Raw genomic sequence first — 71,123 nt, forward strand, 5'->3', positions numbered from 1 at the left:
AGCTTCAACAAGACAAGCAGAAAAAGCAACATAATAACACTAGAACTTATTAGTACTATTGCACAGTGTGGCTGCCACGTGTCAACAGGCTGTGGAACTGTTACTAATAAAAGATCAGCAGCAGAACCACAGGCTCTCTACCTGTGCAGATATATAATGAGCTTTGCCTTTCTTTAAAAAAAAAAGTCTTGTATGACTGGTTTGTAACTGTGTCATTCAGGTAATCAAGGGAGCAACTGGTTTTAATTTTCTCTCCCTGTTGCAACGCTTTACAGCAGACTATCGCCATGGAAACCAGAAAACCTGTGGAGGGCTTTGTATAATTTCTCAGTATTAAAAAAAAATATATATAATCTCCTCTAATCCTGGACCAATTAGTTTCAGACCAGGACAGAAAAGAGGGACCTTCTCTCTCTCTTCTTCCCTTGATGATTTTCTTTGTTGTCTTCCCTCGTCTCTACAAATATCTCTCCCTCTTTCCCTTTCTGCGACCGTCTAAATCCGTCTTCATTTCTTACTCCACTTGTTTTTCTTCCAGACACATGGACACGCACACAGGAACATTCATACCCCACCCAGATCATCCCAAATGAATATGCTTCCTATTAATCAAATTAGCTCTAGAAAAGCTCTTGTTGATTTCATTTCATCTGTTGTGTCCTCTTCTTGGTCCTTACTTGGTTTTTCACTGCAAATCATTCCTCTTTTCCTACTTCTTCTTCTACGACTCCTACATAATCTCGTATACTAACAAAACCTGCAGGAATTAAACTGTGTGCATGGTTTCCCCCAACACCCACACACCAAGTTGCATGTACCTTTGAAAACAATTTCTTTCTTTCTTTCCTTTCATTCATTCGTCTCTCGCCCTTTACGCTCTCTTGGGGGCCTTCAGGCATGTGTGTGTGGCAGAGGTCTCATGGGGTGTGTGTCTCCTGGGTACCCACGGCATACACACACTTGGGAGGACACACAACACACCAACACACACACACACACACACACACACACACACACACACACACACACACACACACACACACACACACACACACACACACACACACACACACACACACACACACACACACACACACACACACACACACACACACACTCATTGTCCCAGTTGGGGGTACAGGCTCTGATCTGAGGGGGAGAGAAGCACAGCGGGAGCAAGGGGAGACGATTATACCTCCGGGGCTGACACACACACACACACACACACACACACACACACACACACACACACACACACACACACACACACACACACACACACACACACACACACACACACACACACACACACACGAACACTTGCCAACAGAAGGGGACACACAAATACTGAACTCATAATACACACAAACGCACATGAACACAACAAACTCTCAACTTTGAACAGTGTGATGAGATTCTTCACTCTACAATCAACTGCAAAGTTTCAAACAAAGCATTTAAATTGAGATGAAACTCACTTATTGCAATTGGTTGCATAGTTATAGTTGGACCAATGTCAACTCTTGGATTGGACAAGAAACAAAAATAAGTGATGGCGACATGCCCTTCACTGTGTACATGCCTTTATCCACAGCTAATAGCATGTGGTCGTCGCTTTCATAATCTCTAATTTTCTTGTTTCTCTTGAATAAGCCATGGTAGCTAAGTTAAACAGCTGATTGGCGGAGGGATACTTTGCACTGCACCGGAGCGAGTTGGCGTAGTAATAAAATGGCCAAACTACGCTTGAAATAAAGTGCAAAACTCTCTCAAAAGATAGGCTACATATCTTGTTTGTGTGTTGATGGAAACAGAGCAAAGTGTAACACATGCCTCTACAGCAGGGGAAACACTTGGATGAATCAGTGGCTCAGCCCACATGCCTCCTCTATTAGCCTCACACTGAGTGATACTTTTTAATAACTGCATGACACATTGTGGGCCTCCTATACATATACATCTGCAGGCAGTTTAAATCATTCACCACCAGTTTCTTGATGGAATAACTGAACCTCTACCTCTACAATCATCATGTAATTTTTATTTAATTTGAATTGTTATGGGTAATAGTATGGTCCATCAACCTCACACAACTTACCAACGTTTAAATGTCACATAGTTTATTCTGTTCTTATCTTTCTCTCATGCACACAGACAAGATAGATTTCCTCTTTGTGTTGGTGATATGCAATGACCACTCAAGCATGTAGTGCAAAAAGAGCAGAGGTCAAGGGTGAAAAGGGGGCTGAGGCATGCGTGTGTGTGTGTGTGTGTGTGTGTGTGTGTGTGTGTGTGTGTGTGTGTGTGTGTGTGTGTGTGTGTGTGGGTGTGTGTGTGTGCGTGCAAGTCAACTCCACAGAGTGCACAAAACACATTATACTGTAGAGCTACAGAGGACATCAGCGTGCTTGCTGACATATCTGACATCAGCATTGAAGTCAGATCAGCTCTCATATTTGAATCGATACAGAAGTCGTAACAACTGAACTGTAAGACAACGCATCACGTTTGTTCACCGACAAACAGTGACATGTTTTCTCGCAGTTCAAACTGCATCCATTCCAGATGCTGTCAGCACGTGATCACACTCGCTGTCGCTAAATTCAGGAAATTAGAGACTCGTGGGATGAGGTAAGCTCTATGGTGTCTGGATATTAGGGTATATACATATTACTGTAACATTCACATGTTGCCTCAGTAACGATAATTATTTCCTTTTCACAATGAAGGGAGAAACAGTTGATCTTGATCTTGTTTTCGTTTAAGTTTTTACCACAACAAATGAACAAACATTGTATCATTCATTTAATGACTTCAATGAGGAAATCTTGGAAGGAAAAAAATAATTGAGTTTAGAGACAGAGCTAAGCGTATTTGCTCCATGTTGTCACAGTTTACACAAACACTGTATTTAACCCTTTGCTTTACTGGGTTTGTTTCTATATTCTTTAAAAATGTTGATTCAACAATAAAAGAAGGCAGCTGTGAGATAAGGTATCCAAAGACATACAAGAGGTGTAAGAGTTAAATATAATAGTTTTTCAATTGTGAATGACAACAAAGGAAAAGACGGAGAGGTGACGTCCTGGACACTTGCACACCCACACTCCCACCCAACTCTAGTCCCCATATGGACCCTCTCCTGAGAGAGAAAAAGCTATCAGGGAGGCGTGTATGTGTGTTTTTTATGACGCAAATGTGTGTGTGTGTGTGTGTGTGTGTGTGTGTGTGTGTGTGTGTGTGTGTGTGTGTGTGTGTGTGAGCAGAAGAGAGGCCAGAGCACCAGTCTGGAAATAGGGGACACATTAATCTTATTTGTCATAACCTGTCCCTTGAGACACTGGGACCCCCTCTTGTCCCTGTACCCACCCACCCACACAAACACACTCACACACACACACACACACACACACACACACACACACACACACACACACACACACACACACACACACACACACACACACACACACACTGACCCCCTCCTGTGTGCTATCGGTATCTGCGACGGACAGAGAGTGTGAGGCTAATTACATGTGAGAGTTAAGACGGTGGAAACAAGACAAAGACCGTGCTGCTGCTGCTCTATGTGTGTGCCTGCGTGTATGTGTGCGCGTGTGTGTGTGTGTGTCTGTGTGTGTGTGTGTGTGTGTGTGTGTGTGTGTGTGTGTGTGTGTGTGTGTGTGTGTGTGTGTGTGTGTGTGTGTGTGTGTGTGCATGTCCTTTGTTTAGGTTGGAATATAATTCACTTCACGTCCTTTGTTGTTACTATATCTCAGTAGCACAAATTACTCTTACCTCTCATTAGTCCATAAAAGTGTCCAAACTTTGTGTGTCCACCTCATTATATATGTGTGTGTGTGTGTGTGTGTGTGTGTGTGTGTGCACGCGTGCTTGCATGTGTGTGTGTGTGTGTGTTGCCAGGACAAAGGGACATTATGCATTATTTCTCCCCGTTTTGTCATGGTGCTATTGGCTAAAAGACTGCGGAGTTCCCTCTGACACCAACAGCTTCAGAAAAAAAGAAAATAATTCTGATGCACTGGAAAAAAGCATTTCATTTTTTGTTTTCAAACATAATTTAATCTCTATGAGATAAAAAGGTTTTATTAAAGGCCAACAGACCCAAAATCCCAAATGTAAATGTATTTATAATGCTTTTAATATTATTTAAATAATAAAAATCTTCTAAAAAAAAATCTTGTTAACCTGTAAAAGTTAACAAGAAAAAGTCAATACTTTCACTTGTTCATACATCTATATTCTGTTACCGGGATCTCTACTTTTAAGAACCCTTTTAAATTTAAGCTGATGACTTTAATTGTCAAATAGTAGAAGTAGAAGTAGGACATTTAATAACCAAGATGGTTCATCTATATATCAACACAACAGGACACGTTTGTTGCAGGCAAGAGGCTGCACACCTAAAGCTTTTCTTACTAACTCTACTGTTCTCTACTGTCGTGGCATTGAAAGGACAGTTATTGACCGACTTCATCTCTTATTAAGGTTGTCTTGTATTGTAAACAGATGCACCAGTTGTTCTGACAAAGCAGCTGCTCAAGCAGTTTTGTGTGTTTCCTCCATCAAGAGCGTAACAGCCTTATTCTACAATGATCTTTGTGGATCCAAAAATTGTTCTTAGAGCACGACATTGTTCCATTCGCAACTTTATTATGTGTGTGTGTGAAAGATCAACCCAGTGATTAACCGTATACAGGCTGTCAGTCACAACTAAAACAAAATGATTACACGCCACATCAGCAAGACATGAAAGTAGTCAATAATAATATGAAACAAATGTGCAAGGCCAGAGGAAAGACAGACTGCTGAGGAAACAGTGACAGCTCTGACCGAGTCAGCACTGAACAAACACGTTGACGATCGACCGTGCCAACCAAACATTTTACACACGGTTCTTAACTAGCAGAAGGATGTAGTTTCAAAGAGCTGCAGTTATGAAGTTGTTCCAAGAGAAGACCCTTTGTTGTTTACATTCATATATACTATCAACCTCCAGTACAAGATCACCTGTAACCTACCTTTACCATTCATCCAATGTCCTCCCTAACGCATCCCAACTTCCACTCATCCCTTCTCATTCAAGCCTCATTCATTCATACCTCTCCCACTGTCCGTATACTGTCTCAATACACACACACCACACACCACACACCACACACACACACACACGCACGCACGCACGCACACACACACACACACACACGCACGCACGCACACACACACACACACACACACACACACACACACACACCACACACACACACACACACGCACACACACACACACACACACACACACACACACACACACACACACACACACACACACACACACATACACACACACACACACACACACACACACACACCGAGTCCCTGCCACCCTAAAAGGTGACATCACTCTTCCCCCGTCACTACTCTCATCTGAATCCATCTGTTCTCAACATACAATATATTCTGGATTTCATTAATTCCTTCATGGCTGATGTTTATGGCCCGATCCTTGCTTATGAACCCACAGAACAAGCTGTGAACATTTTTTATCGGGACGAATTTGTAAGTATAAATTGGCCATTTTTTTCCGGTATAAAATTCCATTTACCTTCATTGTATTTCGGTGGTGCATCAAAAAGCTGATCCCATTTCTGTGAACCAAGTTTTTAAACACAGCTGCTGGAGATGGATCATAACAGCAGGAGGCCACCAAAATTTCGCTGATAAAAGTCTAAATAGTGTCTAAAAGTCTAGCCATCACCTCATGACATCTCTCTTTATCCCGTTCTGTTATCTATCTTTTAATTTGTGTTTCTTCTCTCTCTCTCTCTTCGCCTCTTTGTCCCTCTCCATCTCCTCGTCTCATCCCAGTCCCTCTCCCTCTCTCTCCATCTACCTACCCCCTTAGGCCAAACTGCAGCTATCAGATTTCTCTCTGCTTGGTTCTTTTCAATTAGACTTGCTCAGTTCCCTCAGCCTTCTGTGTGTGTGTGTGTGTTTCGGTGTGTACACCAAATCTGCGTGTGTTTTCCCGTGTTCAGTGTGTGTGCATCTGTGCATGACACCTTAGGAAAAGACACCGTGGTGAATTCTATTAAGAAGCTGCTCATTTTTGCAACACTCAAAACGCAGCAAGTGTCCTCCCACTCCTCTTGCCTTTTCCCTCTCTGACTCACTCTATTAGAGCAGATGAGAGCATTAGTGGTGACAGCTGATTGCATTATAGGTGATATCATCGCATGTGCGCATACAGGGACACAAACCCCCCGCCCCCCTTTTAAAAGCTTGTGGTTATAGGAATGATTTTGAATAAAAGGAACTCATTCACGTGTTTTTCAAACAATTTTAGGTCTGTTTTTTGATAAAGTAAAGAGCTAATGAACAGAGTTTGACATAGAAGATATACAGTAAGTGTGAGTTGGAAAACAATTGAAGTGTGTTTGCTTATTTTACCAAATGTCAAAGAAAACATTGCAACACACAAGCAAAGGGCATTAAGGAACGATACTGCCAACCAATGTGACTGGATTTTCAAAGTATTTCAAAAGTGCACTTTTCACTTTCTTTATGAGGAAGATAATGCATTGTTTGTTGGACCTCAAGATTTTCACAATGGGTTCTGGTGAACTATAATGTTGCTGTTGTCAAAAGAAGAAAAACTGCCAAGGAGAATGGTTGGAAAAAACTAACATTTGGCCATAAACTAAGTATTAAACTCTTACATCAGGCAAACTGGCAGCTTTGGCATAGACGTCCCATTGACCTCTTTACCAAAAAAACTTCCCCTTGGTTACCTTTGGACTGCTACAACTCATGCATGCCCTCAAACATGAACACAAAAAAAGCCTATGTAATTACAGTAGTTATCTTCCAGCCTGGCACCCCTGCTGCCCAGCAATAATCTTTCTTTTGGACGTTCGAAATGGTGCAGGTGCAGAAACCTCATACATCTCCAGTCTGTGTGTCCTGGTGAGCCATCCATCATCTCAACGAGTAAGATGGCTGCCCCCTGTGCTCCACGGGACAGGGAAGGAGTCAAACTTGGAGGTCGGCGTCACCACACACTTACACACTTTATGTGTAGTTAACAGGCGGTATTGTGTGTGTTTTTATAACTACTTTACACACACATAAAACAATTTTTTTTTTGTGTCTTCACTTGCATCGTTTTAAATGTCTTGAGCAACACAATATCACTGTTGATGATGTTCAGACTGTATGACACCATAGCCAATGTATTGTGTGTGTGTGTGTGTGTGTGTGTGTGTGTGTGTCTGTGTGTGTGTGTGTGTCTGTGTGTGTGTGTGTGCAGTCTACAAGACAGCCTGGGGGTTAATTAGGGAATAGTAAACAGAACACATGTGGCAGCTTAATATCCCCTCTGCCTTACAGCTTATTTCACACCCCACCCGCTCTGTTGCTCTCTCCCTGTTTTGTGTGTGTGTGTGTGTGTGTGTGTGTGTGTGTTCGTCTGCTTTGTCGGGGTCATGGGTATTCCCCCCTGCCACCTATCCCAGAGGCTCTACCCCCCACCCCCCCACACACACACACCCACCCACCCATCCACACACAGCCGGGCTGGTGCTGGGGCAGGTGTGTGTGTGGTTTGGAGGTAATTTAAACCAGATGAGAGGGTGTCTCTCAGCCTGTGGCCCCCGTCACTTTGTCAATATCCAAGAGACGGAGGGACGGAGGAATGAGGAGATGGATGGGTGGGTGGAGGAAGAGAAGGGGGGTGGGCATTGTCTCACAGAAAAAGGGCAAAGGCAAAGGAAAGAAGACAAAGGGTTGGGGAATCTGTGTCTGTCTATCTATATCTATCTATCTATCTATCTATCTATCTATCTATCTATCTATCTATCTATCTATCTATCTATCTATCTATCTATCTATCTATCTATCTATCTATCTATCTATCTATCTATCTATCTATCTATCTATCTATCTATCTATCTATCTATCTATCTATCTATCTATCTATCTATCTATCTATCCATCTATCTATCTATCTATCTATCTATCTATCTATCTATCTATCTATCTATCTATCTATCTATCTATCTATCTATCTATCTATCTATCTATCTATCTATCTATCTATCTATCTATCTATCTATCTATGTTATTTCATCAGGGTGTTACATTTAATGTATTTGCCTATTCATCTATTGATCTAGTGATAGAAAAGATTGTGTCTTTATTTCAAGGCAACAACAGATTGTTACAATTGAAAAATGACCAAGAGAACTCATATCAAACTTATATCAGCCTTGTGCATCCATCCAACCATTGTTGGTGGTTTGTTGCTGCTTTTACTGAACGAATGAGAGTCGAAAGTCCTTCATACTTTTCCGTTCATTATTACAGTAATGAAAGCTTTTTCATGGGGGAAAGAAAACTGCTGCAGCAGCCGTGAGCAAACATATGAGAGACGAATCAAATATGTACATATGGATCATATCCCCAACTATCCTGCAGTGAAATGCTTTGAAAGGCTTGAAGGCTAAAACTGTTTAGTATATGTTTTTACTGTCAATATCATGAAAAGATTACCCTGTAGGCCTAATCCAACCCTCGTAGAAATGTCAGTGGTTTTTTATTGTAAATAACTCACTGCTAAAATCAGATCATCCGGGTTGTTAGCGTCATGATAAATTCTCTCTTAGTCATATGAAACAAGTCGCAATTTTAATGTTAATTGTGGATCTTGAACACTACAACTAAAATAGATTAAACTATTTGACCGTTGACACATGTCATTTGCCCCCCTTCCATGCTAAATCTTTTAAAATTGTTCGAATGATGATTGCATTTTTGATTTTACCAGCCTTGACATTTAACAGCTAAACATAGTTTAAAAAGTTTGTTCCTGGTTAAGATAAATTGTTGTTGTATTGCACTTAAGGTGATCACATCCACCCATTCATCACACACTTACTCTCCCTGCGTCTGCTCATTGCCAAACTACTATCTGTTTATGATGCCTCTTTTTTTTCCAATTATAAACACAAATTTATAGGAGGTCTGGTTGCAGCATTTAGGGCATTTACGCTTGACGATAGGGTGCCTTTCCCCCCTCAGGGCGACATAGTCTGAATTTTAGCGGTTCTTCCAGCGTGAACCAGTGACCAAGCAACAAAAGCCCAATCTGTTAGACCAATAAATGAGCAGTCAGGTGTGTGTGTGTGTGTGTGTCAGAGCAGTAAATGAACACTCTCTCTATCTCTCATCTATCAAAAAGCTTGACACCAGGAGCAGCTGTGAGAGCACGCCACACCTACACACACACACACACACACACACACACACACACACACACACACACACACACACACACACACACACACACACACACACACACACACACACTCTACTACTTTAGCAATTTGGGATAATTAGCCTACTATACAATGTCCGCCTGTGGTCCCCAGGGGTCCTGTGGGCTGAGTGTGTGTGTGTGTGTGTGTGTGTGTGTGTGTGTGTGTGTTTGTGTGTGTGTGTGTGTGTGTGTGTGTGTGTGTGTGTTTGTGTGTGTGTGTGTGTGTGTGTGTGTGTGTGTGATCCTGTGTGTGTGTGTGATCCTGTGTGTGTCTGGTAAGGATCAGCTGTGTTAAGCGTCCCGTGACATCTAAACTACTAATTCATTGCTACATTAACGGCATTGATTAACATACGGCTATAGACACACACACACACACACACACACACACACACACACACACACACACACACACACACACACACACACACACACACACACACACACACACACACACACACACACACACACACACACACAACACACACACACACACACACACACACACACACACACACACACACACACACATCTGGGAAACCCCTTGTGCTGCCTTTAGCTGTTTCACTGACAGCCTCCAACCGGGTGTTGCGAGTCAGCCTGTTAAAACACACAAAGAACACAAACTGCACATAAACAAACAGATGTTAAGAGACGTTTTTCATCAGGTTTTAGTCCAAAATAACTGAGGATCATATACAATTGACATTGTTCGGAGCCATACTTCCAACAGTGTTTGCATATTATTACATAGAGCTGGGATGCACTGTTGCAATACATGTAAAAGAGGCCAAGTGACACCTCCGTTATCGAGTCTGTTTGTATTCAAGTTGTTGAGCTGGAGATGTGAAGTGAAGTTGAAATGCACTCCTGAAAACTGAAGAATCCCTTTTGTTTGTGTGTGATTGTGTAGTTGTTGTGGCTGCAGACAATCAGCCAATCGAGAAAAGAACAGCAAGGAAAAGAGCGAAAAACATCTGTGTGAGTTTCGTCATGGAGCCATTGGCCAGGGAACAGATACATAAGGATTGCGTGTGTGTGTGTGTGTGTGTGTGTGTGTGTGTGTGTGTGTGTGTGTGTGTAAGACAGAAAGATAATGATGTATAACTGTCCGTCTTGCTGCTGCTATTGAGCCTCAGTGTCCTACTGTGACAAGAGCCAGGTGCTGGTGGGGGAGAGAGACAGAGAGAGAACGAGAGAGAACGAGAGAGAACGAGAGAACGAGAGAGCGAGAGAGAGAGAGAGAGAGAAATCAAGCAGCAAATCAATAACATCTTGATTGGAGATGATTACAGTCCTCCTCATTCCCTCTCTTCCTGTGTATACGTCCAAGTGTGTGCATGGTATTTTTTGTCATCATGATCTCCTCTTGTCTGCTACTCGACTCACAATCTCTCCAATCATACACACACACACACGCACGCACACACGCACGCACGCACGCACGCACGCACGCACGCACGCACGCACGCACGCACACACACACACACACACACACACACACACACACACACACATTTTTAAGTGTATGGCATCTTTGCCAGGTTGAGTCAACAGCCTTTTTTTAAATCTGAAAAAGCAGGAAAATGCTGCTGCGTGTTGGACAAGTGTATTGATCAGGGTGTGATATTTCTCTCCTCTGCTCTCTGACCTCATTGCTTTGTCCGCAGCCTATTGAGAGAAAGAGATAAATCCAGTGAGAGAACCATTGATACTGTCATCACCCAGGCCATAAATACACAACTATTTGCATTTCCATCTCGTCCTTCTTTCTCTTCTTCTTTTCATCCTCTAACTGCCATTTATTTTTTTATTTTTTTACTGCAGCCTCCTTTCTCTGTCTGCTTATCTTTAATCTCTCTCTTTGACTCGGCCGTCTCTCTCTCTCTCTAAGAGACAAGCTTAGACAGGTAGATGCAGAGAGAAAGAAAAAAAGAGAGACAGTGATGGAGGTAGAGATGGAGCGAGGGAGGTAAACAGACAGCGCTGCAAGTCTGTGATCTCTGTGTGAAGCTGATCCCTGCTTGGCCCAATTTTTTGTACCTTCCTCTGTCTCCACCACACCTCTCCATCCCTGTCTCACACATCGTTGTTTATTTCTTTCTTCTGTCAAACATCCTGCTTGAGGGCTGATACACTGCTGAACTGCTAATTGCAACTTAAAGACTTTAGATTTATCCTTAAATTTAGGTCATGACACCGATTTTTTGCAGGTTTTTTCTCCTCCTCTATCCCCTCTTCTGTGTAATCTTTTTCATCCTCTCCACAGGTAGTGATCTCTCTGACGATGTGTGCCTCTGTAGTAGCCCACAATTACTGTCACGTTTGGCTAAGATTAAAGAGAGACGTGTAAAATGATAAGCAACGAGGGATTTGTTGACTTCCAGCGGTCTTGATACAAAAAAATATCAACCTGTGTTTTCAGCCCCAGTTTAACCTGCTGCAAAACTTTTGGCTGCTGTGCGGCTCACCTTAATGCCAATTTTTTGCAGTTTTGCAAACAAGCAAACTGGGAGCACAAACACATAAACAACAAACCGGTGGCCTCAATTTCTATACCCGAATCCAGCAGTTTGTGCAAGTGAGGCCAACAGAGATGTCCTGAGTTTAGAAATTGGCTATTTGCCCCTATTTCAGTGACATTGTGGAGGTGAACTATGCCTCTAATGTGGTGCCACTGGCTGGAAGCTACATTGGAACCTTTATCATGCACAGTTCTTTTGCACATTGCATAATCCAATGTATCATAGATATGACAGCATCTATAGCTTAGTTTGTAGTCTGCAGTCATCGGTTAAATATTTACAGAGGAAAACAAAACCTTGGTCACTGAACACCTCAGGAGACGCATTTGCGAATAAGTGTGATATTAGCATTTTTAAACCGGCAATAACCGATTGGTTTTGGTCTCAACCAACTCCCGAGGGAAATATGTGTCCCTCTTGCTGCTAAGTGCTCCACTGTGTTGGCCAGCTATAATCTCTAACTGTCTGTCTGCTGTTTGGTGTTGAGTAGGGTATGGTGTACCATGGAACGGTAAACAGCTTCCTGCCCCAACCGAAAACAATGCTATGAGGACGATCTAGACAGTAAAGGCTGGAGACCTTGGCTATGAGCCATAAATCCAAAAAAAGCTGAAGATTCAGGTGATACTTCTCTGTAGGTTCCTCACTTCGAGCGACATTGTCCTTTGACGATTTTGCTATCATGAGAAATAGATTAGTTAGACTAAAGTGTACAAAAGCAAACATTTATTTTCTTGAAAACGTGGCGTTTATGAGATCTTACTGTTTCAATTCTACCATTATTGTGCGATTAAACTTAGAATGTGATACTTATGACATTATTTTTAATTTTTTTATTTAGGGGAGAACGGGGTAAGTAGGCACACTTTTTTACTTTACTGAGAATTGCTCATCACCTAAACATCTTTCGATAGTCATTCCTACATTACATTGAAGCTTAAAGTGTTGGCTTGAAATGTGTACCCCTCACTTTTTCTATCTTATTGTAATAAAGAAGAAATTAATCATCAAAGATTGTGTAACACATTGTGACAATCAACCCCATCAAGGGGTCGGTTGTCATACACTATGGGGTTGTTTGTCACAATGTTATCTTAATGGGAATAATCTTGAAAAGAAGGAAAGAAAGTAGAACTAAATTTGAAAATGCAATTGCATTGTCAAGTTGACAAATAGGCCTATATAACTTACTGTAGCCTTGGCAGCTTGTCTAGTTTGGGATGCACTGGTTTGTTTTGATTTTGTTGCCCTTTTTTCCTTTGCATGCTAGCCGCCTTTTCCTGCTCTATTCTTTCCTTCTCTTTGGTGTCAGTGAGGATACAGCTTGACAATTTATTTCGTTATTGGGTTCCTTTTCTGGCTGTAGCCTTTGGATAACTTGTGACAACCAACCCCCCCAAAAATGTAACGACCAACCCCAACTTGAATTTTTTGCTAGCATCAATGCCAACAACCATCTGACAACTAATTAGCGTGCTAACCACAATCTAAACCAGGGGTCCCCAAACTTTTTTCACTGAGGGCCACATACAGAAAAATCTACGAAGGGCCGGGCCACTTTGCTAAAATAACACATTTATCAGGACATGTAGCTGCTCTGATGTTTAGTTTCATAGTGTCTTCGTAAATTGTAATCCTTCTTCACGGCAACACTTTCCTTGCACATTAAACAGACACATTCCCCCTCTTGTTTATATGCCAATGATACACCCAGTGTTTTCTGCCTTTGCGTCCAATGTCCAGCAGGGTGAAAATAGTATCCAGCCGAGGTCCCGACCCTCCCAGGAGGGTCCGGGGGTATGCCCCCCCGGGAGATTTTTGTGTGATTTTTTAAAGTTTTTAAAGCGAAATGCATGAATTTGGTGCACTTTGAGAGGGAAATTAAGAGGCTAAATCTGAAGAATTTTGTATGAAAAAAAAAATGGAGACACTGTGTCAGATGAATTAGAAGCTATTGGAGAAGGACACATAGATTTTCCATAATAATATTAATTTAAAATAAAATATTATGCAGGGTCCTCTGGGATGGGCTTGTTGCTCATTTTCTTTTATGGGACATATTTGTCTGTAATATAATGAGTGCATTTAAATTATTTAAAAGCGCCATATTACATTATATTTTTAAAATGTGCCACGGGCCAATCAATCAGTGTTTGACACCCCTGCACTAGTGGGTTAACTAAGAAATGCAAAAACATTTTATTTTTTTTAAATTAAATAAAAAAAAAAAAAAATATTACATTATCTTTTTAAAATCGGCCGCGGGCCAATAAAAAGCGGGCCGCGGGCCGCATTTGGCCCGCGGGCCGTAGTTTGGGGACCCCTGATCTAAACTATAGTTTACCCTTCACACTTTTTATGGGTAACAAGTGTTTTGTTATAAACCCATTCTGTAAAAGCCTAGAAGAAAAATACTGAGGAGCTAAATATTTTCAATTTGACATGAAAAACACAAACAGTCCTCTCACCTCAAATTCAGCAGTCTAACTCCAAGGAAGACTATGTAGATGACCTCTTATCCCAATTCTGGATATTTACATACCAAAATTTCACAGACAGCGCCTTCTGGTTCCGAGATATAACAATTGTGACAACCAACCCGTGTGACAAATTACCCCGTTCTCCCCTATTCATTTTTTGGAGATAGTTTCTTTCTGCTTCTTCTCAGTTTCCTTATGTTTGTTGGGGAGTACCTCACAATACAGGGCTTCATAAACTGAGATAAAAAAATAAGAGACACTGGCGCGATCTTCAAATCCGCCAATTTGTTTTTGTATTTGGATCAAACTTCCCACTTGTTGGAGACAGACTTTTCATCCACTGCTTTGTGAGACTTGCGCATGTGTATGTGTGTCTGTGTGTGTGTGTGCGGTTAAATGAAATATCAGCACAAGCACCTTCCTGGCCCCGTATCACGCCTCCCTCCTGCACCTCTGTGTTTGACCTTGTTGCTGCAGAGCCTGAGGGCGTAGGGGGAGAGGAAGAGAGTGATTGGGGTTGGCGGTCAAATCTCCCCCCTGTTAACGAGCTGTCATCTGCACATTGGTGTTCCCACACATTCAAACAAAGTCCAGTTGATGGGCTGCTGACCTGCTATTCACGCTGACCCATTATCACATGTTTATTCATACATATAATTACTGAACTCTTATCAAGGTTTCAGCATTGAAGTTCTCCATCAACATATTCAGGATAGCTTTTGCTTTGGACTTCTTCTTGTCAGTTCACTGTATCATGCATAAGTGCAAGCACGCACGCACGCACGCACGCACGCACGCACGCACGCACGCACGCACGCACACACACACACACACACACACACACACACACACACACACACACACACACACACACACACACACACACACACACACACACACAGCTGTCCTCAGGGTCACAATTTTGACCTTTTGACCCTCATGGTCAGAGGTCTCGGCCAATCAAGAGTCTAAATGTGAACAGAAGGGCCAATGGACTCCCTCGACTGTTCATTACAGCTTCCTCTCTCTTTATGTGTGTGTTCCAATGTGTGTGTGTGTGTGTGTGTGTGTGTGTGTGTGTGTGTGTGTGCGTGCGTGCGTGCGTGCGTGCGTGTGTCAGCAGGTTAAGAGCCTTTCCATTGGCACCATTGAGACAGAGTGAATAGAGTCTAATGACTGATTTTATCCTTTCACCCCCCCCTCTCTGTGTGTCTTTCTCTCAACGTCAAAGCTGCAATCGGAGACACAGTCAGGACACGATTCAAACGCACACAGTCGACTCAATTTGACCTCTAATGCCTCAGGTTGCAAAATAGATAACATCCAGAGAATGCCTTTTGAGGAGATTCTTTTTTTTGTTAATATTGCCTTATAACAATTGAATATAAATATATTTTATACGATAAAAAAAAGGTAATTTCTGAGGTAGCCTTCTATATATTAAAAGAAAGCTTCAAATGTATGCAAAATACAGTGTGGGGTCGATTAAAAAAGCTGATCTTCCGCTTAATGAAGCATGTTTTTCATTAGATTGTACAGTTGATCGGTGTCAATTGTGGTCACCATTTGGTTGAAGGACGTTTTTACAGTGGCGTGTTTCCCAGCTCTTTCTTCACTCACTGCGTGTACATTAAGAGGCCAATGTATCATCAGCTGTTAGGGACTCTAGCTACTGTTATACCAAGTTGTCGTTCTTGCCTGGTTATGATCTTGGGCTTTTATTTTCCAAGCCGAGGTCTATTAGTTCTCTATTTAAAAACCCCAATGGGGGAGGAGACCTCTGTGTGTGTGCAGCTATCAGCAGGGAGCACATCGGAGACTCTGCAGGTCTGACGGTCGCTGATAAGAGCTGCATGATTAACACGGAGACAGAGGCACACACACGCACACACACACACACACACACACACACACACACACACACACACACACACACACACACACACACACACACACACACACACACACACTAGCAGAGAGAGGCTGGTGGTGGTAGTCTATTGTTGGGGGAACAACAGACGTCTGGGCGAACGCAGATAATCAACCATCAAACCAGATTTTACAAAGCGCTTCGAGAAAAGCGTGACAACAGGGAAAAAAGTGTTCACATGCTCTACTTCTGCTTGACACAACTAACAGCAGAGTGAAAACATCAAATCACACAGCAGTTACATCACAGTAAAAACAGCTCAGACTAGAAATAATTTTAACTAATGAAAGTCAATCACTGTTAATGCCAGTGTTTCTCAGGTATACAAATCTTACTTCTCATGAATCCTTTTCTCTCTGGTGTTACTCTACATGTGACTGTTTTTTCTTTCTTACATAGCTTCATTGGAAATTAGTTGTTATATTTTAATTTTTTTACTTTTTCCTGCACATTTGCCACTTTTGCTTTGCTTTCAAGGACACAGTGACTTCTTTCTGTAAAACGATCCTGCGGATTTAACACAAAACAGAATAGAAAATTAACTGAAATAAGACTTTCACTTGTGTTAGCAATGACCTTGGTTTGTACAGCTATGATGTAGCCTGACTTGCCATTTTATCCAGCCATGCCTTTTAAAAATTAACTAATTTGTCGAACTCGACTCGACAAATACGTTTCTGAAGAGCCTTTCCTAATTTTTTTTGTTTAAAAGCAAAACGGCATTTGCTTTTTCAAATGTGTAATTAATAACCAGAATGATAGGAGACATGGTTGTTTTGTTTAAATGTATTATTCTATAGCTGTTATAATTTTTTAGTTTTTGAATCGCTTAAAGAAACTATAGATTAGAATATCTGGCTAGTATTTATGCTAATGTCTTCAAAATTAATGGAGCCAATGTTTACTGATTTTTGAAATGTATTATATTTTGTATTAAAGGCTTTTTGAGGGAAAGAGGGATTACACCCGGGCAAGGTCAGAATGACTTTGGTTGGTTAAAGTTGATTTTTGAAGCTCAAAGGTTCAGTTAAATGAATTCCTTTTCTTCCAACACAGCTTCCCCCATTAACCGAGCAGACCTGAGCAGACTTAACCAGACTTTCACTGAGCCTTGTGTGACAAAGTTGGAAAACCATGGGCTCAAAAACCACAATGAGAAAAAGACCCTCAAAAGTGCTTAAGCCTAAAACCATTAAAGCATGTCTTGCTGAAACTTGCCTGTCATTTATTCCCTAACTGTATGCTCTGATCCCCTCTCTTCTGTTGTCTCCACTCCTCCAGAAACTGTCCACGGCTCTGCTGGGCAACGTTATCCTAATTTATCCTCCTCTCCCCCTCCCTCCAACCCCCTCCCTCCCTCCATCCCTTCATCCATTCAGTCCTGTCCTGGGCCCCTTGTGTCATGGAAATCCTTTGTTCCCCCTGTGTCCTGAAACACATGCACATGAACACAGATGGAGTGAGTCTATTTCAGAAGCATCCTCAACATGTATCTAACAATGATAGTCTTTTGTGGGAGAGTTGTCTGACAAACAGGAACCCAGCAGGGAAATATTTGAGATATATATTACTAGACTCATTATGGGTAATAAAAAGGTCAGAAAAATATTAGTCAGATATTTTTTATTTTCTTTGGAAAGTGTAGATGTGATTCTTTGAATAGGCAAATACATTAAATGTAACACCCTGATGAAATAAGATAGATAGATAGATAGATAGATAGATAGATAGATAGATAGATAGATAGATAGATAGATAGATAGATAGATCCCTCATAGCTAAAATACTTAAAAAAAGATAAAAAACAATAAATACAATAATAAATACAAAGTGCAAAGTAATTTTTTGTGCATTATAAAACTGTATGGCAGCTGGTAAACAGGACTTCCTGTACCGCTCCGTTTTGCACATTGGTGCAATTAGTCTGTGACTGAAGGTGCTGTTAATGCTTTAATGATAAAGAACAAAGATAAAACAATACATTTTTAAAATAATGATATCAAAGCCTTCCATCCCTTATCATTAATTAGGGGCTTTGAAAACAACCTTGGATGTGGTCTTTGTGGTTTCTGGTGATTACATGCATAACTTCTGCCTTTTTATCTTTTATTAGGATGAAATATACGATCATGCTCTCCTTCCACTTGGGTAGACGTAGCGTAACTCAATGGAATAACTGCCTGGCTCTGCAACTCTGTGACACTTGAATCAGCAGTATCACAGAGAGTCAGGAAGGGGGGTTCGCTTGGAAATGTGGAAAAAAGTGTTGGAGAAAGATCGGCCGATGCATGTGTGTAAGTGTATTTGTGCCAAAACTTTCTATATGATTTTCTCCCCTGATCCGTTTACCGTCTTAGCTGACCAAGAAATTTCTGTGCAATAACCCGGGCCAACGTAGAGCCCTATAAGATTTGAATTAGATATACTGTAGATAAATTGACATTGACAACGACAGAATATATATGTGTGAATAAGTCGATTTTCAAGCACTGTGCAGGACCTAAACTGATTTGGTGGTCTTCTGTGAAAACTGCCGGACTTTAATTTGGTCCAACAAATCTTGATATTTCTGCTGCTAATGGTAACTGCTGACCATATTAATTTGTCAGTGAATGGTAGATAGATGACAGAGAATTCATAGTTAATATTTCATGCTTTACATTAGCAAGATACCAACTTCAAGAAGCTCCAATTTAGGATTGACAAAAGAGGAAAAAATGCCAACGATCATTGCCTTGTTTTGACGACAAATTAGCTGTGGCTGTCAGCGCTAACTGTTTTGTTTCCTTTGCAGTCCTGCAACAGCGTCACAATAAAAGCTAACCCAAGTTTTAGCAGTTAATGTGAAGCAGGAGCTTGAAATAATTGGTTCTCACTATAGCAGTAACTTTATACGGCTCTGATACAGTTGTAAGAGATTGAACAGTAAACTGTGTGGCAATTAGATTAAATTACATAGAGTACGCTGTGACACGCATATTTGTGAAACCTTTGTGCGTTGGTCGACCATTTGATCTTAGGACTGGCCACTGGACTATACCACTTACAAGGAAAACTACCATATAAAGAGATAATTGTTGAATGTACTACTGCAAAATAGGTTTTTGGTAGATTTGTTATTTAGATCACTATGTGTTCACATGTGAGCAGAAAATGTCAGAATCTCCTGTAAGCTGTCAGTCTGCTGCTTTTAAATCATCAGGTGCAGGACTTAGATCTGATATTTTGTTGACAGGGCTTTGTGCTGAGAAAGGGGAGATGTGCTGAATTAGCATGCGAGGAGGAGGTATGTGAGCTGCTGATATGAACTGACCTGATTTGAGCATTTTGTCTGTGATCACAGAGCTCCCCAGAGGGATCAGGAAGACATATATTTTTCTTTGTAAAATAGGTGGTATTTGTGTTAACTCTGTAACGGAGTATTGTTCTTTGTGCTCTACGGTTTTTCCACTTTGCTTGAATTGAAATGCCCTCTATTGTATCCATACAAACGATGTAAAACGGATGATAATACAAGAATGATTCACATATATGAGATCATTGTATGAGTTTATAGTGTTGCTGTCAGGTGAAACCAATTTTGCAGAGTTTTATGTTTTCAGATAAGTTCTGTATAAAACATACATGCTGCTTTGTGAAATAAGGCGATTCTCCAAACCTAAGTTGGGTTATAACAACCTTTCAACCTTTTAAAAATCCACAGTTATGAAGCATAGCGCGCAAGGCTCAAGACCCTCATTTTTAATGAGAACTCCTCTAATTCCCTGTGGCCTTTGCACAAATATACAGATTGTGTTAAAAAAAAATTACCGACACTATACACATATACAACAAAAAAACTCACACATTAATTTGAGAGCGGAAACAAGTAATTAATCCAAAAAATCGAGGGAGAATAAAAATGATGAAAAAACACAACAAAGCAAGACCCATGGCGTTTCATTAGGGGAATGCCATGACTGCAAACATACTGTTGCTCGCACCAGACACAACAACAGCTTAACAAGAAAGCACAGGGGGTTTAACAAGCAGGTTACTTCCCTCAACCTCCCGGGCTGATAAAAATGTTTGTTTCCATGGCGACGATGCATTGTTATTTTGCAATCCTCTCTTAACTGTCACCCCCCCTCAACTTTTTTCTGTCTCCCATTTCTCTGTTCCTTCCATCGTCTCCTCCTTATTTTTTATATCCCTCAGTGTTTATCCTTTTATCTTGACCTGCATCTCCGGCTCCTTCGTTTATTTATTTCCCTCATCTCTCCATCCTCGCCTTCTCTCATCATATTCCTCTCTGTCTGCCTCTCTTCCCCCTGCTCATCTCTACTTCCTTCATTATAAAGCTAAGAGGATTTGGTGGTGGTGATGGTGTGTGTGTGTGTGTGTGTGTATGTGTGTGTGTGTGTGTGTGTGTGTGTGTGTGTGTGTGTGTGTGTGTGTGTGTGAGTGAGTGAGTGTACTGTGTCCCTAGACCCAATTAACCCCCTGAATCTCTTCTCTCTGCTGAGTTGTTGCACGGAGTGAGAGACAATTTAAATAACTGGCTTTAGGTGTGACGTTTTCTTGCTGTTTGCAAACGGAGGCTTAATTGTCCGAGATCACAGGAGGAGCATCATGCCGACTGACTTTCCCTTCACACACACATCAACACGTCGACACGGCTGAGAGACCTGAGCTTTTCAAAGAATCTGCACTCGGCTTCGAATTAGAGCTGGATTGGTCTTAACAAATATTACAGTTTGATACCTTTTCATCAGAAGAGCATCGCTGCCAATCTAAGCTGGCTTTGCTTTGCTTGCGGCCTCTCTAATTTGAGATGATTTCCAGTTACTCGTCTGATTCCCCTTTGAATTTTTAGGGAGGTGACATCGAGTGTACACTTTGGTAACTTTGTGAGGAGCAGCCATTTGAAGATGTCTTATTTTACACTACAGTATGGAGGGTGAATGCATCACTGGTGGTCCTGCTGGTTGCAATCATTCCTGGTAGAAAGTACACAAAAACAACATTAAAAAGGAAGGCTAAATAATATTAAAAGTAATATTTAAGTGCATGACTTCAAGCAAAAGTTGTACACGATGAAAGGAAATATGAATTGAGAGAAAGGTATTTTGGTGTAATAGGAAATTATATCTGTTGTGAAACATGTACTGTATATCTTGTGATGACTGAGTCTGAATGCAACCACTTTGCCTCAAAGTCCCAGCCAGAAACACCCAGTGTTTGTGTTTACGCTCTGTATAGTCACTTTTCACGACATCTTTTCAGAGACTAAATTCATCGATTGCAGTTGAGCATGAAAGAAAACACTGACTGCTTCTTCGGGGAGAAAGAAAAACTATCACTTGTAGGCTGCACAAAGCTTAAAAAAGGTATAGGTGAAAACTTAAAAATTGTCAGGTGGTCTGAGCTGACTCCATATGGCAATTGAATCCATCCGATTGCCCTACAAGACCAGCATGTGCTCCTTGATGTGACTACAGACAAACACTGAGAATGTTAAAGGGGTTTATAACAAAGAATTACAGTCGCAAATGCATTGCAGTGTCAGATATCATGCAGTCCAGCATCACTGCACTGTAATTCAGTGCTAATAATAATAAAAAAAATATATATGTATATTTTTATATGATTAACATTTAAATTTGTATGATTGCTTTGATGCTGTCAGCTATTTTTCTAGCGGAACAAGCTCCAGCGCAGGGCACACCAGAGAGAAAACAGTAAGCATTTCTTATCATTATATAGCACCATATGACCAATGCCCCAACCAACACACACACACACACACACGCACACGCGCGCGCACACACACACACACACACACACACACACACACACACACACACACACACACACACACACACACACACACACACACACACACACACACACACACACACACACACACACACACACACACACGCACACACAAACAGTTAAAGGAGTCAAGGGGCTATTTGAGGTATCAGGTGTAAGCCAGCTGTGAACACAGTCTGGTTAATAAGCCGTCAGTTTGTGAATTAATGACTCATAAACCTGTCTATCCATCTATCTGTCATTCTGTCGGCAAACATGTGTTGCCCCAGACTTTCACAAGCAGAACATAATAATAAACACTATATGTTAAAATGATTGCAGATGATGGCCTTGTTCATAAATGTGTTCATTCTTGCAATTATATAAACTTAAATTGTCATTACCTGAACATGGCTTTTCATGATTTGAAAAAAAAAAATAAAGATGCCTGGCACTTACAGAGCTAGGAATTCATCAGTAAAGTCATAAGCTGCTCAGATTCAATTTGGGATAAAGAGATCAAATAAAACCGCACAGAGTTGAGAATCACGAAACCCAAGAAACATAGTTATTCTGGATAGTACAAAGACTGTAATCATTCAAACATGAAGAGATTGTACTAAATGAATCCCTATCGCTGTTAGAAAACTCTCATCTAATTTGCTGCTGCTCATTCTTTACTCTGAAGGAAAGCTTCACCTTTTTTTCCTACAGCAGAAGTGCTCTAACTTATTTTTTAATTGCATGGTCATATAAACACCAGTCCTCACCAGTTAGGTATTCACTGAACATGACCCGGGAATGTGTCAGCAGCAACCAATTTGATTGACTGAACAAAGTGAAATCTACTGTTGTCCATCATGTGGGCCATCACTGAAATGTTTGAGCCGGGACAAAGAGTGGAGAGTTGAAGCTCTGTCAGCTTTTAAAAGGCATCAACACTAGCTTTCTGTCTTTGTAGTGAGGACTTAAGAGCGTTCGCCAACAAGTTGGATGTATATCAAGTATTGCAAAGTTTTCAAGCAGAGTTGGGGATTTATTATGAATCTTAATCTTTTCCCAGTTTAATATCATCTCTTGCACAATCAAGGCAGCAACGCACTTCCTGGATTTTGATTGGATTGTAGTTTCATTGTCATACATAGCAAAATTGCAATTTTATTGGTTCTTTTGAAACTGCAATTTTATCGCATTTTTTTTTCTTACATTAAATTGAATGAGCTATTTCAGGATGCCTTTGAGGTGGTACCGCATATGCGTTCAGGGAATATAATGGTACTTGCTATAACTCCTGTGTTCACAATGTCAACGTGCTAAAAATAAATGTACTTCCAGTGGTTCATGTATCATTGCTTGTTCGAGGTTGTTGGGTATCAGGTCGCTCCATTTATATGAACACAACTATCTGGTTGATTTTTATAACATTTATACACGCCTTAAGAAAAGCTAAAGCTAATGTCGCCTATGACTGGACTTTAGTTTTGTGATAAGAAAAAGAAACGCACTTGTATGGCGCACTGGGTTTCAGTGATGTATCATTACTATAACCCCACATTCGCCACATGGGTATCAGCTGTCTTATATCAACCTACTATAATGACACACATGTGCCTAGTTAATATGATCTGTCCTGCTGCTCTCTATCCGCCTCTCTCCTGGTAGAATTTCTTTTGTCCACCTTAGCTGTCGGCGAAATATGAGGATAAGGTTTTGTCTCATGTGCTTATTTCCAGATAAACATGTATATGTATTTTTTTCTAGAGTACAGCCCTCAAATGTTGCCTGTGTACCATCAACTCAGGTCCAGGGTTATGGCGATGATGTGTGATGATGATTTCTGCTGGACCAAAATTCCGCTTTTGATTTCCCATGTTCACAAAAAGGTCAGAGGTTAGGATCACCTTCAGGAGCAGCGCCCCACCCACCCCCCCCCCCCCCAATCGATTAGTAGAGACTTGAAAATCTTGCCCTAGGACACTGTCCTTCACGTTTGAACTTCACTCTACCTCGTCATTCCCTGCTTGCCTGTCAATTTAGCGAGTTAGCAAATCCCCCCCGTCAAACGTTTTCAGACCCTAATGCAGAAGGTTTGTCTCTCATCTCTTTGGCCTCTTTGCCTCGTCTAATAAAACAGAAATGACATGAAACATTTCTTTGGGAGCAATAGTCATCTTGAGGGTATCAGGTGCTCCGCGTGGCCCTGTCCTAATGAGCCACATGTGACCAGTTAAAAAGGACCCATCTGATCTGCCCATTCGCCTCATTACCACCCAATACATATTAATGTCCAGGGTCACATCTTATACATACAACATACATATTCATAGCACACATGCCGAGTCATATATGTTCCTTAATGGACATGATGGCTTCACTGGTGTTCCGTGTGTTCTTTTCTTCTTTGTTTTGTATTTTTATGGCCAATTGTGTGCAGCTTGCTTCTATTATATTGTATTTTGTTTCGTCATGATTTTACAGTGGACATGAGATATCCCTTGCCACTGTTATACTGAGTTGCCTTGTATCGCATGGGGCTAAACTGCATTACTTGGAATAAAGGCTGTTATTCTTAACCTTAATCTTTGGCTTGTGAGCTTTACAACAAAGCCGGGTCGACTTGTGTTGACATTAGTTCTGAGCAATTCAACCACTACGACACACATTCTGTTGAATTTTGAGGATATTTAGAGGCCTGAAGTTATAAGTGAAACACCTTGGGGGATTCTCTGAAGATACCAGTAAACACCTCTGCGGGTGAATGTAGAGAAGGGTGTTATGGGTAACCGAATCCCAACAAGGTGTTGTACAGACCTGAAGGTCAGGCAAGATTATAGGTTGAAGAGGCTCCCTTTGAGGTTGGTTTTGAAGTGGGAAATAAAAAGAATGAAAATATTACACTTACAGTGTCTAATAATAAAATAAATAGCTACACAAACATCTCAGAACAACTTTATGTGCCTTACCTGCAGCCCAAAGCATGTTCCATTGCTCACAACCGCCATCATCAAAGGCAAAACAATGAGGGAATATCTTTTGTGAATATGGCATCCACCCCTCGAGTAGACTTCCAGCAACTTGGAAGTCTCGTCAATCTTGTCAATCTATGACGACGAGCATTGAGAGACTGTCGACAGCGTCTGTTTCAACTCAAATACCTGATAACAATGTTTTTTTTATACATTTCCATCTCGCTATCAGCCATGTGAATCAGAACTTTTGCTTGTCAGGAACAAAGGCAAAATATGCTTTAGATCTTGAAAATGCTGTAGGAAGAAGGTCTGGGTTTATGGCTCAACACGACTGATATGAAAGAGCTTTGTTGCCCGTTTCCTCACAAAAGTCAGTGTAGTTTTCTTTTAACCATGATTTTATTTAATCCTGTCACAAGCAGCTTTTGTGCTTGAACCCCAGTGGTCGAGGAAAAAACAGCAAGCAGAAGGACATAATGCATTTATGGTAAAACATTTCCTAAACCCTGATTTAATTGTTTTTTTAATGTGACTCGAATGTAGTATATGTAAGTATAACAACTGCACCGCTGTGATAAAAACACACACATATTAACTGTTCAACACTGCATCACATTCCACACTCAGTTCAGAAGTCATATAATTATTTTGGTCACATCATGACTATTAGAAAAAAATAATACACATTTTAGAGTTGTTGTTTTTTCAACTGAATTTGTCACCCTGTTACATTTTCACCATCATCATAAACATCATATCAACATTAACTGCGTCACTGGGTATTGTGTGTACAAGACAAGCAGATGCATAATTAGAATTAATGTTTTTTTTAAATCCCCAATTGTCTCATTCACAGACTTGAGGGTATTTCTATCTATCTATCTATCTATCTATCTATCTATCTATCTATCTATCTATCTATCTATCTATCTACCTTGACAGTTATGTTGCTGTTTGCTGCTTTTCTCTCGCTGTCTTTACATTCAAAAACCTGTTTGACCTTCTATTTGTCCTCTGTAAGTGGTTCGTCCATTTATTTTTCTCAGTTTCACTCCCTCTCTTTGTTTTTCTGTCTGTCTTTCCCCCCTCCTTGTGTTTTGTCTCTCCTCCCTCCTGCTCTGTATCTCTTTCTGTCAGTTTTTGTTTACAAACCCTTTCATCTGGATATTGCTTTATATGTAAAACCCTACTATTTGAATGCCGTTTTTATTTAAAACCCTATCATTTAGATAGCTTTTTAAAAGACAGACAAATGAAAAGTCAACAACGACCCTTCAATTTTGTTTCCTGAGAGGACTCACGTACATACACACAAATGCTCGCACACCGCCTGCCTGTCTACATGCATCCCAGGTCTATTATTATGCTAATGGATCTCCAGTCTCCACATGTCCCCACAGCCTCTGAACACACACACACACACGCACACACACACGCACGTACGCAGGCAGGCAGGCAGGCAGGCAGGCAGGCAGATATATTTTGCTGAGCTCAGCAGTGTAGCTGCGCTCGCAGGCTAGCAAGAAAAATAACGAGGAGTGGACAATGTCACCATCATAGAAATCGACCACGTAGAATTGGTATTTCCTGGTGTGTCATTGATCGGCAGAGAAAGACAATCTGAGAGGAGAATTACTCTCAACCCCCTCCGACAGATACCTTTGTATAGAAACAATACATTATACAAAATGAGATGAAAAGGCTTTGGTCAAAATCTAATCTTTTAGCTCATCAAGTATTCAGTTAACACCATAGTCTTGGTCAAAAATAAATCCCAGCACCGACAGTTAATGTGTAAAAAATAATATATTTCTCACAATATCATTTTTCTTTTATAAAAGCACAACACAGTGTATTTTATGGGTCAACCGCCTAATCTTGGATACATTTACATTGAAACCTGTGGGGGGGTTGGGGAGGGGGGCACAGCCCCATGTGTGTTTTAAGACAGAGAACTTCAGTTGGCTCCAAAGTGAAAAGTTTCATATTGTTGCTTTAAAGCCCGATGGTTACTGTAATTTACTGACTTCCTCCCTTCGTCACCTGACTTCCTTGTTAGCTGTCGTCATAATTGCCATGGCTGCTTAAGCGTTTTGTATCTCAAACTTAAACACAAGTCATTTCAGAGCACTTTATGAGAACAGTTTTGCCTTTCTTGTGCACGTAGCGCACAATAGGCTTGTCTGAGCGTATTTGCTGGAAATGGCTACCAACTGCTTCATATACAAACTGATGAAAGCAGCAAGAGTGCATGGCCCTGAAAACAATGAACTAAAAAACAGCTAAAAGGGAGGGAAGGAATGCAGAGTTGGATGTTGATTCTCAGTGTGTTCGGTGCTACAAACACTTTCTTTAACCACACAGGGGGATTGCTCCAATAGAAATGTTATGTAGTGATTCCCTTTAAGAAACTACATTCACTTTTGCAGCCCTATTAGAACATAAAGCAGCAATGGTAAGTGCTGACCAAAGAGATAGACAGACTGAAAAGAAAAGCAATGCTCTGCAATGCACTTAACTACACACAAATGCTTGTGCACACGCACACACACACACACACGCACGCACACACACACACACACTCACACACACACACACACACACACGCACGCACGCACGCACACACACACACACACACACACACACACACACACACACACACACACACACACACACACACACACACACACACACACACCAGTTAAAAAGGACACTCACTCGCTCTCAGATAGACTCTCTGTTTCTCTCTCAAACATTTATCAATGAACTTTAAAAATAGGATAACTCCAAGGACCTCACTGAAAAGAACTTACATAAACGCATACGTCACTGAACTACATCACACCCACCATCATCCAGCCTGCCTGTATTCATATGAATGGGGGTAGGACGTATGTGTGTCTGGAGGGAGAAGACTGTTTGTCTGAGTGTTTAAACACCAAAACAGTGCATCATCACTCTGCGCCATGTCACTTTCTTTCCGACACAGCGGCGTTACACAAATTAACATTATGCAACTGCAGAGTCCTGTGAAGCTCTGATATTCTCTGTCTCTCTCTCTTTCTCTTTCTCTATCTCTCTCTCTCTCACTCTGTAAATGAAAACCATTCAGTAAAAACACCTTCACCTTCACTTACATTTACTAAACTCATTGGTTAATGCCAAGCCGGATTTTCGCTAAGAAGATCTGATTGGCCCAGAAGCAGTGCTGATTTGCATAAAGGAAATGCAATTGGTCGACTGCAGTGTAAAAGCATTGACCTGTGTTCAGTGCCACAAGAAGTTGGTTTTCAGCGGTTGATTTGATGGTTCTCAGTCCCCGAGAAGGGCTGGAACTATAAGGCAGGGGGGTGATGTTGTCTGTAAACCAACAGTTTGGAGTGAAAGCTACCTTTTCATTCACAGAAATACTTTTGGTATTAGCAGATTTTTCTGTAATTTTCCACTTATTGAAATTGTCATGTGAACGTTGGACAATTAACATAAATTGCTCCTGAATAAATACAAATACCATTGTTTTTGCTTATGGTTTTGTTTACTGTTCCAGGTCATTTATGATCATCAGAGGAAAATGAGATTGTTTAATTAACACTTAAAAGTTCCCTGTAGGATGTTTGACTAATTTATTTGAATATAATAATAATAATAATAATAATAATAATAATAATAATAATAATAATAATAATAATAATAATAATAATAATAATAATAATAATAATAATAATAATAAGCCACTCGCATCATTCAGGGATCAGTTTGGGGAAAAAAGTCTGCTTTTTAATTTCATTGACATTAAGCGTGAGCGTGCACTCAAAACTACCTCATTAAATTCCTGCCCTGCCATCACCGTGCGCCGCTGCTGGTCCCACAAGACAAGATGCTCTTTTTTTCTTCTGATGAATACAATTAAGCACTGTCAACTCTCTCTCTCTCTCTCTCTCTCTCTCTCTCTCTCTCTCTCTCTCTTGTAGCCTATAAAACCGCAACAGCTGATCTCGTGCATCAGAACGAGCATCAGCTCCGCACGCGCCGAGCATTCAGTGAGTGGAGGAGAAGAAGAGAGTGAGCGCGAGAGAGTTAACAACGGAGATATGGTCTGGTCTTCCAACGGCTGCTTTTCTAAAACGTTTTTATTTATTTTTTGAGCAACATTTTAAGGAACTTTGACGAAATTGTGGCTCAGTCTGTTTCCTGGGAAGCTCAAGTGTTGCTCTTGAGACGTTTTCAGGACTCAACTGTTGTCATTTTGAACCCCTTTAACCTTCACTTCTCTCCGACCGTTAGTCAACTCTCCTTCCTTTCCGATTAACGGTTTGTTTCGGACACATCCAGTTTGAGGTGTGACCCACCTGCATGAGTATTTCCACCGGAGTGTTTCACTCTTTTTTAAAACCGAAGGAAACTTCTTCTCTGGTGCTGAGCAGACACTGGCGGCTGTGGCACGCGGAGCTGTCCGGTGCTGAAACCACGAGACGGAACGGCGGAACGCGAAGAAGTGTTGTTGGAGCTGTCCGCCAGCTGAAGACCAACGCTTTGGAACGATAATAATACAATCCTCTTTTTTTTCTTTTTGCAGCAACGGAATTGCAGCAAGGAGACATTTCACAGCGTTTACTTCCTTCCATGTCATCGGGGCAATAACACATACAGGAATTGATTAATTTTTTTTTTTTTTTTTTTTTTTTTGACCTTTCAGAGCTCCACAGGTCTTCCAGTGGCGAGTTGTAAAAGAAAAACGGACAATTGTTCCCTAAGACCAAGCCAATCCCAGTCTGTTTTATACGAACGTGAGCAAAAATAAATATTATAGGCATGCTAAGAAGAGCCAAGAGAGGAGAGCGTGGTTTGTTTGATCTTTAAAAGCCATGCCTTCTCTGCACTTTAGAGGCTGTTTAATTGGAGGGGGTAAACGCACCTTTAGAAGCTGAAACTAGGGAGTTGCATTATAGATACATACAGGCGATTTCACCTATTGGTCTTGATTAAGTTTGAAGTGGCTCGGAAGACAAGAGGGAGCGTGTGTGTTTATTGTTCAAGTGTAGGAGCAACTACTGTCCCATCATGCCTCGGTCTTTCTTAGTGAAGAAAGTGAAACTGGACGATTTTTCTGCTGCGAACTTGGAAAGCTATGGCCACAGAAGAGAACAACTCAGCCTGCGATTCCATCATCATGACAAAGGTTAGTCATCCTCCCACACACACACACGCACGCGCGCACACACACGCACGCACGCACACACGCACGCACACACACACACACACACACACACACACACACACACACACACACACACACACACACACACACACACACACACACACACACACACACAAAAACACACAGCAGGCTCCATCGAGGGTATTTCTTTATCCGCAGATTAGTCATGACTGTTTCAAAAGAAAGTGAAAAAAGGAATTACAGGGTCAAACGGCGGCCACAACCCAAAAATATACCTATCATAGGCATTGGAATTCTAGTCATTGAAATGCAGAGATTATTTCCATGAAATGTGGAGAAACAGATCAAAGGCAGTGCAGAAAGTGAGGAAATCTTCGGTTTTGTCAACCAACCCCAAATGCTTACAACACTCTTTCTAAAGCCAAGTCAGTGGTTAGGGCAAAGCACAGTTTTTTTTTCTTTGAAGGGTGGATTCTTGATGACTCAGTGGTCTAACCCATTCTGTGAAATGTGTCATTCCCTACTTTCCCATATAAAAACAACACATACAATCTCCTGACCAGGGGTTTGTTTCAATAGGTAAGTAATCTAGAATCATCTTCTTCTTCTTCATCATTCAACATTTGAAAACATGAACAAAAATGACTGCTATCCAAACATGAAATGTGATACATCTTTGCTTGTCAAGGATAATCACTCTTATTCAATTCCATTCAACATTGTATAAAACAGCAAATTAAACTCCAATTCAACTGTGACATTTCACATTTTGGCTTTCTCCCACTCTTATAGTCCAGTCTTATTGTTTTTAATCTGTACCGCCCATCTACATTGATATGATTACAGTGAATACATTTTAGCTTCAGCCTAGTTGAAGACATTCAAAAGAAAATACATTTTCCTTTGAAAAGATGAGGACAACTGATAAACAACAGAGGAGCCAGAGAGCTGGTATTTTTGTGGTATATTATGCTAAATATAATGATGTTGAATCGTGATGTCGTCAGCAAACATGCAGTGGGATTCTCTGTTGTTTTACTGCCCAGTGAATTATTCAAATCATGGTATTTCCAGCTGCTCTGAGTCTCTCTCCAAGATTTCAACAAAATCGCTCAGCTACTTTGATACTAAATGGTTCCCACACACTGTATAATCCTTGATACACAGGCAAAATACAATACAGAGTCAGTGAGAATGGACATTATTGGATCAAACATTCAATGGAAATGTTGAAGTATTGATGAATACTTGCCTTGCATTTTTGAGCAGAGGCTGAAAGTCTTTAGCTTATTCAATTAAGGATATTCTTGTGGGATCTTTCTAAAAATCACAGCCAAATGTTGATTTAAGTATCTGCCTTTGTTTATGTATAAGATGATATACACAGGGACAGACTGCCCAAAACATTGCAGCTTTATGGGGCCTTTTGGTGCTTTTTAGCCCTTTGTTTTGGTTTTGTGGCACTTTTACTGTGATGGATCAGTCTCACCGCTCTCATTAACACTGTTTTCAGCAGCAGCAGGCAAACGTTTCTGGGCAAATTAACTGTGATAAACAGCACCAAATATCCGACCATTTATCTCTTTGTCTCTGTTTAATTTCCACTGGTTAAAACAGGGCAAAAAAACAGAGTGAATATTTCCCTTGTAATTCTATGGGATGATTATGTTGGGCCATATCACATTTATTACGCAATCATTTTCCAAAGTTGTGTGACTGTCTGCATGTTACAAACAAAAAATAGTTTCAGCATACACATGTGATGAAAGCAGCTTTTATAAAGGCAAAGGAAAACAACTGAGTCCATCAGAGCAGAGGGAGAAGTGTGTACCAGTGTTAGTGCAGCCTGGTGTGTTTCACATTGTAGCAAGGTCAAGTGTGAGATGAAGAGATCCCAGGTGTTCTGATGTCAGAACGAACAGAGCAACATGCAGCAGCAGCAGCAGCAGCAGCAGTGCGGCAAGCATGTAAAGACTGAGACTGCTATCCCTTGTTATAAATATGACAAGAGTTTGACTGAAACAACTGCAGCTTGTTGCACACAAAACACACACATGCACACACAGACACACAAACACCCACATGCACGCACGCACACACACACACACACACACACACACACACACACACACACACACACACACGCACACGCACTGCTGCGTTTCTGTCAACTCGGCACATTTCCCAGGCAGCTTGTGCACAGCTGAGTGCACTGCATCACACACACACACACACACACACACACACACACACACACACACACACACACACACACACACACACACACACACACACACACACACACACACACACACACACACACAGGGGGAAGCAGTCAGTGACCTACAAGTGTCCAAAGCAACAAACGTGTCAGTTACTGCTGGTTTCGATCAAAAATTAAATTGTAGCTTGCAGCTTTTCTCTCCCTCTTTCTTCCTCTTTCTATTCTTCACATTGCGTCTCCCCATCTTGATCTTTCCGTTTCTTATTCTCTGCTTTTCAAAGACACATAAGAGAAAGATGGCTTTGGACTGGCAGGGTATTTTAATCATTAATAAGCATTTAGAACAGCTATCAGCTCTAATGCGGCTAAAGTGCTTTGAAATAAATACAGAGTTGGCACGCACAGAGACAGACAGAGACAGTTACAAGAGACAGAGACAATACGCAGGCGTTTAGATGAACAGCAATTATATTTGTTTTTATTTTTTAAATAAGTTGATGTGGAATGGTCATGTTTAATGGCCAGGGATCGCGTAGAAGAAGCATTTTTGAGAGAATCCAGCACAGCTACACTCTGTTTATACCTTAAAATATTGCCTCCTTAAACTAGGGATGGAGATTGTGTTCACTCCTATGTTACTGCCTGTCAGTCACATTATCACAAGTCAGTCTGCTCATTAGTAAATTCACAGCAGAGTAAATAAATCCAGCTAGCACATGATACACACTACTGTATGAAATGGAAGGAAATCAAATTGGATATATATATATTTTTTTGTTACCTCACTGCACAAGACATTTTCACCTGGAGACATGTCACCTATTGGGCAGATATCAAGTAAATTAGGTACATACCTTTGAGGATGAATCCATTGTTTTTTTTATTACAATCTTTTCTTCTACTCCAGCACAGCCATCTGGTCAAAACGTCTGCTAATGCACACAAATTGGGCAATACATTACCATAATTTACAAAAAAAAACTCAAATTAAAAAAAACTTTATTTTTTTGGAAACTTGCTGAGCTTTCTCTTAGGCACAACACTCAGGCCAAATTAAAATGTTTGTTGTTTTTTGCAAGCCAGAAATTCCCTGTAGGTGCCACCACCGTACACCAAATCTTAGACGAAACCCTTTGGTTTGAAGTGGTGGTGGTGCAATGCAACAATAAATCCTAAGCACAGTGGGATGTAGTGAACTTTGCAACAGCACCAGTTAGGGAGCTCTAAATGAGTGTCAGTTCTAGGTTAGCTTTTCAAGTAAATGTAAAAAATGCTGAGGTAGTACAGCCCCATTGTCTTGTGAAAGATCTTGGAATTCGTGAGAAATTGCCAACTTCACTAACTTACTAACTTGAGGCGAGCGGTTAGAGGAGGAACTGTATACTTAAGTACTAGCCTGGTCCAACCAGACCATCGTACTTCATTTAATTTGTACAGAAGGTCTGGAATCACTCAATTGACAAACGTTCCCTTACTTGAAGACGGGTGTCTGTTGAAGTTTAAAACTATTGGATCTGCCCAGTGCCACTGTGGATCTGCCAACCAATCGCATAATGTTTGGTCGTGATGTATGTCATGCACCGGCTTCTGAGCCACTCGTTATGTTCGCTGATTAGACTGGCAGAAATCTGGCTGGATAGAACCCAGTAATATACCGCACACCCAGACTGACTACTGAATGGAAATGAAAATTGAGCGGAAGTATGTAGGCGGGCGGTGCCAGGCTACTTGAGTACTGTGCATAAGGGTTAAATATACACTATTGAAAATTGTATTTAAATTTAACATAACTTCATGTCAGAGAAAATTATTGTACTTATTGCTCCACTACAGTATATAAAGACAACTACGTACCCAGGTCCATAAAATCACTTTGCCCCCTGGGTAACGACTACACTTACCAGTTGTGCATAAAGTACCGAAATTGGCTACATATTGACATACTACATTAAGTTATACAGTAATTGTAATATTAAAAATAAATACTCTGAAAGAAGCGTTCTTATACTTTTCCTTCTTTCTGATATTACTTTTACTAAAGCGACATTTTGAATGCAGTACTCTTAGACTATGGTATTTTCTGCTTCCGCCACCACTGAATTTGTCACAGAAAAATAGAGAGATGTTTCAATAAGTAATCTGAAAGTAAGTTGCCATACGAAAAGGGACAGTAATTAAAGTAAGTCATTTCGGCTCTTCATTGTCCAACCGGTTCAAGTCTGTTGTTGTACTGGGAAGCTGCCATTTGGAGTAATTATGAAGCCCTGCAACACCTCCCAAGACTGGAACTGTTCTTAGTCGACCTAATAAAGGCTGAAAATGAACACTTGCTCATGTTTTTAAGCTTTACTCATGCTCTATAAAACATGACACACACACACACACACACACACACACACACACACACACACACACACACACAGACACATGCACGCACGCACGCACACACACACACACACACACACACACACACACACACTCACACACACACACACACACACACACACACACACACACACACACACACACACACACACACACACACACACACACACACACACACACACACACACACACACACACAGATGCAGGCACACACACTCACAATAACAGAACATTTCCAGAGTGCAATGATTGAATATTCATGATTTCTTTCCTCTTCTCCCTACCTCTTTTTGACTGCCTCTCTGTTGCTGTCTTTCTCCATTGCTCCGTCTTAATTGAATTCAAATGTTAAATCAGCACGAGAGCTGTAAACGGCATCGCCAAAACCACCTAACCGCAACCACCATCAACTTTATTTCTCTCTTTCTGTCTTCACACTCCATCTCTCATCTCCCTTTTCCCTTTCCCCTCTCCCCCGCTATCTATCCCTGTCTCTTGTTCTCATCATTTTATTGACCGGTCGTCTGAGCTTTTCTCAGAACTGCATCATGAAATCATATTACCAGCAATAGTATCTCCTCCGCTGCCTGTGTCTAAATGCTCACAGAGTGCTAATTGAAATGGAGAGTTATCGATCGCCCATAGATCCACAGGAGTCACGGCTGTGGGGTATTAGCTAGCAGTCTCTCCTCCTTGTGTCTGCTGGAGCTCAGCCTGTTGAGTGTGTAGAAGCCAATAATAGAAATAATGAAGCAGCTGACATCATAACGCTGCAACAAATAATTCATCAGATTGAGTCAGGGGCTGTGCAAAAAAAAAAAATGCAGGTCGCTCTGGAATGTTTGAATCGCAGGCAAATAACCTCGCTGTTTAGCTGAAATAGGGGAAGAATGAAAGTTCATGGCCAGTACGCAGTTGAATGCAATCTGTGTAAAGGGTGCCCTTGAGCAAAGCAGGAGACTCCAAGCTGCTGTAATAGATATGCTGTGTGTACAAAGGTTGACTTTTTGACAGCTCAGAGGTGTGACTGTGTGAAGCCGCAGACCTGTCAGCAAAGGTGCAGTTGTTGAGGACGAGACAGTGTGCTCACTGAAGCCTCCTATGAAAAATAAAGATTTTCCACCGAGGGGGAAAGTGTCTCCTCCTTGCTGGCAAAGACATAAAAGCACTTTACTGCCACTATAAATACCACAACTCTTTCCTCCTCCTTCTTCTCTGCTTTATACCACCTCCAAAAATGTCTATGCTTTGGACTTACCTCTCAGCATGTGTGGGAGTATCTTACAAATGGACTTGTGTCTCCTGTGTTTAGCTTTAGTCTCCTATGGATTGCATGTGTTGCAGTGGGAAAACAAAAGTTTATTTTAAATGAAAAACAATATCTGCAATATGTTGTTGATGTGAACCTGGGCATTCCAACTGATATTTAGAAACCAGAGAGGCCAGTCTGTAATCAGTAGTATTATAAGAAGACGAGCTATCTGAATAATGCATAAGCTTCGGTTTATTAGTTTGATTTGAGGCCGGTGTTATTACAATTATACAAAATGTGTTTTATTGTAATTTTAGCAGAATATACTTCGGAGGTCCTGAGGTTGGCAGTAACTACTGTTGTTCACTCATCAACTATGTAGCACTCTTGTAGCTTCCATTTGAAGATTTTTTTAACTAGTTTATTTTCTTGACTAACTGCAGTAGTTTGGTTAACAGAAGTTGATACTCACAAAGGAAGGAAATGATTATTTGTGTTATAGGGCATGCATTTCCCCTCTCTGGTTACTGTATCACCTTTGTGTCACTCACGTCACTTTCCTGTAAAGATTTTCGAACCGATCAGTTTCTAATTTCCAATCAATCCCCCTGTAGCTGGAAAACCATTGACCTCCCCCTCTCTCTCTCTCTCTCTCTCTCTCTCTCTCTCTCTCTTCAGGCTACATCAGTAATTATCTGAGTCCGTCTCCCTATGACGATGTGGTGGGAAGTGACTCGTCCGTCATCTCCAAAGCACCCTCCTCCCCCGACCATCCGGCCATCATCTATGGCAGCATCGACGACACCTATTCGGGTAGCCACGGTGACATCCACGGCGACTCGGACCAGCCGGACAGCCCCAGGTCCGAGGTGTCGTCTTCGGCCGAGGGCGGCTACATCAACGGGGACGCGGCCGTGAGCGAGGGCTACACCGTGGACGCCTTCTTCATCATGGACGGGCGATCGCGGAGGAAAGCAGCGGCGGCTAATGCTACACCCAGAGGAGGGAGCGCACAGAGGCACAGCTGCAGCGAGTGCGGCAAGACCTACGCCACCTCCTCCAACCTGTCGCGGCACAAGCAGACGCACCGGAGCATAGACAGCAAGAACGCCAAGAAGTGCCCCACTTGCGGTAAAGTCTATGTCTCCATGCCCGCCATGGCTATGCACCTGCTGACCCACGACCTCAAGCACAAGTGCGACGTGTGCAGCAAAGCGTTCAGCCGGCCGTGGCTGCTGCAGGGCCACATGCGCTCGCACACGGGCGAGAAGCCGTTCGGCTGCGCGCACTGCGGCAAGGCCTTCGCCGACCGCTCCAACCTGCGCGCTCACATGCAGACGCACTCAGCCTTCAAGCACTACAAGTGTAAGCGCTGCGACAAGACGTTCGCACTCAAGAGCTACCTGAACAAGCACTACGAGTCGGCTTGCTTCAAGGGGGCTTTCTCCCCCACAAGCTCACTGGGGGAATGATGGACTCGGGAAAGGGGTAGACCGAAATTTCTTTCTTTATTTAAATAAGATTTTACTGGCATCACTCCCCTACTTTCCCTGCCGTCCCCAACAAGAAGACCAGTATGTCTTAGCACAACAACCGTTTGTCTCTGCAAGGATCATGAGCCAAACAATAAAAATAGATTGAGGACATGTCCCTTTCTTTCAAGACTCTCCAATCCCTCCTCTTTTCTTACCTGGAAGTGGAGCGAAGAAGTTTTTCTATGACAGATTTAGACTGTCACCTGTTTCAATGAGATATGTCTGCATCTGAGGCTGTTTTGAGCATCTGTGAAGATAAATAAAGCACAGCACATCTAGCTCATCGTTTTTGAAGATATCTAGATCTATTTATGTCCTTATCTATCCTCGTCCCACTTTTTTTTTCAACCCACGAAACGACACTGAAGCACAATTCCTCTCCCATTTAAAGCATGAATTTCTTGCCAAGTGATTCAATTAACTTTCATAATGACTGCTATTTTTTAAAACAAGAAAAAATCTACATGTTCGTCATCTGAGGATACCGTGGTGTCCTGCTTTAGGTGAAACTGATCTTGGACTGAACTTATCTGCATCAAAGCAAAGAAAGCACACAGCGTTTGTTTTCTGCAAGTAATCATAACACTTGTTTAGTTGTTTTGCTTAACACGTGACATGCTTTGCCTGCCGTATACTGTGTCTACTACGGCTTCTGACACAGCCACACTGAACTGTGAAAGAAATATGATTTACAAACCTGCCATAACATGGTAGGAATGTACACATTTGTGGTCTTGAAATAATAGATTTTCTTTTTTTTTTAAGTGATTTTTTTGCGTTAGTGCTTTACTTGACAGTAAACAGTGGGAAGTGAGGATGAATTGGGGAGAACAAAACGACTTCCATGACTGAAACTTCCCACTGAGCCACCAGGGTATTCCTTAACAAACAGTGTTTTCCTACAACCTAAAGTTGATCTTATTTATTTTTTCAGTCAGTCGAGGATCCAGGCATTAAAAATGTTCTGATAATCCTCAGAAGGTCAAACCTTTTGTGTGTTTAGGTTTTTGTCGCCAGCGGGCCACACAGTATTCAGCTTTGAGGACTTTATTATGTGTCTTATTTATTGCCTAATTTATTTATTTATAACTTATGTTTTATTAGATGTATTGATTTTGCACTTTACTTTGTTACATTAACTTATTATATTTTGCCTTTGTTACAAATATGCCAAAGCATTTGACACTTTCTAATTACTGAATACCTTTTTACTTTTGTCTGCCACTTTAATTATACAAAATACTGCATGCAAAAAATAACAAAAGCCTAATAATGGAATCTATGCCAATTTTATGAATCTTTGGGATATTTTGCCAAACCTCTTAGATAACAGGCAAATTAAGCAAATTTCTGTCTTGGGCAATATTTCACTCATATCCGTTAGAGCAATAATGCATGATATTTTTGAAGAGACGTGAGTCATGACTCCTTGTAACATCATGATTTTTTTCAAGTACCACTATTCTATGTAGTTATGAGAAATGAAATTTCAGGGAGTTAGCGAACCAAGTTAGTGTTAAATATGGAGGGTTGGGTTAAGAGCGCTGTATTTAGAGGAATTGTGACACTGTTGGGATTCTTTGAGGCTCTCTCCAATGACTTTTATGATTGTAAAACATGTTTCAACAGCTCAAATTAGCCAGAGCAGAAGTCAGTTTCACAGGTTTACAACCTCTGCTGATTTAGTGTGTAATATCATCCAAAACAATTACCTCCTAGTTATAATTCTATATTGGCATCATTAGCTCGTTGACAATTATGTTTGCATAAGCATTAGGAGCTTGTGGGGCTTCCAGGGATTCACACAGATGGCACAACTCCTTCAGGTGGAGGGCTCAGGGGTTGGGTCGGGGACAGGTCCTTTTGTACATGGTTTATGCACTGCCTGCCTCGTATTATTATTCTAAAATATTGTAGAAAGTAGAAGGTACTACTGTAGGCCTCTGGTGCTGAAACATGGATGACAACACAAACCCAGGATAAGAACGATTGAGAGTTTCTGTTCTCTGTATGTCTTCCTGGTTTTGATTTTTGAGTAGGTGAAACACAACCTTACGACAGCTGTGATACTGAACGTAGGGCTCTTGGGGTTTTGTAAGTAATAAAGGAGACTTTTCCTCCTATGAGTTGGCCAAAATCAGTGAGCACTCTTCTTCTCAGTTTGAAGCCAATCAAAAGTTTTACTCAGTTCAACACCTTGGCTCTATGTGAGACAATAATTGATAAACCCCACATGAGGACTCAAGCTTAAATCAATTATTAAAACTTTCTGCACAGTTTCAGGTTGATTTTCTTTCCATCATCTCTGGCTGTTGTAAGTTTTTTTCGTGGCGATCCCCCAATGCAATTATAAGGATTGGGAAGAAAGAAGAGAAGACATTTGGTCAATATTTCAGCACCAGAGTGCACCGACAAACACTTAGATTCTACTATGAATAACTGTAGCCTACTATAGCCACAAGCTAGTTTACCTATTCTTATATAAAAGCACTTCGACTTACGAATTATATCTTACAACTTATTTTTGTTCAAAGATAGTAGCACAAAGAAAGAGCTTAGATTCAGGTAGACAATGCCGTGTATGTAGAGATAACAACCTCTTTCTCCTTTTTTCTACTACCACAAATCAAAGGGAAAAACAACAGCAAAACAAGAAAGATGCTGAAGTAACACAGGTGGTGTTGTCCTGAAATAACACTGGAAAATATGCTTAAAAATGACAGGTGGTTTTAAATCAACACGTTTATTACATGTGTCATTTTTTAACCATATTTGTGCAAGAGCATCTTCACCACACCTTTTTTTAAGAGCGAATGAAAACACAACTTTTTGTGCGGCAAGAGGCCTTGTAAATAAGCACTGATGTGACTTTGGATTTGAATTATTTCTACAGATCTGCATAGAGTGACAGTGATGGTGAGGATGATGATTATGATGATAATGAAGATGATGGTGAGGATTTTTTCTGGAGCTTCCTGCTTTGTTCTGAGTTCTTCCTCTGAGGTTTTTTTTTGGGACCTCCAGTGGCAGTTTGAAACAATGTAAAGCACAAAGACAACACTGGGCATTTAATTTCACTTCTTAAATAAAAACTAGTTTGAAAAATAAAAATTGTGACGTAATGTTTTGTTTTGTGCAAGTTCAACAAAGAGATGTTAGGATTATTCGTGGGATATATATGAAAACTTTGACCCATTCTTCACTCTGGATGCATAGCCAGAAGAGCAACAGTGTAATAAGGGCTTCTGAGCTACATTTTATTACAATCCATTGATCCATGGTTTTTAGACTTTTCACACACACACACACACACACACACACACACACACACACACACACACACACACACACACACACACACACACACGCGCACACACACACACACACACACACACACACACACACACACACACACATACACACACACACACACACACACACACACACACACACACACGCACGCACACACACACACACACACACACACACACACACACACAGGACCAGGACCACCAATGTCAAAGGTAAAATGTCATGGCATGTTCAGATATTTCAGCGTGATCTAAAGGGGTGGACTGACCAACCAACCAACTGCCTGACAGACCCTAGATCCTCAGAACCCATTGTAATGTCCAAGCCCAAACTGACATCCTCAGGGTTACCTTCTCACACCTGATTAAGTTCCTTGTGAGCCACAGACAACATTATGCAACCGTTTTTATAGTACTACGATTAAAGATGAGTACACTGACTTCCACGTATAATCAGAGCAGTGACCCCATGAAGAACTCACTTAAGATTATGTGTGTCAGCAGCTGTTATGCAAAAGCCATAATGTGCTTCACAATTATCTTTACGCCGTCTTTACAAGAGCCCTCCAATGCAGAATGCTCTTTAGTATTAATTAATTTAAAGCTTATCGACAAGTCACCATGTTAATGTAAATCATAATGTAGTTACAGAGGACAAAATCATTTCTATTGGCTCCTGTGATTTCATTAGGCTACTTGGTAAACGGTTAATTAGAGTTTTGTAAAACAGTCATTTAAGATGATTTGCCTCCTTTATAAAAAACTGCAACTGATTAATGTTTACAATGCTCTCACTCGCTCACGCTCTCTCTCTCTCTCTCTCTCTCTCTCTCTCTCTCTCTCTCTCTCTCTATCTCTCTATCTCTCTCTCCATCTCTCGTTTTGCCCTGTGGCGACTGCAGAGGTCAAAATCTCCAGGTAACTGTGTGTGTGATTTTAATTGCTTGCGTGCGGTCTCATACATGAACAGGGAAGCTGATGTCAGGGCAATGTCTTTAACCTTGATAACACTGCGACACAATTTGTGTGTATGGGCACTTGTGTCAATGTGGATTTCATGTGTTATTAAATCAATTCATTTTTGATTTGCCGTATTGTGCATTTCAATGTTTTGGCATCAAGGTTTTGAATATGGACACAAAAGCCTTTTTGGATACAATATTAACGTTAAACTTATTCAACTTAATGTAATAAAGTTGTAACAGTATGCTATTTTAACGTTTGTAATAAATATAACGAGCCTCTTCACTCCCCTTGATGATAGTAACGGCTGCTTTTCCATTTTAATCGGCCAATAAGCCATCAACTTGGCATACAAACCTTTCAAACCATTGTGAGGCCTACATTCCCTGTGTTTTTTTGCCACGTAAGCTATTACTGCATGGTTATGAGTCACTATAAATATTTGCTTGTTCATAGGTAGGCTATATATTTCGTGTTAATTGCTGTTAATCCTTCAATTCTATCTTTTAGTCTATATTGTTGTGGTAAATACAGCCAGAGGTCTACAGTGATGCTAGCACCTTCACACTGGTGATGTGTGTTATACTCTAACAAGGTCACATTGACAATGCTACACCGGAACCTGAGCATTTAGCTGTTGTGCAGACTGTTCTTTCTTTGATCACATTGACAATTCTAACATGCTGATGTTTAACTAGCTAACTTAGTTTTTAGCATGTTAGAATGCATTAGATTCAAATGCCATGTCATCCGTCAGATTTTTAGGCTATCTCTAGATCTTGAATCCACACCACATTAACTTTAGCTATAGAATAAATTCAGCCTCATTAACCATCTCATGCGCTCTCACTGGACTATTAGAACAGTGGTCCAAAACACAGTCCCTTGGATCGCTATAGGCCACATGGTTTGAGATTGGCTACCACCTGCCAGTACTTAACCTCTAAAGACAAATTACCTTCTATTAGAAAGTGATTGATTTTTCTCTTATTTCTCCCAAAGATAGTGATTTTCTTATATTGCCTGTGGTCCACTAATGATACTAATTCTAACATTCACTGGACCTGAAAAAGGCTTCCTAGCTCTATAATAGCTACTGTCAATGGGTGTGTGTGTGTGTGTGTGTGTGTGTGTGTGTGTGTGTGTGTGTGTGTGTGTGTGTGTGTGTGTGTGTGTGTGTGTGTGTGTTTAGTACAAACATCTATAAAATCCATAGCAGCATTATTTTATTTTGTGTTATACTCTACATTACATTGCTCGTCTGAACCGGTATGGATCCACTGCAACAGATTGAGGATCGGAGTTGTGTTTAATCAACGAGGTAATCCATTTAAGGAATAAGTTAGGTGTATAGCCTACTACACTTTTAGATAGTAAAGGTGGTCGGATGGATACGTTGCAATGAGTTTGCCTTGAATATGTCTTGTGCAAATATCACTCTTCTTGGAGAAAAAATATTTGCTTGTGGCATGGCTCCAGGGCTATGCTGGTCTTTCAGTCAGCTGGTAAAACAAATGATCTAATTCCTGTCTGTCCAATTATATGTTTTAGGACCAAATATCAGCACAACTAATGACATCCCTATCATCCCTGTGATGCTGCAAATGTGAGCATTCAAACACGGTAGACATTGTAGGCTACCTGCTGTAGCATATATACACATCTGAACAACTAGCAGATGTATTCCTGTAAAATCTGGCCCTGTTAGTTATGATAGTAATAGTAATCACTTTTCCCCCGCCGCCATCTGGTGAAGTCAGTTTTACTTTGCAAAATATCACAAATACCTGCAAAATTTCATCCAACCCACGACTGCAGTATAGCCTATGTATCCAGTTTGCAGCAGTCTTTTTAACATGTTAGCAATGCATGGACCTCCCTCTATAAATTAAGGATGAATGAATGAATAAATGAATTTTATGTTATATGTTGTGTTGTGTTGGTTCATGTAAGATGTTAATCAAATTCACATCATAAATCTGCATTGTAATCTAAAATGCTCAATCAATCAACTTGATTTAATAATTTTTTAATTCTTAGACCAGAAATCCTTAAATGAACTATATTCGTATGCATGAGACAGACTGAAGAAAGACATTAACTGGGAAACGAGAATAAAATCCACGTATAGATACTATTTTATTTATTGCTCCAAAGCATTTAAATATGCTAATTCCTGTTTCCCATGATGTCTGACCTTGTAGCCTTCAGCAGGTGAAGGGCATAAATAGTTCATTCTATGTCCCTATGTAGTTTTCACCTTAAATCATTCATAAAGCAGAAAAGATGTGAGTCTGAAACATACACAATGAGCACCATTACTAATAAAACAGTCCTACATTTTGGTCCATTTCTAATCTATATATCTACAAATAATCTAAAGAAGAAAAATAGTTTAGTCTTTCTTCAGAAAATAAGATGACATATAGCTTAAGATGAGCCTGTTCAAGACAAAGCATTGCTTCAACCGGTCTGGAAAATATTCTTATATTCACTGTTATGAGTTCGTTTTTTTGTCCCAAAGCAATCTTTGATTCTTCATTGACGAAGATGTCCATTCAAACCTTTAAGATCCCCTGAGGTTGGAAGAACTGAAAGCTCGTTCTACAGTGAAATGTGTTTCAGATGCTCTCCAGCGATTTGTCTCATATTTATTTATGTCTATAACACATGCTGAAGTATATATAGCAGCGGGTCCGATCTACCCCGTGAGCCATGATCGGAGGGAACACTTTGAGAACAGTACATGGGGATACCCTGGAGTCTTCGGCTTTGGATGAAAATATATATTTTTTTTTTACCCAAATGAAGGTTTCCCAGCAGATCGTGTGGATTATATTCTGTAGCTTCCATCCAGCTCTCAATATTGCCAGACTTGCAGATGTTTGGAGAGAAATGTACATACAGAGACTGGCGTGAGTTTGGTTCCAGATACTCTGTGATTGTACAGTCAAAAAACTCGATGATGATTGTTATAGATTGGAGGACTTGCCATAACAGCATTCCAGTTCTCAGACATGTTAACTGTACATGTCTCAAAAAAAGAAAAATTTGAAAAAAAAAAAATAAATGTACCAAAATATTATGTCTGATAATATTACAGGGTGGTTTCAATAAGGCCTAAGAAGGCAAGTGACTTTCCATGTCTGTGGGTTTACATTTGTGCAAATTGATGAATATGTATATAAGCCCGGAGTGTAATATCACGGATCACCAATCTGATAGGGAACATAAAGGGGGCCTCTCACACACACACACACACACACACACACACACACACACACACACACACACACACACACACACACACACACACACACAGTATCTGCCCCTAAAGGACTATGCTACAACTGAACATCATCAAAAACCACAACCAAATCTATTTTAGTAGCCAAAATATCTCCACTGCTAAGTGAAAACTCATACAGGCTACACAATCAGAAACATCTCGGACTGCTGTTATTTATGCTGTCTTAAAAATACATATCTTTTTACACATATATATACTGTATAATTTAGCCTGAAGATCAGTGTTTTTTTTAAAGGATGTGCTTGTGTCCTTTTCCAACCAACACATTTGACTCATTACCACCAAAGCAATCAGCTTATTACTGTGACAGGTGAAAGATTGTGTTATGCAGTAGCCAAATGCATATAGAGGGAAGAGAGAACAGAGGATGAGAGGGAGGAGAGAAGATGGACAGAGAAAGGGACAGGGATAATGAGACAGACATGGAGAAAAGATGGTGGAAGCCAGAGAGGCAGTGAGGAGGAAAGAAGTGTCAGGAGACTGGGAAGAAACTCAACCTGAGCTCTAAATGGCTCCTTAACAAGAGGCTGAGACAGCAAAATGAAATTATACACTCACAGAGTCATATTCACAGACACGCACACACTAAGCTTTCCCGCTTTGCTGTTGCGTGAATAGCTTTCCCGCTTTGCTGTTGCGTGAATGTAGACAGACATGCAAATTCACTTGCTCATGATACATATTCTGTCACACAAACAAAACACACACACTCAGTCGTCCATATTGCATGTTGTACTTCCCCTCATCGCCCTCGTGCTTGAAATGAATTGCTACAAACATGTTGCATGCAAGCAGGTACATCCGTGCTTGAGTATGGCACGTGCACACACACACACACACACACACACACACACACACACACACACACACACACACACACACACACACACACACACACACACACACACACACACTTTATTGAATCTATGTTCAAGAGAGTTGATATGCATTGCACACACAGACACATGCACGTATAACCCCCCCCCCCAAACACACATTTAGCTTCACACACAGCGATAGGTCTTTTAAAGGGGTGTTTCACACCTCATCGCATTTCAATTAGTAGGTAAGTCAGACACGCACACACACACACACACACACACAGAGCTTGACAGTCTGTCCGCTGGGTGAAGAAGATTCATTTGGATTCTCATCTCCTCTCCTACCACTTCCCTTCTGTGTGTGCCCTTTCTTTTCAGTCTCCCCCTTTCTCTACTTATGTCCCCTCTGTATATTCACTTTGCACTCTCTCTCTCCCTCCCTCTGTCTTTCTCTCCATATCACTCTGAGTGACAGTGGTTTGACCTCCTGGGTTGTCAGGGGACGCTGTTGCACAGACGGCCTGAATAGAGGAGTCTTTTCCCTGGGTACAAGTCTGCTGAGGGCTGGGAGGGGAGGAGGAAATGTTGCAGCCACCTCTCCTACCACAGGCAAACAGTGTATATACAATGCTAACACCACTCTTTGAAATATCGTCTGTCTCTGTAGTTGCATCATATTTACCAATTAAATTTGGTTTGCTTCTTTTCCGATCATTTCTGTCGGCCATAATAACATTGTTCTCACCATCTCATATAAAGGCACACAGGGTAAAAATAATTAATCTTCAGGGAATTCCTCCTCCGTTACAGATGGACATGCAATAGTAGTGGTAGAAGAAAATATTAGCAGTCAGACGATCCAACATGTTGTAAACAATCCCACAGTCAAAACACTATGTTTAAAGGTAAAACAGAAAAGTTCAAAAATCAAAAATTGCAATTGTCGCTGATTTAGTAGGTTTTAGTCTGTATTATATTGAGAGAGAGAGCTGAGTACAACATGCAGCGAGTCCACATAGTTTCTATTTGGGTTTGGTTGACTTATAACAAGTCGACCAAACCCAGCAAAAAAGAAAATAAACTCACAGCATGTACTGTTTATCTGTGAGAGGACAGCTTGAATCTCAAAGATCAATAATTAAACTCTTTCTTTCAAGCATTTTTTTTAAAAACCACAAAAGGTTTTATATTTGTAAGACTTTAGGTGCAAAGTAATTTCAATGTAAAGTCAATGGGATAATTAAACACACCAGTAAAAGAGATATTGTCATTGGAATGACAGGGCAGGGTCCAGATTTCGTAATTCTTGTAAATAGTTTGGTAACCATGTTAACCGTTTGTCCTCATTTCCCCTCGAAATAAATCGGTCCCCCGATCACAGAAAATAGCCCTGTAAGCTCAATGATATCAATAATTAGGAAATGATAGTCAAAAGCACAAAAGTAAAACCATACATAATTCTGACTAAAAGGGGCATCTCTGTTCTCTGTCATGTTCATCCTTACTCTGGCGTTATAGGGGAAACCCCTCAGTAATAATCTGAGCTCAGAATCTAATACTTCACAAAGCGCTAGGGGGGATGGGGGAATCTTATCCCCCCATGTATCGGTTAGACGGTGAGCAAGACAGTAACTGCGGGCTAAAAGCAGAGCAGCTTCGTCAGTCTGATGTCCTATGACTGAGGCATAGGTAAGAGGAAACAGACAGAGGTCGCGCAGGGGTCAAGAGGGAGTGTAAGAGCTGTCTCATAGAGTGTGTGTGAGAGAAAGAGTGGGAGGCAGACCATAGATTGGGTATAAATTGAATCCTTTCCAATTGGGAAACTATTGTCTGTTCATTCCATTCTCAAGAACACACCTTCCTTGTAAACACACACACACACACACTGTGAGAGGTGAGACAGGTGTAAAGCATGATGGGAAAAATTGATTCCAACCTCTACTCACCATCACTCTCTTTCTCTCCCCTGCTATGTCCTTGCTTCCTTTTTTTTCCTAGACAACATCCCTTGCTTCATCCCTCTCTCTTTCTTCACACTTCTTTACTGACTTCCCATGATCCTTTTCATCTCTTCTGATGTGACTGACAGTGTGTGGCAGCACTCAAAGGACAGCGATTCGTACACTTGAGGATGTCATGTGTTTTTTCTTGCTGTTTGTTACAGCAAATTGAGTGTCAAATCCCTCAAAAATGTAAGATGCTGTGAATCGGTGCATTTTGCAGAATTTACAGGCAAATGCATCATCTGAAACTCTGCTCTGTTGCTTCTCACACCCACACAGATGTATTGGTTTTGTAATGTTGTTGTTATTTTTTTATTTTATATTTTTCGCGAGAGAAAAACACCATTTATGGTTGATGCATTTTTCTTCTGTAATCTCTCTCCCTCTCTAATGTGTCTTTTATTGCACCAGTACAGAACAAAGCCCTGAGGTGCTGCTCACACACATACTCCCTCTTATTACCTCACACACAGTCACACAGACACACATGTTCACACAGATACAAGTACAAGGTGCATTCTGACACATAGTCTAGTAGCTACAGTATGTTTCGGCATAACATTTACAGATCACCGCAATACGTGGGAAACATACATCTACTCACTTGCACACACATTAATATACACACATAGGCACTACACTGTTGGGGCCATGATCTAAGTGTGTCAGTGAAGCACTTATTCTGTGTCGTTTGTCACTTCGCTGACATTCGCTCACGCAGAACAATAACTGTTTGTGTGTTTTTCACTGGCCAGAAGCTGTTATCCAGCCCTCGGCTTCAGACCAAGGGGAAACAGCTGAGACAGAAAGTGGAGGAGACAGAGAACCAGACGTTTCAAATAAGGGAGAAGAAAATGGCTGTGTGTATGTGTGTGTGTGTGTGTGTGTGTGTGTGTGTGTGTGTGTGTGTACCCTGTTGCCAGTGCTATTAAAGATGTATTGCACACAGCTTTTAGAACATCGACCATCAGCCGAGCAACTTAAGCTAATAATTTTTTTAAAACCTCTGTGCTTTGTGCATGTCAAGGCTCCTCCCCAATCTGTGTGTCTATATGTGTGTGTGTGGAGTGAGTGGGCGGTGTAACAGTTGGGATTGTCGGCCTGCATTTGTATAAAGCCTTTCGTCATGTCTTCTGGGGACACACGCATGCATACACGAGCATTCTCTCAGACATGTTCTTCTGTACTATGTAAATGCTTTGCACATTTTACACGTTTGCAGCATCATTTCATGAAGAGGTTTTTATCTTATAGTTGCTCTGGTAAGCTGCCCATACTATAACTTTTCAAAAAAAATTCTGTCAATATCATCATTAATCTTTCCCAAACCTTCATCAAGTATTTTAGTCATTACCATAGTCCAGAGACACACACACAGGCCACACATCCGATCATTTACAGCAAATGGTATAACAGTTGGTTTTATCAGAAAGAGGCTGTGCTCTGCGAAGGAGGAACCACGCTGCGGAACGAATCGAGCCTCAGATAACGCCTACATTAATGCTGAAAATGGTTTGAATCAACACTATGAAAAAAGCCACGCTTTATAGAAAAAGGCGTTGGCAGGCGCACATGATCAGAGTAAAAGTGACTGCTCTGCCTCAACCAACCGCTGTGCTTCATTAAAGGCCTGCACAAGATTACAGCATTCAAATCCCCCCTCCCCCGTGTCACTAGTAATAGTGTTCTGATTTGACGATTCTGTACCTCAAGATGTATTTCGTATATGCAAACATTCAGAGACCAAGAGTTTTTTTCCCTAATCTTGATGTAACAGAAATATTAGATTTTTTTTCAAAGCTTGCTTCGAACCTACAATATCAATGCTATAATTTTGAAGTGGCATATCTGACTGTGGCAAAATGTAAAATGTACGGAAGTTGGTTTGATCCAAATTGAGAGGGCTGCCCTCCCACGGGCCAAAAAGAGACACAAACAGGACACGCAGCTCATATTGACATCCTGCGTGACTTACTCTCCCATGCCAGAAACCAAATATCAGTCAAGCAGAGAAGCATTATTACATAACATAAGCACTATTGTTTTAGTTTTTTTGATACAAATGTCTACTTGAAATTGTAGGAATATTTTGCACAATAGAGTGACAGAACTGATCACAAATGCTATACTCTTGAATACACTCAAAAACTACACTTTACAGCAGTCAATTCTAGTTTTTTGAAACAGAAATAAATGTGTGTTAAACTTTGGTTCCCTCAGAAGAAGCAAAAAAACGAATGCATAACCGAGATAAGGACTTTTCTACTTGGTCTCTTTAAACTTTAAGAAATGTTGAGGCCAAAAAGGTCCAGTCATGCTTTAAGTGGATAAAAAAAGGAATTTTAAAATTCACTCTTCCCGGATATAAAACAAAACATTTAGACCATGTCCATTATGTACATATTCATACATAGTATATTCCTAAGAGAATGTACCCAAACTCAAAGACAACTCACTGCACTCTTTGTCTCAAGGTGACTCTGAACAAAAATGAACAACCGATGCTTTGTCTGTCAGATGAAGAGGAAGACAAAAACAGAGAGTAGAGAGGAGAGGAGAGGAAGAGGGAGATTAAGAGAGAGAGAGAGAAAGAGAGAGAGAGAGAGGGGGGGGCTTCATGCGGCAAAACATAGAAGGACAGACTGAAGTCATTGAAGCTTTTCTTCCCCTTGAATAATCCCAGTTTTGTCCAAATTTAGTTGGAGGAGATTGTGGAACATCCAGTCCTTGACATCCACCAGAAAGTCATGTAAAAGCACCAGACTCATACTCTGACTGAATCTCTGTCACTTTTCTCTCCCTTCCTCTTCCTCTTCCTTTTCTTTCTCTTTACTCTCTTTTTGCCCTCCCATATTTATTTTACTCCTCCACTCCTCTGACTTTGGTCTCTCATTGTCATTCAGTTATTAAATATTGTTTAAATGACTCATACAAATTTACTAGATAACAGCCATATACCATATGAAAAACGTGTTCTACAGCATAAGACAATCTTAAAATGAGAAGCCTTCTAACACCATTCATCTTGGCCTTGGTTTTTGATCTGATCTAGGGGTGCTATAATGGTGGCAGCTGGATCAAACCCTGTGAAAAGGTAAAGAAATCTCAGGAGAAACCGCAGTTCGATGCATAAAGAAATGTATTTAATATCTTAGACTGAGTCTCCTGAGTCCACATCATCGTCAATATGTAAAAGCGGCAGGGAGTCACGAGGGATGACGTAATTGGACAGGTTGGGGATATCATACACCACACAGCAGCTCAGGGCGCTGCGGAAAATCTCCATGTCACATGCCTCCGTCCATTCATCGGTTGAGGCGTCGTAGAACTCCACGTTATAGGAGGTGGTAAAGCCGTTGAAGCCCCCGACAGCAAAGAGCTGATCCTCGATCACTTCCACGCCAAAGTTGCTGCGCGGGGTCAACATGGAGGACACCATGTGCCAGCTGTTGGTCTGGGGGTTGTAGGCCTCAGCACTACGCAGACGGGTGTTGCCATCAAAACCACCAACCTGTTGGTAAGGTAAAAGGTTGCACATTCAAATGGAGATGGAAAAAGAGGGAATCGCAAGAAAGAACACCAGCCAGCAATGGGTCCGATAGTATCTAAGTTAAAATAAAATACAACTATAATGTACTGTGTTTTATGTTTACACGTACTTACTGCAAATATTTGGTCTGCAAATGCAATGACGCCAATTCCACTGCGCCGGCTGTTCATGGGGGTGATATTGGTCCACTGGTTGGTCTCTGGGCTGTAGAATTCACATGTTTGCAGACACTCATTCCCATTGAAACCACCACAAATGTAAACCTGGAGAGAACAGGACCGTCATTGATTAATTAAAGGTGCGGTAAGCGTAATGATTCTTTTAGCTAACTTCCTGTCAGTTACTGCAGTTAGCAGTCCCCTCACTCATCCCTACGTCACCACATTAATGCACTGCAGTCTTCAAACAGTGAGTTATCTAGCACCATCTCAGATAAGTAGTTGTGATAAAACATGATAAAAACCACCAAAACAGACATTGGGAAGGATTTTTACCTTTGTGGGTGCATAAACATTCATCCATCTGTCCTCTGGCGTGCACTGACAGTGAGACCATGAGTGAGACGGGTGTCGGTTTGTAGCGTTCTCTCTTGTGATTGAATATTAATTTCGGGATCCGACAAAAAGTTTATTTGCCGATTACACTGTTCTTGGTTTCCATCTGTGATTAAGTTTTCTGTATTAACAGATTGGCATATGCCTTAAAAATCCAGTTTTTAAATTCCAAATGTTTAACATGTTGACCTTTCTACTTACATGCAACAGTATGTAATGCTGCACACAATCCTGAAAAGTTGCACAGAGAACATCAGTTCTTTGGATAGGGGTTGAGAGACCTTTAGTTTGACACTACCCTCTAGCCAATTTTCCACTTACTTAAACACTGCTGCAAAAGGTCAAATCTGTTTTGTGGATTCTTGACTTTATCTAATATTTTGGTCCTCTTTACACTAGTGGGGCTGTAGCCTCTAGGTCTCATTTCAAACAGGTAGAATATCGAATTAGCAATGTTCATTATCTGTTACTAGCACATTTCTCTCTGTACTTCCTGTTTCTCTGATTCATTCCCAGCCGGCCCTTACCCTAACCCACCTTGTTGTTGAGTGTTGTGCAGCTGGCATCGCTCCTCTGCTCGTGCATGGGTGCAATGAGACTCCACTGGTTGACCTCGGGCCTGTAGCGCTCTGCAGTGCTGAGTCGTACGTGACCGTCGTAACCTCCCATGGCGTAGATGCAGCCGTTCAGCACAGTGACGCTGACATAGCAGCGACGGCAGTACATGGGCGCTGCCTCGTGCCAAGTGTGTGTGCTCAGTTCAAACTTGCGAACGCTGTTAAAATGCTCCACCCTGTCAAAGCCACCCACACAGTAGATAAAGCCATTTAGGAAGGCGGTGCCGTGATAGGCACGGGGCCGCTCACGGAGGTTTGTCACGTTGATCCATCGGTCTGCGCGGATATCGTACGCCTCAATGCCGTTAGTCGGGTCGCCACCGCTCCAGCCCCCAATGGCAAACAGGATGGCATTAGGCAGTCGAGGGCGAGTGAGAGGGCTAGACATACCGGACACAGTGGGCTTGTTTGTGATGATGCGGCACAGGGTTTGAACTGCCTCCGTCACCATAGGCAGGCACTCGGAGTTGTTCTTCACCAGCTCATTGGACATCACATTGATCCTGATGTACTCTACACTTGTCAAGGCCAGACGGACCTACACAGGGAAAACAGGATCGTAAATCTCAATTGGCTTAAATTGACTGTAGTACTTAGTCTAGTTTTCAGACCAGAATTTCACCTTTATAAAAAAGGGTGTCAGTGTGAGTCCTTCTCAATACTTTCAGACTCTTCCAGCCTGACTGTGGCACCAAGCCCATTTGTTCTTGAGTAAGTCTTGAAAACCAAATGTAGGGTGCATTCACTCCAGACCTGCTTCTTCAAACAAACTCGGGTTCATTTTAGTGTTTAGGTTGGCTTGTTTGGACCTTAATGAAAGCTGTCAATTGAACTCTGGTGTGGAATAAATAACTGCTGACTCTGATGCGTTTTTTTTGTGTGGTGTTAAAGCTTTGTATAGCATACAATCAAAAACTGAACTGCTATTAAAATCCATCTGACGACCACAAACCGTTAAGGGGTCTTTCAATCAATCAAAGTGATGTATAGCCTATCAGTTTGCAGCCATAGTATCAACATGCATGTCAGCACATAAGTGTGTGAATTGTTCCTGATCATCGCACAGTAAAGAGGACTTTGTCCTACTCTGTCTCTTTTACAACATGTTCCCAATACATTTGATTGAAACTAGTGAAACATGGCAACAAAGCAGTGTTATATTCCTGTATACAAATGTTTTCTACTGCTTTTTTCAGTTCAATACTGTTCATGATAAACGATGTTCTGTTGCAGTCTCAACTTATTTCTTCTCAAACTCTATGTGACACCAGGGAAGATAGACAAACCCACAAGGTACACTTTAAGTGCAGCATGACTGGCTGTCAGTCTCAGTAAGAAATTGATTTCCCCACCTGGGTCTGTGAAGTGCTGATGATGCAGGAAGTCATTCGCCAAAACTGTCCAGTCAACGAATTACCTGTCAATCCATATGACTTCAAGCTCACAGCTCTGAGTTTGTTTGTTTGTTTGAACACTAACCAGACTTTACTTTTCTTTCCTTGGTCTGGACCAAAATAATAGAACTGCAGGTGTGAGAGCAGAGCACCCTAAAAGTGCTAGACTTGGTCTTAAAATGTGCCTAAAGTTTAACTGAAAGTCTTACAGTATGGATTACTACTGCAGTCAGGCTAACACAATCATGTCTATTCTGACAATGTAAATTTAAACTACATGTAAGGACAAACAGTCTTCATACCTTGGACAGGAGTACAGTGATGTGTCCTTCTCTTTCTTCAGGTATGTGAGCGATCCAGTGCATGACGGCATCGTACACAGTACATTCCTTTCTTGCATTGAGGTCGTCTCTGCCAAGAATATCTGTGAGTTCCTGCACAGAGAGCTGCAGGAACTCCTCACTGAGAACAACGTCCTCAAAGTGATCAATGATGTAGCGGTAGGCCTTGCGCTGCAGTTCGGAGGAGAAGCAGACGTTGGTAAACTGCCAGATGCCTATACAGTTATTTGGGCAGAGCTGCTCCCCCAGGAAGTTGCAGCAAGTTTGCACAACGTCCATTATATTGAGCTGATCGGCAGCTATCAGCAGGTCCTGTGCGTTTTCTTCCGTCACAGTAATGGAGCCATTGTACGCAAAGTCGATGATGAGTTGCATCATCTCAGGAGACATCCCCGGTATGTTGAAGACCTTTTTTTCTGGGGTTGACCAGCGCCTGAAGAGAGCTCTGTGGGTCAGCATGACCACAGCAGAGGATTTAAAAATAAATTGTATGTCATATTTTCATTTCAACTTCACACTGATAACAATAATACAAGAAAAGCTTGAGCCAGTTTTCAAAACAGATAACAGATGACAAAATAAAAAGAGCAGCAAAAGATAAGGTGTCTTTCCCAGTGTACTTGGCCTTAAACCACAACTGAAACACAAGCACTGAATGGATTCCTAAGGCCTAACATAAACTAAGTACATACAGGGTATTTTTGCAACTTGACTCACCCATGTTGTCACTTTAGTCGTAAAATCAATTTAACAAGATTCGAGAGGCCAACATGCAATCAATGTTCAAACACCCCTCAAATTTCACGTCATGAAAGTGGATTTTTTTTTGTACTGACATAAAAGTTCACCAAATAGTGAATGGACAAAACACCTTCAATTTGAACTAACATCTGAAGCTATACTGTCTGTGTGAAGGTACACAGGGAATGAGCAATATTTTTTAACTTGTGAAGTTTAAATTATCCTGTAAAATATGTTCTGTATATTCTTTCAGGTGTCCATCAGGTGTTTCATATCCTCTTTTATGTCAAACTTATTTTATCACATATTCTCCATGGATCAATGGAGCTCATTACTTCTATTGTGTTTGCTGTGTTTTATAGACTTAGCTGAGCAACTGATAATTCATTTACTGTTATTTTGTTTTCCTGCTCGTTTGAAGGATACAAACTGATCAGCTTGATATTGAGCCTGATATATACTGTAGATTACTCAACTCACCGGAAGTACGGGCTGCTTCTACACAGGATGACCTTGTGGATTTTAAACTCCACATCCTCAACTTTGAGGACTGCATCACAAAAGTCTCCCTCCATACGTAGATCACTAAACACTGAGTTTGACTGGTGTGATGGTGCACCTTGGTCACTCATGCTGAATTAATTTTTTTCAATTTTTCTTTTTTTTTAACTCGTTTTTGTTGTTCTTGGTTTGTCTCAGGATTGTCTAAACAGGTTTGTTCATGTGTTCAGTAAAGATGGAATGTTAACACACTCAGCCATAATGATGGGATTCAAGAATGGAATCAGTCTTATGACATCACAGTGAACTGACAGCAACATTCCATTCAACCTGTAAAAATTATATTTACATTTAAGCGTTAACTTTATTAATTCCTCTTATAATTTAGTTTCCAACGTACAGTGCATCAGCCTTACAGTAGGTTGATATCAAACCAACCCCTTTTAAAGTGACCATTTTATGCATATGCTACAACACAATGTAAACACTGTTACGCAATGTTGCTGAAAAACACATTGAAAAAGGTGGAGTGTTTTAGCACTGAACCTTGACTCCAATTTATATAATGAATATAAGGTAATTGGAAAATGCACATTATTGATTTTTCACTCCACTCCTGTATATCCTCCTATATCCAGTTCTTCTTGCAGAGGTCCACCAGTAAAATAAGCAGCTCAGTCATTTTACTTCTTGGCCATCTTATTATGTACACCTTTGCAATCTAATGCAATCTATTACACCAGATCTGCCACAAGTTCTACATTTATGAGGATGATAATGTTCACTTTTTGTTTTAGAGCTTTATGAGATGTTTGAACTCAATTTTTTTTATTGAGGTTGTTGTTTGCAATCATATCAAAGGTTTCGATATTTATAAACATAAGAAAATCCAGCCGTCATCCATTTGTTTTAAATTAAAAAACTCGAACACAGCCATTGACACAGACATCCTCTGGAGCACATACACAATAAAACCAGTAACACACTTTGGTTAACTGAGTAAAGAACCCCAGCCAGGAAAAATCTGATCTCAGTTCACAACACTTTGCCGTGATGGGAATGTGGAATGTGTATGCAGTAAAACAGTAGGGGAGCGCAATGTGCTGATGAACGGCTGCTAAATACAGCCACTTCTGATTAAACTGTATCTGACGAGGTGCTCGTAGAAGACAATGAGGCAGTCGAGAAAAAATGACTGTAATCAAAGAGATTTCATCAAACCACTTGAACTGGGGGTCACTGTGCTGGTTTCTCAAATCACTCGCTCTCTCATCCGTCTTGAAGGAAAAAAAACTGAGTGAGATGTCAAAACATTCAGAGACGCAGCGTGAGCCGAATGTTCAAAAGTGGGAAACAAGTTTTAACAGCCCCAGAAGCAAACAACTCAAACTATAGATGACTAAAGTGAGCTGAGAGTTGTTCATCACTACCAATGACTATCAAGCCCTTTTTCCCTAATTACTTATCAAAACAGATCCATGATGGAGTGACTACTGTTTGAAAGGTTACTGTGACGACCTATTGCTTTACACTATTCAATATATCAATCTATCAATGTCATTACAACATATTTTGCCCGATATACATATTTTCCTTTTAGGATCTCTTTGAATATCCCTGAAGACCCTACTACATCATATTCTAAAGATTTCTTAGAGACAGAAATGAATTTGTATTGGCAAAAACCTTTGGATAATTATATTTTAATGCATGGTTCATTTTATATGGGCCTGTATGGTTCGGAATTGATTAATTACACTGGCTCTGGAGATCCTCTTGATTTTCCTCTAGCACCATCAACAGGTTTGCTTTTGTAGTTAAATATCTTGTAGTTTAGGGAACGATCATTGTTTGGGTTGAATTATTTAGTTGACTGGCATATTATTGGATAGCAACACAAGATTCAGCCCCACCAAAAATATCTCAAAAATCAGGATTAACAGTTGCATCAGTCAGGGAAAAAATTGTTGCCATACATTTTACTCATTGCAGTAAAATGATAATGGAGTCGTATTTGTCATTCATGCCTCTCTCCTTCTTTTCTCTCTCTCTCTCTTAAGAATATTTCCTACGTGAGGTTAAGCAAGCATATCCATCTGAACACTCCTCTGAGCATATATCAGTCATTACGCCTAAATATGTCAGAGTGTTAATACTCCCAGATCTTATCATTCATGAGGGAGGCAGGAACAAAGAAACTGGAACTGCACAGTGTGAGAAGAACAGCGATATGACTAGACACTAATGAAGATGTATGATGCCAATACACATCACTCTGTGTGTGTGTGTGTGTGTGTGTGTGTGTGTGTGTGTGTGTGTGTGTGTGTGTGTCTACTTTGGTAGAAACGGACTTCATCAGGACCTAAATTGCTTCTAAAAGAGCTTGATAAATGCAAGTAGAAAAAAAAGAATTACGCTTGTCAGTTACAATTTATTCAGACAGTAAAACCTCTATTGCTCTATCATCCACGTCCTGTCTGTGGATCTATCTGCCATTACCATATCCTACTGATTCATAAATTATCATCTCGCTGTAGCTTTAAATGTCTGTTAAAATGAAATATTTCAAATACAGAGTAGACAAAATCCAACCACATTTTGTACAAAAAAACTTCCAACGCCAATGTTCTCCCCTTGCTCTGATCCCTGTTGCCTGTCACAAAAATGTGGACACAGATTAGCAAAAAGAATCTCTCATGAACTTGGACCTCTGCTCATAGAACAGCCCCCAGCCACACTTGACTCTCAGGCTGCAGCAAAGTCAGATTTAAAGACGAATATGGTGCAACATATTTGTATTGTTTGTTTGTTTTGGTTGTTTTTTTTGCACTGTGTAATTGGAGGGTTTAATACCCAACTCTCACCAACAGAAAGTTAAAATGTTGGTCGTGAATAGAAAATTGGCAAAAACAAAAACAAATTAATGTACATCTCCATCAACTACTGCTATGTGAATATAAGGGTTTCGGTGCATCAAGATAAACACTCCTCAGTGCTAATTCTACAGTTGGGTGTCATTAAAGCATTGCAGAAGAAAAGGGCACAACATGATTAAATGCTGTGCCCTTTTTAGCATCATTAAAATAAGGCCAGTCAACCCTCAAAGGAATGAAACGATATAAAAAAAATTGATGGAAATAAGGTATTTATGTTGTTATGTATATATTTGAGGAACGTGGCAGTCTCCTCATCACTCCTGTTAAAGATTTAGAACAATTCCAGTTATAAGATTTAGTCTGGAGGTGCCAACAGACAATACAAATCTCACAGGTTTAACACATCTTAGACTGTTCTAATAAAGTCTTGGTTGCAGCAGGGTCAGACTGTTTAGTCAGGGGGTTTGTCAGATAAATGGTGAATTGCAGCACTACATTGAAAAAGGGGGAAAAACGGTTGGAGAGAAAAAAGAGACAGATCATTTCAATCTGTTCTTAGCCCCAAAAAAAGGAGTAGGAAGACATTTTGAAGATGGTCGTGTCGCTGATGACAATTTTTATTTTTAATCTGGGGGTTTGGGGTTAGAAATAAGTGTTTACTGGACCTCTGTAGCCCCCTCCTCATCTCTGCTAGAGACTATCAGCACTAGCTTAACACACCCTAATCTTTGAGACCAACTGTCAATGGTTGAATGGCACCATGGGTAATTTAGGCGTAATGTTTGGACAAGGGAGAAGAGAAATAGGACTTGTCTGGTTGCACTGTATCAATTTTCATATATTTTTCAGCAGCCAATATTATAGGATGGCAATGCTAACTCGGTGGAGAAGCTGTGTTAGGAAGTTCAGTAGTATGAGCCTCAATGAAAGTTAACCATGAATTGTCTTTCAATGTTTTTGATCCTGTTTGTCAAAGAGTGACACTACAAATCATACATTTTAAAAAAAATAGTAGCGCATACATTTGTATAAATGAATACATATATTAACTTATAAGTACATTTCTGCCTCAAATCATCACACTTTTGTAAATATATCTAATTGACCTGAAAGTGCACTGAAAGATGAGCAATCAGTGACACAAATGTTTTCTTTATGAGTTTCTCTCTGCTCAGAGCCGTTTTTACATGCGCCTCAAAGACTCTGGTGCAATATGCAGGGGTAGGAGGAGAGGGAAAGTAGGTCTGTGGTGCTGCAATGCTTCTTAATAAAAAAAAAAAAAAAGCTGATGGAGCAGAAAAGGTAACATTCTGATCCATATTCATATCTCCATTCATTCCTTCTTCAACTGTTGATTCCCCTTTGAATACGTAATACCTTGTTCGGTTTCAGGAGTGTGTGCAGTCGTTTGTTCTATACATAATTATACAAATACTTTGCAGGGTTTCTTGCGGTTGTAGAAACGCACGCACGCACACACACACATACACACACACACACACACACACACACACACACACACACACACACACACACACACACACACACACACACACACACACACACACACACACACACACACACACACACACACACACACACACACACACACACACACACACACACACACACACACACACACACACACACACACACACACACAGGTGAGATTTGCCTATACTAAACGCTCTATAGCCTCCTGCAGAAATTACACATTCAGTTTAAGGGCTTGTTTTTCATTAACCTTTATTTGTAGGGTTAAGCTGGCTGAGCAAACCTGCTGTTTTCCATTACCTTCTGTTCACACACATTCACACCAGTGAGCCTCGCTAAAAAGAAAAACATCAGACGTATTTATTTCAAGCCACATTTCATTTATTTTCTGATTCAGTCCTTTAGGAAGCCTCAACAAGGCCAGTTGAGGATACATTCTGTTACTTTAGCAGATAAATTTCATCCTCTAGTTTTTATTTAAAAAGACTGACAACATCAGCACTTCCACCTAAAACAAGAAGGAATTATTTATGCGCCAAAATATTGAGGTAATCTGGTGCTAGCAGGGGATTGAATTAGTTTGCATTTACCTTTAAAGGAAACTTTGCAAGGATATTCCTTATTGTAGTGAAACATGAAAACTACAAGAGTTTAATATCTGACTTTAACATGTTTACAAGGTGTAGGCTATACAGTATGTGGAAGATACACGCCAAAGTAGGTGATTCACGCACATATTTTGCTCAATTTAAGAGAAATGCTGCTTAAATATACAAATCTTGTGTCCAGTTGTGCTTTCGTGAAGCTCATAGCCAAAGAGCCTACATTTCTGCTGACTCGTTATAAATCAAAAGGCTGTTGTGGCCTCCGAAAGGAAACATTGGCAGCAGTAATTTCAGACCTTTTCTCTGTCCAGATCAATATCATTATAATGAATTGTACTCACACACACACACACACATACACACACACACACACACAGGTATTTTCCATTACTTCTGCTCTATGTTGCCTTTTGAATCGTGACAACAGAGTCTACCAGAGAGCTAATTTAGCGACTCTGATGGGGAGAAAAAACCCTACAAAGAAACAATTTTAAAAGATGATCTTTAATGATTTGAGTCTGCATTTTTTGCAAGGTTAAAAAGGAAAGAGTAGGAGAGGCAGGGGTCTGCGTGCGAGAGGGAGTGTGTGTGTGTTTGTTTGTTATGTGCAGAATCAGCAAAGTGCATGTGTGCAGGTGTGTTCTCACAGGTATGTTTGTGAGTGTGTGTGTGTGTGTGTGTGTGTGTGTGTGTGTGTGTGTGTGTGTGTGTGTGTGTGTGTGTGTGTGTTTGTGAGAGGAGGCTCGAGGGGATGTAGCAGTAGTTTCCTACTTCTCTCCGTCGCTTCCTAAAAAATCAATTCCAGCTGCTACAGAGCTTCTTCTCTCTCCTGTCCTTTCCCCTCTCCCTCTTACAGTATCTCTCTCTCTCCATATTATCCACTTTACTCTTTATCCTCTCCCTCCTCGATATGAAAAGACACAGCCAACAGAAGTCAGAAAGATGCTCCAACTTCCAATAACATTTTTGGTCCAATAAACAAAAAGATTATAATTAGTTTTGTCAGTAATTGATCTCAAAAGCAAGAAACTGGAAACCTGTTTACAGTGAAGTGCAATGATTGTATTCACACCTGGTTTATAGTTCCATAGTACAAACAATTGATTACTGTAATGGAGTAGAGAACAGTAAAAAAATTAAGTAAAGAGCGACAAAACCTGAGCTCTCCCTTTAACACGTTTCCTGTGTAATGATTTTTCAGCATGTCCTAGTCCCTTAGCTCGCTAACAAACTGTTCCCAAGCCAACTAAGAAACTGTAACTCTGGCTTAACAGGCACAAAACAGCTGACACAACGACACACACATACACACACAGGTATATTACCGGTCCACCAGGGAACTAAACTGCTTACAGGACACACTGGTATAGGAGTCCTTAATGACCCAAGGTGTTTGTGTGTGTGTGTGTGTGTGTGTGTGTGTGTGTGTGTGTGTGTGTGTGTGTGTGTGTGTGTGTGTGTGTGTGTGTGTGTGTGTGTGTGTGTGTGTGTGTGTGTGTGTGTGTGTGTGTGGGTGCGTGTGTGCGTGTTGGTGGAGAGAATGTGTGGACACAACAATTTACAGTTTTTTGTATCTGCATTTTCACATATTACGCACAGTGTGTGTGTGTGTGTCTCTCTCTTTCTAGTCTCCTGAGTATAACTTTGTTGCATGCAGGTGTTGTGTCGCAGGGTGCAAGATACAAACACAAATGTGCATTGTGTGTGTGTGTGTGTGTGTGTGTGTTTGTGTGTGTGGATCAATAAAGCTATAGCAGTAATAAGCTAGCTAGGCTGTTGTGACAATATTGCAGCTGCCCCTGGAGAACAGATATTTGATAAAACGTGCAATTTACCTCAACAGCCAATTTAAACGTGCTTCATTTCTGAACATGTGATACATAAACACACACAGTGAACATTGTTCTCTCAGGATAATGTGATAATCTATTTCCTTAATCTAGTAATAAAATAATAATAATACAATTGAGATAATGATGTACTAAAAGTTGATATTATGTTGAGATAGCGGTCTTACAGATTGCTAACTAGAACCCCAACAGAATAGGAAGGAAAATGGCAACAGCAAATTGTATCACAATTTTAGATTGAAATTAGAATTAAAATGGTCAGATTCATCAATAATGCAGATACTGATCCATAGTCTCACTCTCACTAATAGAGAATACGATGTGCCAAGGTTTTCTCTCTGATGTAAAAAGGGAATCTTTAAAACGTAAATTATGAATAAAATATAAGATTACTGCAAATAAAAGCACAAGTGACTAAACATTTCTGATGATCATTTAGAAGTTCCTCAAAAAAAGGTCATCAAGGTGCCCTTAGCAGGTAATTACTCGTGCCTTGGGCAGGTACATTACATGACAATGGCAGATAAGACTCTGTCTTTCCATTAGGTCTATAATGATTCTGTAGTTAAGAAAAAGCTTTTCTTCTATGGTGGTTTTTGTGTTATGATCCTGCTTGGGCCTCTAGCCCTTGTGTTGTTTTTCCCTTTTACCCTTGTCTATGTGCTGGTCAATCACCAGCATTCACAGCTGCCATCAATCATCAATCAACTGCTCTTCATATACCCGGCCCTTCCTTCCAGACACTGCCAGATTGTAGATTCTGTTTCCACACAGTCAGTCCTCTCTCAAAGCTAACCTGTTTGCAGCTCCGCTTTTTGCATTTTCCCTGGCTAACTCCTGTTTTTTCTGTCACAGCTCTCCCGGCCTGACTCCAGCCACCAGCTCCAGCCCTCGCCCGCCAGCACTTCCTCCCGGACCCCTCTGCCTGCCTGCTCTAGCCTGCTCACACTCAGCTCCCTGGACTTGCCCCGTTGCTCTCTCCCTGGAGCCCCATGACAGCCAGCTTCCCCCCCGGATCACGGTCCTAACCCCCTGCTGGTTACTTCCAAAATAAATCTTCTTCAAACTGATACTGTCTCCGCGCCTGTGTCCTCCTGATCCAGCCGTTACATTTTGTGTGGACTCCAGAAAGATATAGCAACCACTTGATATAGAAGCTGATGGAATAGAATCAAAAATGAAGAAAACAGCCAGACCAGAACTTTTAGGGGAGAAGACATTTTTTCAAATCAAGTTAAACATTTCCGGTAATGAATTTATTGAACTAAATGTCAGGCATCAGCTTCTGTGTGTAACTTATAAGCGCTGTAGTAAAGTCAGAAGTCGAATTCAAGGAAAAACTCAGAAGCACAAGAGTGAGAACACACATCGGATCCTAAATATTGAATCTATCAAATTGTTTTATATTCAAACAAATGTTAATGAATAGCTGTTTGGCCTAAAGCTTTTATACAAATGGTTATTTTACTCCTGTAATGCACAGTTATCCTCATCGGTTGTTCATGACATGAAATACATTAGGCTGTTGATAACACCCTCGCACTGCCAGAGTTGAAATACCATAAAATAAAGTTTTGAAAAAGTCGGCAAGTCGCATACTGATTTTACGGGTGGCAGGACCCTATGGATGGGGGGCAAAAAGATAAAACCTGCATGGACTAATCAAACGAACACGCACACGCACACCCCCACCCACACACACACACACACACACACACACACACACACACACACACACACACACACACACACACACACACACACACACACACACACACACACACAGGTGACATTACATGAGTATCTGTCTTTGGATGTTCCAAGAACAAGAACAGACACATACATGGTGTGAATGAGTGCACAGTAAGAGAAACAGGTGGGCACAAACTGACACATGTGAGAACAAAAATATCAAATAAATGGATTCAACACACATGCATGAAGAGAGACATGTATGAAATAATACATGTGAGTTAAGAAGAAAACCTCACACACGTACACACACGTACGTACGTACGCACGCGCACACACACACACACACACACACACACACACACACACACACAGAAATGTACACACTGACAGGTCCCTGGACAGGAAAGATTAATGATGTAAGGATGTGAAATTACAGCCCAGTATGGGTATCTGATGGTCTGTCCACTCTCCTCTCTCTCTCTGTCTCTCTCTCTCTCTCCTCTCCTCTCTTCTCTCCTCCTCTCCTCTCTGTTGGGTTTATCTTCAGGCTAATCTTAGTCATGGCTGCCTGTTTGCGTGTGAGGGCGAATCATCCGAGAGCAGTACAGCAGTTTATTAAAGGAAAACCATTAGCCGTCTGTTTGACTCCATGCTCTTTTCTCTGCCTCTTTACACACACACACACACACACACACACACACACACACACAAACACACACACACACACGCACACGCACACGCACACGCACACGCACACACACACACACACACACACACACACACACACACACACACACACACACACACACACACACACACCACACACGCACACACAGAAAGCTACACGATTGTTGCTCCTCTCTACTTTTATCCCTCATAGAATATACATGATGCGACCATTACTGGAGTGAAAGGAGAAAAGAAGAGAAGCGAAAAGAAGAGAAGAGAGGAGAGCAATAGGAAGAGGAGTAATCCTCATGTGATGAGTCAGTGTGTGATTATCTCATTTCATAGAACATGTGTCTGTGTCAGAGAGAGTGTAAGAATGTGTGAGAAAGGTATACTGTATATGTGTATATGTAGGTGTTTTTGAACATGCACTTGTATATGAATAATGTGTGTATACATATATGTACATGCATTTCCTAATATATGTACATGCATTCATGTTTCCCTCTTTTTGCATGCATCTCAGAGCCGGCCCGAGGCATAAGCGAACTAAGCGGTCGCTTAGGGCCATCAACCGCCAGGGAAAAAAAGGGATACAATGTTTTGGTCCAGATCATTAATAGCCTAAAAATTTAATCAGTTAATCTGGGAGGTAATCCGAAATTATCTGATCATGTCACGTTCACATCCATGCACAGTGTGTATTAAGTTTATTTAAAAACAATTGGAAATGGGGCTGCCCTCAGTTGCCCATGCACTGTGTATAGTCTATATAGCCTATTTCAGCCTCGTCTGTGGAAAAAAAGATACAGTAGCTGGACAACAGAGTTCTTCTGCTTTGTTCCTCTCACTGCATTTAAATGCATTCATTATATTACAGAGAAATATGTTGAGTAAAAGAAAAAGAGCTCCAAGCCCAACCCAGAGGACCCTCCATAATATTTTATTTTATATTAATATTCTTGTGGAAAATCCATGTGTCCTTCAATAGCTCTCCAAATTATTTGTTCACACAAAATTTCTCAGATTTAGCCTCTTAATTTTCCTCTCAAAGTGCACCAGATTCATGCATTTCACTTTAAAAAGGTTAAAAAAATCTCCCGGGGGGGCATACCCCCTGACCCCTCTAAGAGGGTCTGAATCTCGGCTTTCTAATATTGTCGCACAGCTGCACAGTGGAGGCGCTAGCGGAAAACACTGGGTGTGTAAATTATATTTAACAAAGATCTATAGTTTCTGCAGCGCTAACATTGGAGAGGTAGCCTGGCATTCCCAGACCTGCCACTAGGCGCTGGCAAATTAAATTTGCTGTGCCTGTTGGTCTGGACACTCTCCGTTGAAGCTTTTTCAAAAAGACCAGAAATCTGGGCTCACGTTTCAATTGGTTCTATCTAATATGGGCGCGCCAGAGGCCCTTGTATGGTACTCTGGGGAGGACGTAACCGGATGACGACAGTGACGTGCATGCAACGTCAAAGCCATGCGTCGAAGCCGTGATAGTAAACATCAAAGATGGCTGCCGATATGTTGTGTGTGAGTTTGAGACTGCTTTGGCCTCGACCCTTTACGATTTGGAAGACGGCACTCAAATCTTTCATTAGCAAGTAAGTGGAATGTTCTGTTTTGCCGACAGACCACGGCAAACGTTTAATTTAACAGTTTAACAGCTGTTCGCTAAACGAACGGGGCTTACGTCACCTTGTGCATCGCTCTGATTGGTTGTAGTGCTATCCAACTGCGTGCAGTGGCATTTGAAATGCACGAGTAGGAGCCGCCCCTTGAGTATAAACCAGGCACATGGGGTCTGGCCACGATCAATAGTAATTTTACTATTGATCGTGGCCAGACCCTCTATCGTTCAAGATATCAGGGTCTGGATTTCCAGGCTATTGGAGAGGGGCCCCCTAATCATATTTTGCTTAGGGCCCCATGAAAACTTGGGCCGGCTCTGATGCATCTATACTACACTTCACTTGTAGATGTTGCATTTTGCGATTCATCAACATCTGCTAAGAAGTTTAGAGATTTCCATTTTCCGGGCAAAAGAAAATATTGGAAAAGTTTGGAGCAAATAATTAATTTCAGTTCCACTCTGTTTTATGTTTTTAGCCTCTAGCTTATTTTATTGCATTTTCATCACTATAAAATTATGTAGATTCTTCCTTTGTCATGCACTTGGTGAAGGAATGTATAAATCATGACATTGGACATCATGATTCATGATGATCATATAGTTTTAAAACCTTATTATATAATAATTGATAAGAAATTGCAATTGTATGTATTAATACATTGCAAGGAGGCTATTAACTCAATGAGTAAAATACAAATGAAGGCACAAGTATGCCATCATTTTGACTCAAAAAGCTGTAAAGTTGACCTGATATCTCTTGATTTTGACTAACTATGTGTATTTTATATTTTTCATTCTTTGTTATTTTCTCCAGGTACAGGAACAGACTTCCATGGTGCTAAATGTGAATGATGGTTTCCTTAATGTATTTCCACATTCCTTACTATTAACAACCACCATGTAAATAAAAGCACCTTTAGAATTTAAACTGAGCAAAGAGAGAAAGAGAAAGAGTGAGTTCGAATGAGCTAGAGGTAGCAGAGCATGGCTGAAAAAGTGCGATCACATATCTTAGAAGATGGTTCTTTAAATGTTAACGCATTTTTTTCACTGTAGCAACAGCTTTAAATATTAAAGTCGTTTAGTTTTTTAATTGCTGCTGCATCGCCCTGTGTCATCATGCCTTTCTGGTTGCCTCAAAATCAACACAAAAGCCAGCCTGAATGGTATAACGTGTTGATACAGTACCACATATAGTAGAACACTGAACTATACTGGATTTTCAATAAGTATACACCTTCTACTTCTGTGGGAAGCATCTGTAATTGTTGTTTTAAAAGATAATTATACATCATTCATTACTGCACATGATTACAGTTATATTATAATGCCGTCAACCCTCTTTCACAGTTTATTTATGGATTCAGAAGAGGCATGACAAATACATCAATAAACACCGTACTTTGTGATCGTACACATTCTTCCTGTAAATACTAATTGCTAAATGAGGGAGGATAAAAATGAAGAATAACTAATGATAACACAGGCCGTTTTTTAAAATGATTCAATTAAACTTAACTGCACTTCCTTCGTTCTGCTTCCAGCTGTATAAACCAGGCACATGGGGACTCTTACTCTCCAAAACAAACAAAGCGTTGTAATTCTTTTGTGAGTGCTGTTTGGATGCTGAGCTTGTGCCTACAGCGTTAACCAGTGAACATGGAAGTGCCCTACAATGATGGCAACAAAATGAAAAAAACAATCTTATCACATGCTCCACTTAAAGGTGCTGTAAGCGGAATGGTTCTTTTAGCTAACTTCCTGTCAGTGACTGCAGTTAGCGGTCCCCTCGCTCGTCCCTACGTCACTACATGAATGCACTGCGGTCTTCAAGCAGCAAGTTATCTAGCATCATCTCAGATCCATAAGTGTGATAAAACATGATAAAAACCATCAAAACAGACATTGGGAAGGATTTTTACCTGCTCCGCCATTGTAGGCTCATAAACATTCACCCATCTGTTGCTCTGGTGTGCACCGGCAGTGAGACCATGAGTGAGACGGGTGTCGGTTTGTAGCGTTCTCTCTTGTGATTGGATAAAAATTTCGGGATCCTCCAAAAAGTTTAATTGCCGATTACATGCAGAGCAGCTGACTGAGAGATCGGCTTTATGAAACGCGCACATTATGTAAGTGATTGCTGTATGAATAAAGAGCGATTTAACACTTATATTAACATAAATAAACCGCTTACTTCAAATTTAACTTGCTTTTTCCAAAGCTTTCCGCCACATCAGTTGGACTGGCAAATGCAGTTGTCACTAGGGATGTAACAATATACCGCAAAACGGTCGTTCGCGATATGAAAAGGCCACGAATGTCAACCGTAAGTTTTTTCTTGTTATACCGCGTCACGGTATTGAGGCGAGCATGCATGGTAAATGCGCTCCGTCATTGTGGAGAGTCTGGTAAGCAACGTTGTCATAAACGTAGCACTCAATCTAACACTGTATGGGCCACACCAACATTGGAAACCAAACAATAACACATTGACACAACATCTTATCACTGAAACATGACTTCTAACTTTAAACTGAACAGTCACGTCTCACGTGGGCCGTTGTTTACACTAGCGCGTGCAGCTTCACAACATTGAGTCACGTAGCAGCAGAGAACAGAGAGAAAGAGAAAAGGGAGAGATAGAGAAAAAGATCGACTAGCTTACCAGACTGAAGAGAAAGTTGCTCGCGGGTCAATTATATCATTATGAATCCAGGCGAACGTGAGGAAATGAGATTATAAAAAAAAAAAAAAAAAAAAAAAAAAAATAGAATAGAATAGAATCCACCGCCACCGCGCGTTAAATCCCCGGTAAAGTCGGCGAACTTCCGTGAAAGGCAGATGAAGGAAATAAGTCCAAAGATCCTTGATATATTCATCACAACTTCACGTGAACTCAGCAGATAGCTAACAGCATGTTGCGCAATACTATGGAATCCCTACTATGTCAAACTTAGGTGACACTACTTTGGTCAAATGAAGGTGACGTTGCGAAAGTGTGAGGAAGGGAGGGGGAGAGGAGTGCACTGCAAAAACATTGATTTTGAGACTGCAATTTAAGTTAATAACAAATAAAAATCATAAATAAATATTTTACAGAGTTAATTGTGCTTGTCATAATGTAGGCCTAATAAGGTAAAAGCATGGCTTGCAAAAATAGAGTTGATAAGCAAATAAAACATAAATAAATGGGGAAATTATCACACTATTTAAATAATTTTTATTTTATACATACTTTTACAGTTACAGACAAGTGACTAAATTAAGTTTAGATTTAAAATTCCTATTTCAGTTTGAAAAATATAGATGTAAAGCTTCTTTAAAAACAGCAGTAGAGAAGCAGTGTCTTTGTTTTGGTGACAAGTTGTTTAAATCTCTCAGAAATCTCTTCTTCATATTAAGATATAAAAAATTTGAATTATTCTTGCGTTTATGTTTTATTTAAATCAGCGGTACAACATTTCATTTGAGGGGGTAGAAATGAATTCCGCGCTTAATATCGTATCGTGATATCGTGATATCAATCGCAATATCGTATCGTATCGTATCGTACCCAAAATTTCATATCGTTACATCCCTAGTTGTCACCATGAGATAAATACGCTCTTATATGGAGGAGACCGTAAACCCTTGTTGAACAAATGAACAATTTGGAAAATAAATATATATCATAAAATTTTTAATTTAAACAAAAATGGAATGAAAGTATCTAAATGCTAAAGTGTGCATTGCTTCTCTGCACAGCTCTCTGTCAGCTATGCAATTTGTCAGTATATAAAAAGTTTAAATGTACATACTGACCGTCACAGTTGTAACAAATAACATAAATACAAATAACATGTTGTACATGCTTAAGTACAAATATGTTAATATACGGGGCAATGCAGATGTAGTACTCCTTAATTGACAAATAAAGCAAACCCAAACCTTTTCTGTGGACTGTGATGTGCTGTAGTATTGGTGGTCTTGATCTTTTTGGCTGCATGCATACACACACACACACACACACACACACACACACACACACACACACACACACACACACACACACACACACACACACACACACACACACCCTCTGTGGGGGAGTGTGTTCGGTGCAGAGCACAGGAGACTGTTGCTGTTAAAAAATGCACATCCTGCTCTGTTGCACAAGCTGCCGCTGCTGCTGCTGCATGGCAGACAAAGTGGGTCAGTACACACACACACACACACACACACACACACACACACACACACACACACACACTAGGATCCAGGGATATTCTCAGAGTTGCATTCAAATGTTCTCATTTTCTCTCTCTCTCTCTCTCTCTCTCTCTCTCTCTCTCTCTCTCTCTCTCTCTCTCTCTCTCTCTCTCTCTCTCTCTCTCTCTCTCTCTCTCTCTCTCTCTCTCTCTCTCTCTGTGATTATTGCTCTCTCCCACCCAAACACACATGCATTCAGCAGACGCCCGATATGAGCGTTCCTCCTGCGTTTTGGTAATATTTGCTTCAGCTGTTCCGGCACTTTAGAGCCTGTGGTGCGAGGGAGAGAGCTGAGAGAGCTGAGATTACACAGCAGAGAGACAATAGCCCAGATAA

General features: G+C 40.8%; 2 protein-coding genes across 2 annotated transcripts; one reads left to right on the top strand and one right to left on the bottom strand.

Moving 5' to 3' along the window:
- Window positions 1-30,097: 30,097 nt before the first annotated feature.
- On the top strand, window positions 30,098-37,548 carry LOC307264354 (transcriptional repressor scratch 1-like; the record flags this gene model as incomplete). Its single annotated transcript, XM_080045756.1, has 2 exons — window positions 30,098-30,215; window positions 36,755-37,548. 2 exons carry the CDS (start codon window positions 30,098-30,100, stop codon window positions 37,546-37,548), a joined length of 912 nt encoding a protein of 303 aa, XP_079901882.1.
- A 13,622-nt stretch (window positions 37,549-51,170) lies between these two features.
- On the bottom strand, window positions 51,171-55,848 carry LOC307264433 (kelch-like protein 10; the record flags this gene model as incomplete). The annotated part of the gene is made up of 5 exons (XM_080045844.1): window positions 51,171-51,530; window positions 51,683-51,832; window positions 52,661-53,278; window positions 54,437-54,920; window positions 55,697-55,848. 5 exons carry the CDS (start codon window positions 55,846-55,848, stop codon window positions 51,171-51,173), a joined length of 1,764 nt encoding a protein of 587 aa, XP_079901970.1.
- Between the last annotated feature and the right edge of the window lie 15,275 nt (window positions 55,849-71,123).

Source organism: Ammodytes marinus (genome assembly GCF_949987685.1).
Source record: "Ammodytes marinus genome assembly, chromosome: 17".
Taxonomy (NCBI): domain Eukaryota; kingdom Metazoa; phylum Chordata; class Actinopteri; order Uranoscopiformes; family Ammodytidae; genus Ammodytes; species Ammodytes marinus.